This window comes from Lacerta agilis, chromosome 3 (genome assembly GCF_009819535.1).
Source record: "Lacerta agilis isolate rLacAgi1 chromosome 3, rLacAgi1.pri, whole genome shotgun sequence".
Taxonomy (NCBI): Eukaryota; Metazoa; Chordata; class Lepidosauria; order Squamata; family Lacertidae; genus Lacerta; species Lacerta agilis.
The window spans coordinates 85,222,822-85,283,769 of NC_046314.1; the positions used below are offsets into that span (position 1 = coordinate 85,222,822).

Below are 60,948 nucleotides of genomic sequence, written 5' to 3' on the forward strand. Positions count from 1 at the left end.
CCCGCCCCCCGCCGCCAAATCTCAACAACTCAACAAATGTCTGGATTTCTACAGCAGGGGCAGCAGCAAGGCCCTTGGATTTGCCTGTCAACAGTGAGCATATAGACAGGAGACCAAGCAGGTACACAGGTCACTCGGTCACAGTATTGTATTCCTGGCTACGGTGAGATGTGCTGTGTTATATCATTTTTAATACTTCTTTTGCTTATGAATTGCTTCCCGTGAGGCATCCCAAAACAATTCACAATATAATACAAATGCCTGTAGAACAATTGCATATATAAAAGCAGGTCAAGGATTTGTATAGATAAATGTAATTAAAAACAAGAAGGCTGATCGCCGAAGAATTGATGCTTTTGAATTATGGTGCTGGAGGAGACTCTTGAGAGTCCCATGGACTGCAAGAAGATCAAACCTATCCATTCTCAAGGAAATCGGCCCTGAGTGCTCACTAGAAGGACAGATCCTGAAGTTGAGGCTCCAGTACTTTGGCCACCTCATGAGAAGAGAAGACTCCCTGGAAAAGACCCTGATGTTGGGAAAGATGGCGGGCACAAGAAGAAGGGGACGACAGAGGATGAGATGGTTGGACAGTGTTCTCGAAGCTACTAACATGAGTTTGGCCAAACTGCGGGAGGCAGTGAAGGATAGGCGTGCCTGGTGTGCTCTGGTCCATGGGGTCACGAAGAGTCGGACACGACTGAATGAATGAACAACTACAACAACATATATGTTAAGTTCAAATCCAGTACATATATGGGATATGTACAAAAAGTATCTAAAGGATTACCATAATAACATGACGTCAATGGCAGGCCTTGAATAACTACTGTGGTTTGATTGATAATTATAAGTATAATACTGGTGGAAATTAACAAAAGAAAATGAGAAATAATGCGCTAGACAGAGTAAGTTGGTAGATGCATGATGGGGTGGCAGGAAGTTGTTGGAAATCCAAGAAGAATGCAATGTGATGTGATGTAACAAATATTACTATTTTCTTTTCTTTCTTCTGGTTCACCCCTTTGTTTGTTATCTCGTTTTAATCTCAATAAAGCATTAATAACAAAAAAACAAATCCAGTACAGCTACCAGCTGGGGTAAAACTCTCCACTTCCAAGGCTTGTTGAGAGAGGAACATCTTCAACAGATGCTGAAAGGACAACAGAAGTGTGTGGTATATCTCTTTAAATCGGTGTTTCTCAAACGGTGGGCTGGGACACGCCAGTGGGCCCTGGTCACTTCCAGGTGGGTCTTGGTATCCTTGCCTGCTCCACCTTCTAGCTCTGCCATATCCCTTTAGCTGGAACAATGCCAGCACTAGTAATTCCTTACATGTGGAGTGAAGGTGGCTGGGAGATAAAGAAGGAGAGGAGGGAGGGAACGAGAGGGAGAGAGAAAAGGGGAGTCTTCCTCATCTACAGGGAAAGGGCCAGAGGAGGAGTTGAAAGAAATTAGAAAGTGAGATAAAGGGATCATTATTATTATTATTATTATTATTATTCTCATCATCCATCAATTAATTAAAGGAAAGGCCTCCATTTTGTGACTGGCTCTCACTCCGTTGCTGTGACTGGTAGTAAAAAGTCTGAGAACCCCTGAGTGAAACTATAGTCATTATTTCTATATATGCACGTCTATATATCATAGAATCATAGCGTCATAGAGCTGGAAGGGACCCCAACAGGGGCGGAGCAAGGGCAGGGCATTGGGGGCAGGCCGCCCCAGGTTCCACCCTGGAGGGGGTGACACTCGGGGCCCTGCCCCCGTAACCGGCGACCCCCGCTGCCCGGAAAAACCTTGCTTGGCACAGCGGCAGCTGGCTGTTTTGTTTGGCTCGGCCGGCGCGCGCTTTGCTAGGCTCTCCCTTCCTGCTGGGCCCTGGGTGGAGCCGCACAGGCAAGGGGTGGGTCAGTGAGGCATCAGTGTGACACCCCTCGCTGGCCCACCCCTTGCCTCTGCAGCTCCACCCAGGGCCCAGCAGGAAGGGAGAACTTAGCAAAGCGCGCACGGGCTGAGCAAGCAAGCCAAGCCCTGCCACCCGGCAAAACCCTTGCTCGGCGCAGTGGCAGCTGGCTGTTTTGTTTTGCGGCGGCCGCTTGTTTTGCCGCGGGAGCAGCAGCGCACATGCGCCATTCATCCTGGCGCGCGCATTGTGCGTCGTGATGTCAGGGCGCATGGACGCTGCAGAGCGCCGCCCCGCCCCAGGGGGTCCCTCCGTGTTTGCTGCCCCAGGCATCCAAGCGGCTCTGTTCACCACTGGACCCCAAGGTTCATTGAGTCCAACCCCTGGCAATGCAGGTGTCTCAGCTAAAGCACCCATGAAAGTTGGCCATCCAACCTCTGCTTAAAAAACCTCTAAGGAAGGGGAGGAAGGTCATGCTAATGTAATGCTAATATGATATGCTAATATATATGCTGATATAAATTAGCATCTGCAAATATTATACAAAACTGTGCATTTTCTGCTCCTTCTGGTGGCTTCTGAAAGCTACTATAGGCAATCTGCTTCTCCAAGGGAAAAGATGCCAGAAAAAACGAATCCCCATTCCAATAGGCAAGAGCAGGTGATTCTTTTCATTACGGCGGTTTATTTGCTGTAAAAGCAGGTGTTAAGTTGGCGCAAAAAAATACACACGCATAAAAGCCGGGTTTGGCATTGTTTGCTCCTTGTTAAGATGATCCAGGCCCCTGTGGGCATCTGTTTCCTTAATATCCTGGTGCCGAGAAGCGCGACATTTTCATAATATAAGCTGTTGTAGGAAAGCAATTCCAGCCCCAGATAAAAAAAAAGATTACACTTGCCACTCGAGTTACGGCATTAGAACAACCGATTTTTATTTATTTTCATTTCATTTTCCCTGTCAGTCGCTGCTGCACTTCTGCAAAATGTTCTTGGGAGACGTTAATTGTATTTTGCATGCCTGGATCCCCCTAAGAAATGACAAACCTTTTCACTCACAAATTAGATGTCTCTTTTCATTTAAACTCCAGAAAGGGAAGCTATAATTTGGAAAAGAAGAAAGTTGGGGGCTGCCGCCTTCGCAAGGGCCCTTTGCGTACAATGGGAGCTGACAGATGGGTTTAAGCAGTGGAGCTGCACCCTCTCTGCCAATCTCTGAGATCTTCATTTAATTTGGCCCCCATCTGATGAACTTATTAAAGTAAAAGTCACAGCTCATGCCTGTGTGAAAAAGCAATATAACAGAAAGACAGGAATAACAATGAATAAGCTTGGGTTCACGGGGCACCGACAGGCAGATCAGGACCAGAGTTTAAGGGGCTTAGATTTGTTAATGAAACTACCTGTACTTTCCATGAGTAATATAGTTACGGGTGGCTTCCTAAAAAGGAATGGGGGGAAGAAATTCGATTCAGTTTGCATTTAAAGGAGAACCTACCTAACTGGCACCTTCCAAAACAGGACATGAATCAAAACAAAGCACCCTTTGAAATTTGCACTCCTCCAAATTTTGCAATGCAGTTATCCAGTCAAGTAATGTGCACAAATATGTATATACCAGGGTGAAATATGCAAAAATGCATACAATAGAAAAATGCATTATATTAGGGAAAGTTGCCTTGCAAAAATGTGTACAATAGGCAAAATTGTATAGAAAATGTACGTATTAGGAAAAATTCGTTCTAAAATGCTGGTGAATTTTCATAGGGACTTGTTTTAAATGCAAATGTGGAGAACTGAACTTAAGATTTAAGGGGAAAAATGAAAAACAGAGAGAAACCAAAATTCACAGATTCACCCCTCCCTATTTTTCATTATTGTTCTTGACTTTTCCCAAATGGTGATCTCTTCAAGGATCTTTAAAGTCAATCAATGAGATGCATTGGACTATGTGACATGGGGTAATGTAGAGGTCGGTCTATGTCTCCCCCAGGTGGTTTTGCTACCTGAGGTGAATGTCAAGATGACGCCCCTCCAACCGTTCCACATACAGGAGACAATCCAACTGGCTGTTGAATTTTATGTCAATGCTGGTGGCAGGCCCACATCCTCCATTCCATCTGAGGGCAGCAGGCTAGCTTAGAAGGCCAGGTCAAATCACTGGGCATGCACAACTCAGTCCTTCTACAACTCCCTCAGCACCTGTGGCGGCTGCCTCACTACTGTAGCCCTGAATCAACCTGGTCTGAATTCAAGTTTAATAACTAATATTAGGCTATTATTCTAACTTGGAGAGCCTGTGTGCGAGGTAGAAGACATTACAGAGAAGGATGACCAAGTTGTGGGGGCGGGCAATAGTGGTACAGTGCTTTTACCCTCATGTCCAGCTTTTGGGCTTCCCACAGGGATTCTGGAAGAGGAAGTTGGAATAGATAGACGTTGAGTCTAATCCAACATGATCTTATGGGTTTTTTCAGATAATGGATATGGTCTTTCTCAGGTGTAAGGTAAAAGGTAAAGGGGCCCTGGACATTTAAGTCCAATCAAAGGTGAATATGGAGTTGCAGCGCTCATCTCGCTTAAGACCGAGGGAGCTGGTGTTTGTCCACAGAAAGCTTTCCAGGTCATGTGGTCAGCACGACTAAACCTCCTCTGGTGGAAAGGGACACTGTGATGGAAACCAGAGTGTCCAGAAACACTGTTTACCTTCCCGCTGCAGTGGTACCTATTTATCTACTTGCAGTGGCGTGCTTTTGAACTGCTAGGTTTAATAATAATAATAATAATAATAATAATAATAATAATAATAGGTTGGCAGGAGCTGGGACAGAGCAAAAAGAGCTCACCCAGTCATGTGGATTTGAATCACCAACCTTCTGATCAGCAAACGCAAGAGGCTCAGTGGTTTAGACCACAGCGCCACCTGCTCCCTTCTCAGGTGTGCAGAGCACCTGCATGGGGAAGAAACTCCACGTGGCCCCTTTTCACCCCCACCTCTCACCAGTGCACATCCAGGCAGCAGATCAGGCCAATCTGAAGAATGAGAAGTCTGTGTGTGCCTTCCAGTCCTCCTCCTTGTCTGGTAATGCAAGCCCTGGAGCACCCATCCAGCTTTCAACGGAAAGAAATATATTATTTGTTGTATAAATGGGGGTTATACATTTAAAAAACAAATTTGTGTGTGTTTGGGCTAACATGTAAGAGTGGCAGCTCTCAAACCCTCTTCTCATTCTTATACCTGTAAGTGAAAAACCTCAAGGTGCTCATGCAAGAAGCTCCATCCTTCCTAATTCTCATTCACTAACCCCTTCTGCTGCAGCCAGGTTCTGGATATACATTTAACTTTTCAGTGCTTTTGTGGATAGTCACCTTTCAATAACTCTCAGATTCCTTTCTGGGTGTGCAAAAGTCCATGACCAGGAACAGGCAGGTACTGTCTTCATCAACCAGCTTCACACTGTGAACTCAAAGATGCCGTTCTCAGGCAAGCTGTTCCTGCTTCAGCAACAGACAAATAATCTCACACTATACTTGTGGGGTTCTTAGTATCAATCAAACCCACCAGAAGGAAGAGCATCTGCTTAGGGTGCTTCCAGAAGGTTGCTACCTCACCCCACTAATGTAATAAAATGGAAAGCCAAAAGCTACACTGGGTCTCTGCAAAGATTCTCGCTAGTCCAAACAGCAGGCTAAGCATCCTGAATGCCTTACTGGAAACCACAGAAAGAGAAGTAGCCTACTCTTGTGTTCAAATCTTGCTTGCTGCTTACCCACAGACGTTTGGTTGGCCACTGTGAGAACAGGATGCTGGAGTAGATGGGCCATTGGCCTTATCCCACAGACTTAGAGGAAAATGTGGCCTATTCTCAAACAATGGCACCAACTATAGGGGGCAGAAGGGGCTTTGGCATCCTCAATATTTGTGGGGAAGGGGCGAACACCCCCCCCCCATATTGAGGGTGCCCCAAACAGATCAGCCTCCCACCTGCAAACACACCCTCCACATCCCACATCCCCCGTCGCTGATGCAAAAGCGCTGGCACATCAGGCAGAGGTGGGGCACAGAGTGTGATCTTTACTCTCTGTGCCCTCCAGCCCCTGCCACCACCAGGGTGCAATGGGGATCTCTGCACGGGGTGCTTGGATCATTAAACCCCTCTGGGAATTGTAGCTCTGAGAGGGCAATGCTAAAGAGGGCTAAGAACTCTTAGCACTCCTAACAAACTACAGCTCCCAGAATTCTTTGGGGCAGCCATGACTGATTAAAGTCATTTCACACTGCTTTAAATGTATGGTGTGATCATGGCCCTAGAAGGCAGGGCAAACCCAAAATCTCACATCCACATACAAAGCTTCTCTTGCTTCCATCTCCCCATTCTCCCTCTTCCTGAAAATAAATATAACAGCATTCTGCTCAGAATGCTGCCCAAGCTATTGGCATGGTTGTATCTTTCCAATTTTTAAGTTACTCCAACCAATAACTTAATTTTTTATATTACTCCAACCAGAGTAGTATAATGCTTTAAAAAAACAACAACAACAAGGAATGGTGGCAGAATCAAACTTGGGTGTTGAAAAGTCTAGCAAAAGAGTTAATTGGTTCCTATCTGCATAAAAAATGCAAACATGTCAAAGAGGGAAGTAGCATATTTGAGCAGAAATGTAAGTCATCACCATTACTATGAATACATTGTTATTATGTTTATTGTTGCTGAAATACATTAGCATTATCTTTTTAAAGAAATTTACATATGCACAATGGGACCCTTTTGTATCTGCCAAGCCGTAAAGTAGACCAATTTTAGAAGTGGATGCAAATTAGGTTGTTGGAGGAAATGATAAAATCTTAGCCAGCAAATGCCGTTGTGTGTAAAGCTGCAAAGCTCTGCGCACTTACATGGGACCAAGTCCCATTGAACTCAGTCGGGATTTATTTCTTTAGTTATTATTTAATTTATCATTGCATTTTTATCCCACCCTTTCTCCAAGGAGCCTCAATGTGATATACATGTCTCTGCCTCTTACTGTCTTCACAATTGCCCTGTAGGGGAAGTTAGGCCAAGAGTTGGCAACTGCACCAAAGTCACCCCAAAGTGGGAATTTAACCCCTGGCCCAACACTATCCACCACACTAGCTGCATGTGCATGCATAGGATTGCACAAAAGTTGTTAATCAGAGGGGGGGTTTTGCATTTAAAAACAACACATTTATTTTTGTTTATCATGTTTAATAAAAGAGGATGTTTAAAGTGTTTTCCCTTTATAGGCTTCTCATGGCACATGCTGCCAATGGGAAGCCATCCTGGAGCTAATGAAGGGTTAGGGGATGGGATTTTTGTTAGCAGCAGAGTAGGGGATGTTAAAAACCACAGTCTTACTGAAAATCAGGGGGTTTGCACCTATGAACAAATGAAAACAAACAAAAGCTGCAACAGCAGGTGACACACCAGACATCATGACTAGTTTGGCACTCAGTCAGGCTTCAGGCCTAGTTTTAAGGCTGCTTTGGTGTCTCTGGCCGAAGATACGTGACAGGACATTTATCTACATAGATTATTAAAGTTCCATTTTACATATGATGATGACTGAGAGATTTTATAGTTGCCCAATACAAAAACTAATAGATTCAAGGGTGGTGTATATTTCTGGAAAGAGAGAGGCAAAAGGCTGAATCTTAGCTGGTTGGTGCAGTGGTGTACCGTGGGTTGCCAGCACCCAGGGTTGCACAGAAGGGGTTGGTGGGAAATGGATGGAGTACGCAAGTGCGTTCAACTGCCTAACAGCATCCACGTCACCCAGGATACGGCAGCAGCAGAGATAGGGGGGAAAGAGTCGTTCCGTTGTCCGTAGAGGGCACTTCCTGGTCTGCATGGAGAATATGTTTTCAACGGAGCCCAGTGACAGAAGTGCGCAGCTGCATTGAGGCAGCACCCGGTGTTGAAATTTTGCACCTGGGCCAGCAGTCCCTGTGGCCCCTCCCCCACGTTCCCCACTGGGTGGATGGCACCTCTATGGGCAGCTTTGGGCTGAACACAAATTGACAATAGTGAATGCCTTGCCGTGTAATGTACAAAGGAAGAACTGGCCAAAAATTGTCCATCATGAGACATCTGAAACTTACCTTGCAGAGAAGCACCACTTAACTTTTCAGTATGAGAGATATGTGACGCATGTCCTCAGTTCTTATTTATTAAGCCATGTAAATAGCACTTTACAAAGAATTAGCATGCAGGTCCCTGTTCTGAGGGTTTGACAAGGGAGGCAAAAGCGGGAGAGGAGGGGAAGAGAGGCAGGTTAAACAGAGGAAGAATATTTGTCTCTTTCAGTTACAAGTACTTAGGTTTAGTGACAATAGGCTTTCGGGACTCTGTTGCCACCTGCTTGTAACATCTAAAGCTGCCAGATATCTTGCTCAGAACTAAGGAACAACCAGGCATTAATTCAAAGGCACTCAGCCCTAGAATCCTTTTGTAAATACCAAGACTACATGTGAAGTGGTAACAGAGTAGTCCACAATACTAGACCGATGACACTAAAGGCTCTATTTCTCATTTTCAAGGGAGCCTTGCCAACTTAGGGAACAACCCACAATGCACCGAGGGTCTCAGTGACTGAAGTGGAATATAGGGGTTCAGGTGATCCCTGAGGTACTCTGAACTTGAGTTGTTCAGGGCTCTGTAAATTCATGCAAGCACCTGTTTTAACAATATTGTTGTTGTAAGAATTACATAGCACCCAAATACACAGGGAAAGAACCCCTGGGTTGCCACCACAAATCAACCGTTACCTAGAATCATAGAATCATAGAGTTGGAAGAGACCACAAGGGCCATCCAGTCCAACCCCCTGCCCCTACCTCCGTATATAATGTATACATTTCCCTTCTTATGATTTGCTGTGTTATGCCACTTGTTGGTAGATCCCATTGCTTCCCCAGGCATCGCAACCTGGACACAAGTGAAGCCATGTTCAGAGAGGGGAGTCAGAGAAACCCTTGGGAACCCCACCACCACCACTCTCAGAGTATATGGCCTGAGGGGGAAGAAGGAAAACACCCACACCCCACCCAACTCCTAATTGCTGCACATTCAGCACCTTCCACCATCAAGATAAAATCTGCATAAGGATCTTAGCAATCTAAGAGAGCACCCAGGTGTGCCTCTGCCAGGAAATAACCCTCAAATGTCTCCATAAAGGAATCCGCCTTCCTGCCCCTAGGAAGCATATGCATTCGCAGACCTCCTCCCTTCGAAAGGAAATTGTGTTCCCATCAACCCTGCCCCACAGCCTTACAACGCCCCGATTATCTTATGCTAATCCTGTTTCTGCTGTTTCCCCGCCTTTTCTGTATCATTGACTTGTGTGGGAAGAACACTATATAAGGAAGGGCACTGTCATTGTTCTGGGTTCTTCACTCCACCTTTGCCACGCGAGGGGGGGAACCCTGTTGCAACAGTCTTTTATTTTTCTTTGAAAATAAACTGTTGGGAAAACACCTTGCTTTTCGGAAGCCTTGGTCTGGTCCCTGTCTTTTACAATGCCTCCAAATTACGCTCTCTCACCGGGGGTTTTCGGACTCCCTCCCGGGAACAGAACCCATTTTAAATAGCGGGTCTAGGGGGGACCCAATTTATGTCAGTCTTGCATGTTGTTAGCCAGATTCCCCCATCAGCAGTCTGGCTGCTGCAATCTGCACTAGCTTGAGCTTCCAAACCAGACCCAAGGACAGCCCCACATAAAGTGCATTACAGTAATCCAGCCTTGAGGTTACCAACACTTCTTCTTCTTCTTCTTTGGCGATCACTCGTAGCCGTGTAAGGTTGTCTTCCATGAACACGGTATTTTAAAGTGAGTCCATAAGTGACTGTGGAGGCTAATTCTGGATCCACACATCCTTCCACAGTGGGGACATACGTTCCAGGCAGGAGTTGATCATGGCAAGGGTTTGCCAAGCGTGCCTTCCTCTTAGCGTGTTCCTCCCTTTCGTCCTGAGTTCAAGTGTCTTCAAAACCCATGACACCTTTGGTAAAGGCTGTTCTCCAATTGGAGCACTCACAGGCCAGTGTTTCCCAGTTGTCGGTGTTTATACAATTTTATTTTTTTTACCAACACATAGACTGCAGTGGACAGGCTATCCCTGCCCAGGAATGGTCGTACCAGACAGCCCCGTCTCATCCATTGGGGCTACTGGCACGGCGCGCCAGGGCGCCAACCCCCCCAGGGGCGCCCCTGAGAGCCCGCCGGCATACCAGGCGCCCCCTCCCCAACCCGCCCCCACAGGCAGGCAGGCGCTGGCGCTCCAGCGGCACAGCCACTGCCACCCATGCTGCTCCCAGGTGGGCTGCGAGCCAGCTGCCCTCACCTCCTGTCCCGCGCAGGGAGCCCCAGCTGGAGCACTGGAAGGGCACGCAGAGCCCCGCACCGCTCCAGCACCACACCCCTCATCCGCCACTCGCCCCCCCTCCCGAGGGGCGGCCATCACGGGAGGCAGCCCCAGGGGCAGCACGCCGGGGGTGCCGGACGGATCGCCGCGCCACGGCGGCCGATCTCCCTAAGTACCTCCCTTGTACCAGACATAGTTGGTAAAAGGCCCTCCTAAGCCACTCTTCTTTCTTTCTGTTTATTAAACAACGGTAGCACTACTCAGTTTAATCTTACCTCTGATATTTTTAACTTGCTTATTTTGAAATGAAAACACTTAACAACACTCTCTGGTGTTGCTTCGGCAGTGAGGGCATGCCCTTGGGGTATGACATTCTACTCCTTTGTACCCACTTCACTTTTAAGATGAATGTCGGGAGCCAAAACATGTCACGGAGAGATTAATTTTTACAAATGACTCTGTGTTCACAATATGTGTGCGTTTCATTGCAAATTCCACCCAGCCATCCTGGAAAACCTTTCGCACGGTTGGAGAAAAATAAGAACGCCAGAGGTGGGGAGGAGCGGGTAAGATGTGGTGAATCATCTGAGGCAATAATGCCAGAGTACACATTTCCGAGGTAACTAAAAATGCACATTAACTCAAAGGGGGGGGGTGGAGAAGTTCATTTGCAGTCACAAGTAATAGCTTTTTCCTCCCACCTCGCCCTACAAGCATTCATTTGATATCAAAGCAAAACCGGGTAAGTGACTCCCAAGGCTTGTTTCCACAACTATCCTAAGGAAGACCAAAGCAATCGTGAAGCTTTTCCTCCACAGGAAGAATCCCTCAAAAGAAGCATTTACTGATCAGAGCAAAAGCAAATAAAATAATCCTGTCCCCTCTTCCCACTCCCTCTGGGATTCTGACTAACCTTGAGTTCAGAGACGCTGTTTGGGATCCTGCTTATCCAATTGAGGAGGCAATTTGTTTGTTTTCTTCCATTATAGTGTGAACAATTGTCCTCGGGCCCAGGCAATGAAATTTCAAGGACTGCAGTTGTGACCTCTTCTTTCCTAAAGGATTCGCCAACAGGCTTCATGCTGTGCGCCTAGTTGGACTTGGGGAATCCCAATATGCAGTAATGCTGAAAAACAATAATCTCAGCCATCCTTGTTGCTGAGCACTTCTGCGTTTTCTTTCCGTTTCTGGACTGTCGTTTCCCATTATTTCTTTTCTGACATTGTCTCCTGCTCCATCAATCAACATTTGCAAATCTCTTAATGCAACCCTTGTTTCAGATGCCTTAACACAGTGGTTCTCAAACCCTTCCCTCCCCCCATAGACCACTTGAAGAATCCCCCCCCCCGCCGCCGCCTGTTGTAGCAATTGTAATGCGCTATGCTAGATGCCACATGATTTTTAATTATATTTTTATTGCTTCATGTATTTTTTAATAGATTGTACTTTGTCGTATTCCATAGAATTCAGAATGTAATACAATAATAGACAAGAAATAAAAGAAGCAATAAAAATACAATTAAATATCAATAAGAATATTTAATGTGATGTGTCACATTTTCATCCCCTAAATGATGGTGGTCATAGAGTTTGAGAACCCCAGATCTGGCATGTATCATTCTGTGTTTTACTAAATTTGTGACCCCCACTTTGCAAATTTTCACTGAGGTGAATAATGACCTCAGTGGTAGGGGCAGGATTTGCTGGCCGGAAAGGTACAATAATATTATAAAAGGGGAGGGGGCGGTTTCAAACACTCAAAGAAGCACCAACAGTAGGGCTGTCCTGCCCATGAGGTGCAGTGAGGTTGTATCTGGGCAGCAGGCTGCCAAGGTTGCCACCACCGCACTGACCCTGTTGTATGCCTGCTGCTCAGTACTGCCAGGTGCTTGTCACCGTCTCCTGTCCCTCTGCTGCTGTGGGCACACACACCATCAAGGCCATGCCCCTCCGCCATGGCCTGAATGCCGCCATGCCTTCTTCACTGGCACATAGCAGTGGCCCAGGTACCCCAGTACACTGGTGGTGCCCCGGGGGGGGGGGTACGTGGAGCAGACCGGGGCTCTGTAAGTGTGGCTGTGGATGGACTACAGTGGTGGAGGGCATGGCTGCAGCAGTGGACAAACAAGAGGAGGCAACCGCCCAGTAGTGGCAAGCAGCAGGCACTGAGCAGTGAGTGTCTGGCAGTGATCAGTGGGTATCTGGTAAGGAGCACAAGGGAGTGGCACTGCCAGGGGTTTTGCCTCAAGCAGCAAAATGTCCCAGGCCAGCTCTGACTGACAGAACAATAAAAGGGGGAGTGAGCCCTTGCCCTCATTGCAACCCAAAGATGCAAGACGTTGTTGTTTGTTTATATGCCACCCATCTGACTGGGTTGCCCCAGCCACATCTAGACAGCTTCCAACAAACTATAAAACCACAGGAAAGCATCAAACATCAGAAACTTCCCCATGCAGGGCTGTCTTCAGATGCCTTCGAAAAGTCAGGTGGTTGTTTATTTCCTTGACATCTGACAGGTGGGCATTCCACAGGGCGGGCGCAACTGCCTTGTTCCCTGTAAGCTCACTTCTCGCAGCATGCTGGCCTTATATCCTCCCTTCCCCAGCACCAATGCAAGGTGAGCTGGTTTGGGGAGCTCTTAGAGGCAGCTGCTTTTCACAAGGCGGGCAGGAGCCTGGTATTAATCAGTACCTCTCCTCCTCTTCCAGATAGCTGCCTCCCTTCCAACGTACCTCCTTCTGCTGCAGCCTGCCCAATTTGGTTGGTCACCGTGCCAAAAAAAAAAAAAAAAAAGGCCTTCTCATGGTGGCCTCGCTGTACAACTCCACTGTGAAGTGATCCCAAAATGATTCCTCTGGCAGATTGCACTTTCTCCTCATCAATGGTAATGATAGCAATCGAGTGCTGAGCAGCTATTGAAGGGGCCTCATCAATATGAATAATAATAACAGGGCAGTTTTCTCATTCTATGGGGAGTTTCCATAGCAACAAATGGCACTACTTCTAATCTCCAGTTTTAAAAACCCCATCGAAAATCACTTCTTCTTTTTTTGTAATAATAAAAAAAAGAAAGACGTGTGAGAAATACCTGTTACAAACTCTGGTTTCCATTTGTTTAAATCTGTGCAACCAGCACCACGGTGTGGCCATAGTGGATAATTACACTTCACAAATAATAGCTCTTAAAAGTAGACATTCCTTGCCTTTAAATATATGTATATATAGGCCCCCTGGGTCTAAGATTAAGGTTCATTTTCAGGAAACTGAAGAGCTCGTGAGCATGTCCAAATAATAATGAAACCAATGGACATTTCTTATTTATTGCAGGACATATAAATAGATTTCTTGACAGTGGCCTCATTCGGGTGTCACCAGGACCTTATGGGGGCCACGTGGCAGTGGCCAGTGTGGCACCAGATGGGACACTTACATTTGCACAGTAGGCCGCAGCTCAACAACACAAAAGTCACTGGTTTCTACATGTAAATCTCTCCATACAGACAAGCTGGAAGTATGATTGCAGTTCAAGGATACATTCCAGCCGGGCCAAAAGTAAAATAAAATGGAGCAGGTCCAGGGAGAGATGTGACCTAAGGAAAGTACAGAAGGCCAGAGAGAGACCTGGAGGGCAACATTTCACCCCTTGGGCCTCAGGTTCCCCTGGTCTGCTTTAAACCATAGTTAAACTAAGCTATGGCTTGAAGGTGAACATGGCAGTACTGTATGATGTTGCACACTGCCAAAATCCGTCAGCATTTTGCTCTTCCCTGCACCTAATGCTGTCGGGAGCTAAACTATAGTGTGGCTTCTTGGCACGTCTGCAACCCAGGATTTATGGGGTGGGTGGGTGGGTGGATGGATAAAGGACCCCTGGATGGTTAAGTCCAGTCAAATGCAACTATGGGGTTGCGGTGCTCATCTCGCTTTTCAGGCCTAGGGATCAGGCATTTGTCCACAGACAGTTTTCCGGGTCATGTGGCCAGCATGACTAAACCACTACTGGCACATGGAGGACCATGACGAGTGTCAGAGCACATGGAAACGCCGTTTACCTTCCCGCTGCAGCGGTACTTATTTATCTACTTGCACTGGCATGCTTTCGAACTGCTAGGTTGGCAGGAGCTGGGACAGAGCAACGGGAGTTCACTCCATCATGGGGATTCGAACCACCGACCTTCCAATCCGCAAGCCCAAGAGGCTCAGTGGTTTAGACCACAGCACCACCCATGTCTGTCTATCTATCTATCTATCTATCTATCTATCTATCTATCTATCTCCTGCCTTTTCCCCAGAAACAGGACTCAAGGCTGCTTACAAAAATTAAAACAAACATGGATAAAACACAGAAAGCTACAAACATATAAAAGATGATAGTAAAAAAAGGTACTTAAATGATACCAAAATTAAAACAATATAAAAACAAATCTATAAAATCTAGTAAATGATAAGGAATAACAAACCCAAATGATCAGGGAGCTGGAGCACTTCCACCTACGAAGACAGTTTACATTTGTGATTTTTAAGGTGAGGCACAATAGAGGTGTATAAATTTAGGCATAGTCTGGAGAAAGTAAAAAGAGATAATTTTGTCTCCTTTGCTAAATCTAGACTTCAATGGCATTCAGTGAAACTGATCAGCAGGAAATTAAGGACAGAGAAAAGGAGGAGACACCTGTGACTCTTCACTGACCCATCTCTTCCAAGGACTCAGCTATACAGCTGCAAATAAAACGTTTTAAGTGTGTTGTAAAGTGAAATATACAAATGTGACACTAGATGATGTTGGTGAGTTATGGCAAATTCAATATATTTTTCAAAACATTTTTTAAAAAGCATTTTCACAGTGTTTTTTTAATGTGTAGATTCCACCGCCTCCCTCCTTCCACTCCCCTGCTTCAGCTTCTGATTCCGGACTTCTCTCTGCCACAGACTCTCCCATCCAGTAGCACCTCAGAGACCAAGGTGCTACTGGAAGGAATTTATTTATTTATTTTGTTTTGACTATGGCAGACCAACACGGCTACCTACCTGTAAACAGACTCTCCCAGCTCACTAAGTCCTGTTATCTCTTCAGCTTCCGACACCTCCTCTTTACAGTCTTCTCCCTCTTCTCCTTCTGACCACTTACAGTTATCCCACCACCACTCCCCAGGCTTTGAGCCTTCTTCCCTTGATGGTTCCTCAGCTGGTTCCCCCCACCACCATTCCTCTGTGTCCAACCAGTCCATGACGGTTTGCAGATCCCACATCTACCAGTTCATTCATGGGTTTGCAGGTAGGTGCCTAAAATTTTCGGCAGCATTCACTTAACCAGCCCCGTCACCAAAATTGACTCAGGCGGATGGGTGGTTGAAAAACTTTCCAGAACAGCTTGTGAAGATGGAACACTTGGAAGAGTGAAATGTACCAACCGTTGAATTACCTATATAAAGCCAGCTGCCCTGTCCAGTTTATGAAGGATAAAGATTTCATTTTGATCCATGAGATTTTATAGGGTCTACTAAGTGAACTCTAGTTTGTTTTGAAAATTCATCCCCCTGTGACCTACTAAATCAGGTTTGAAATGTGACTTTTGCTTGGAAATGTATGGAACATTACAAGGAATGTTTGAAAGCTTCCACGTCCAAACACAGAAGCAACACAAAGCAGCACTTAGCAGAGTGGGAGGGAGATTTTTACTTTGCCAGTACAGTATTTTAAAAAACATGCATGCACAGCTGATGCATTTCCACTCTCTCTCTGCATAAACAGCCCTCTGAAAAGAGAATCGATATTGCATCTCCCACTTACACTTCTGCTACATTGTGGGATCAATAGAGGTTGAATTTTACCACTTTATTTAAATGTAAACTTTAAAGCATTTGCAGAGTATTGTATGGTGGGAGGAAACACATGCAAAAGAACTTGCCCTGGGTTATATCCACACTGCAGCCTGAAACTAGTGTGGCCATCATTTCCTTGTTCCTAGGGAACTAATGGAATTGTAGTTAAGAACCTAAGAGCCTCCCGGATACAGCATCCCATTCCCACACTGGCTATTCAGATACCTGTAGGAAACCTACAAGCAGAACCTGAGTGCAAGAACTCTATTCCCTCCTGTGGTTTTCAGTAAATGGTATTCAGAATCATACTGCCTCCAAGTTTGGATGCAGTTGTATAACCTGCATCATGGCTGAAAGCTATTGATAGCCTTATCTTCCATGAATTTGTCTAATTCTCTTCTAGTCATCCAAGTTGGCGGCCATCATTTCTTCCTGTGGCAGCGAGTTCCATAGTTTAACTGTGTACTGCCTGAACAAGTCATTCTTTCATCTGTCCTGAATCTTCCACCATTCAGCTTCATTGAATGTCCACAACTTCTGGCGTTATGAGCGAAGAAGAAAAGCTTTCCTCTACCTGCTTTCTCGTCTACGCCATACATAATTCTATACCCTTCTATTGGAACCTCTTGCTCACCTTGTCTTTAACCTAAAAGTCCCAGATACGGCAACCTTTCCTTATAAGGGGAGTTGCTTCACCCTCTTGATCATTTGGGTTGCCCTTTTCTGAACCTTTTCCAACTCTACAATATCCCGTTTTGAGATGAAATGTCCGGAACGGCACACAGTATTCCAAATGTTTTCACACCATAGATTTGTATAATGGCATTATAATATCGGCAGTTTTATTTTCAGCTCCTTTCCTAATGATCCCTAGCATGGGATTTGCCTTTTTCCACTGCTGCCGCACACTTCATTAAGCTACCCACTACGTACCCAAGGCCTTGTTCCTCATCAGTCACCACCAGTTCAGACGCTGAATGAAATGAAATTAAGGGGTTCTGCCCCAACATGCATCACTTTGTTTGCCTTGAATTGCCCTTGCCATTTACAACCCATTCACTCGGTTTGGAGAGGTCCTTTTGGAGCTGCTCTCTCTCTCTCTCTCTTTAACAACACTGAACAATTTAGTATTGATAGCAAACTTCACCACTTCATTGCTTACTGCCAACTCTAGATCATTTATGAACAAGTTAAAAAGCCCAGGTCCCAATACCTATCCTCGGGGGCTTCTGATTTCTTCATCTTTCCATTCAGAGAACTATGAATTCTGTGAGCAGAACCTGGGAAAGACTAAACGAATTCTCAGCCAGTGATATATCATTATGAAACTAATTAAGTGGTATAAAACAGATCTAAGTTAGTAGTGTGGAGCATAGCAAGTGCTACGTAAGAAGAGAAAACTCATCTTTTGGTTCCCACATCACAAGCCTTGGAACTCAACATTCAACAAGCAAGTTACAGGTGGGTAGCTGTGTTGGTCTGCCATAGTCGAAACAAAATAGAAAATTCTTTCCAGTAGCACCTTAGAGACCAACTGAGTTTGTTCTTGGTATGAGCTTTCGTTTGCATGCACACTTCTTCAGATACACTGAAACAGAAGTCACCAGATCCTTAAATATAGTGAGGGAGTAGGGAGGGGTATTACTCAGAAGGGTGGTGGGAATGGGTGATCAGCTGATAGGTGTGGAAAACCTGTTGACGACTTGCAGGGAAAGGCAAGGGGTGAGATGGCTAAAGATAGCTTTGTTATGTATAATGAGATAAGAATCCAATGTCCTTGTTCAGACCAGGTTTCTCCATGGTTTTAAGTTTGGTGATTAGTTGCAATTCAATGAGCAAGTTCTCGATAGCCTATCCTTGCAGAAGAAGTGCCTGGGAAACGAGCTTTATAATCCAGCCAAGTGGGCCCCATGGGCCTGATTGACCAGATGTAAGAGAGAGTAATGCAGAATGGTCAAAGTAATTTTAAGAGAATGGGAGACTATGGAGGAGAGTTAGCAAGATCAAAGGCAAAGATATAACTAAACATGGTTTAGCACAGTGGTTCCAAATTAGCTAATTACTGAGGACCCCCTATTTTTTCAAAAGCCAAGTCTCCCACCCTGTGGTTCAGGAATTCTGGAAACAACCAAAGACTGAAGCAGTGCAACATCATCATTATAAAGTTCCTATGGATTCCCTGTCTATGTCTGCACCTTAAATTCCACCTACCCCACCTAGAGGACCACATTATGTTTGATTTTCTAAGATTTCAAATTCAGTAAGGACATTAACACTGCACTCCTGGTATCCCAGGGGGATATTTATTATTTTTATAAACCAAGTTTGCCACTTAATTTTTTTTTTAAGAAAATGCACAGCTAAAGAGAGCATGATTACCATTTTTCAATTCTGTTTTTTTAACACTAACCACGTTTTAAAACATGAGTAGGTAAATGATGGGTCATGTGAAATCTTTAAGGTAGCTTTCTGTAGTCCAAAGGAAGTTTTCTAGAGAACCCTATAATCAGACCTCTTATTTAAAGGAAATCTGATGGTAATATATGTAAACGTTTCAGAGAAAGGAGATCTAAGTAAGGCCAATTACATCTGAACATAGCATGCCAATTTCTGAAGTCCTCCAAGTGTTTCATCTTACAAAGCCATGAACGATGCTTTTAAATCCGCAGGGTACCGTCTAAATTGGTAACGTTCAGGTTCCATTTGGTTGTAACAGAAGTATGTGCAGGACTGGGTGAATTCTGCAATTCTATACAATTGCATGGGGCCCAAAGGTTAGGGCACGGCTCCAGGCCTCAGCATGGGACACAGGTGGTGCTGTGGGTTAAACTAGAGAACCTAGGGCGGGGGTCTGCAACCCGCGGCTCCGGAGCCGCATGCGGCTCTTTTGCACCTTTGCCGCGGCTCCGGGCAGGGCCGGTGCGTTTAGCGCCGAAATGTAGGGGGCGCTGCGCCGCGCTGCTGGCCCGCCTGCGCCCACCCACTTCTCTACCTTGCCGGCGGCTGTGCTGCCCATGCGTGCCTCGTTTCGTGCCAGCGCAGGCGCAGCAGCAGACCGCAGCAGCTTCCCTCCTTGGCGCCTGTCCCGGCGCTTGTGTTTGGCTGCTGCTGGTGGAGCTGCTGGCTGCTGTGATTCGACGAGGCGCAACGACTCGACGAGGTAAGGAGGCAGCTGCGGGCTGGGCCAGGGGCGGCAGGCGAGGGCGAGGGGGAAGCCCTCTTTTTAAAAAGTGGAAGGGCCCGGCTCCAGGACACGTGGCAGTCTGGGAAGGAAAAGGAAGCCCGGCTGTTCAGCTAAGGGCGGCCCAAACGGGATGAGATGGGCGCGGGAAAAAGCTCAGGGGACGACCGGTCCCGGGCTCTGTTTCGGGGGCGTGCAGGAGACTTCCCTTAAGCAGCGTGGCAAAAGGGGCCCAAGCATGGGTGTACCGACGGGGGGCAGGAGGGGGCAGCGGCCCCCCTAGAAGCCCCCTGCCCCCCTAGAAGTGGGAGTCCCATGGACTGAAAGAAGGGTTTTATCCATTCTGAAGGAATGTTTTCCCGTGCCTGCAGGGGGGACGTGATCAGCCCCCTGCTTCAGCCCCTCTCAGCTGCCTTGCCCAGCGCCTCTGCTGGCCAATAGTGATTGGGGCAGTGTGCATGCTGTGTGCTTTTGCATAAGTTTGCTAAACTTTTAGGGTTGCATTTTTGCTGTTCATGGCGTTCGGACGGTTCCTTTAATACAGTGCTTGTTGTTTGGCTGGGGGGGGGGGCGTTTCGTGATATTTTGCCATTTTGCCTTCATTACCTGCTCTTCATTACCTGTCTAAATTGTGCTATGAGCTTCTGGGTGTTTATATTTTTGTGGGCCGCAATGGTTTTGCGGCTCCCAGTTTTTTTTCCTCTTCTGAAACGGGTCCAAGTGGCTCTTTTTGTCTTAAAGGTTGCAGACCCCTGACCTAGGGCTTGCTGATCAGAAGGTCAGCGGTTCGAATCCCCGCGACGGAGTTCCCATTGTTCGGTCCCAGCTCCTGCCCACCTAGCAGTTCAAAAGCACGTCAAAGTGCAAGTAGATAAATAGGTACCGCTCCGGCGGGAAGGTAAATGGTGTTTCTGTGCACTGCTCTGGTTCGCCAGAAGCGGCTGGCCACATGACCCGGAAGCTGTACGCCAGTTCCCTTGGCCAGTAAAGTGAGATGAGCGCCACAACCCCAGAGTCGTCCGTGATTGGACCTAACGGTCAGGGGTCCCTTTACCTTTACCTTTAACCAGGCCTCAGCAATTTATTGTTCCTCCATATGACTAGAAGAAGACAAATAAGTATTTTAAAAGAGTGTGAAAATTTACTTAACCTGCATAATTAATAGAGGTCACAGAATTCAGCTTTTTCTGTTACTCTTATGCTGGTACTCTTTTTTTAAAAGGGGAACGTATACAAAGGCCAGCATGTATGTTCATCATATTTATCCAGCTTTGGCACAATGAAATCGAACTACAATTAGGAATAACAAAAATATTAACAGAAATACAACATCTGGAACTTGTTCTTCCAAAAGATAAACTTATCGTAGTCCGAAGAACTCCATAAATTCCACATAGGTTGTGTTACAGATTATGGTTTCCACACAGATTCATACTGAACTCAAGTTTCTTCCAAATTTTCCATTTCTTAAAAAAGTCCATTTCACAGATTCAGTTTAAACATTCTGTCAACTATTTGTTGCAGTGGGTGTGTGTGGGTGTGTTTTAGAAAAACAAAACTATTATTGTCACTATTCAGGTTATATCACAAATAAATGCAAGCACCAAACAGCTGTCTTGTTTTGTTTTATTTTATTTTGTTTTGTTTTTAAAAGACACTAGCTGGATCACAAATTTCCATTAGAATTCACTATGGAATGAACCAAATGTTACTGTACTGACACGATAAAAAAAACAGCTGCCCTTTTCTTCACATCTGTCATCCAACCTTCTTCTGCCAAACCATCCAATGATACCACAATTGTGTTCAGGCTGAGGCTGCTCAGAGTCCTGTGTGGCTCCTGGTTCTGATTCAGCAAGTTGTGCTGCCATCGCTTTCAGGCTAAAATTCACATCTTCTTCATCTTCTTCTTGCTGCGTTGGTTAAAGACCGGTGATGATCCCATCAGGCTGTCAGGGGAAGGGGAAGCATAGCTGCTTTCAGAACCGTCTGGGCTCTGCGGCATGCCAGCTTCACTCATGCCCGACATGGGCTCCTCAAACACGTCACTGCCCAGGACCCCGTGGTGCCCATGGACGTGGCCCTCCTCACTCTCTTGTGGCTCTATTTTCACCGGAAGGTTCCAGAGAGGGGAAGTGTTCACTTCACCACCTAAAAGGCAGTTGGGAGCGGGGGGGGGAGGGGTAGAGAAAGAGAGAGACTTTTACTCATCAGATGAGCAAAAGATACGAAACACAGATATGATGAAAACAAGAGACCAGGTAGACTAGCTGGTCTGCATAAATAACATGTTAAGGAATAGGAAGTTGGCATATAAAAACTGCTAACACTTTACTCATGAAGTCTTATTTTTATATCAGGATTAGGCAACATGTGGTTGGACTGCAAATCCCATCTTCCATTGGCCATGCTGTCTGGGGCTGGTGGGATTTGGGAGGCCCACAAACTCTGGAGGGCCATCGGTTCCCCAGGCCTGCTATATATGGAAGGTTTCAGGAGTTTTGGTGAATTCTGAAGAGAAGGTGAACTAAGTAAAGAGAAGATTGAACTGTGCTGAACCAATGTACTCAACGGAGGCTGGGCTGCTAATCCTGGAGATGAGGAAACGCCCAACAACAAAGGACAACCTGTTAAAAAGCCATTGTATCATCCTAAGACAGTGTAGCTTTAATGCGCCCGGCTACAGTACCCACTGGGTGCCTGGTGGGAAACTCTTCAGCAACATGGTGAACAGCCTACAGAGCTTGTCAGGGAAAGAGCAGAATAACGGCATTTTTCATTGATAAGCAATCCATCATCAGAGAATCACAAGGCATTTTGTATACTTCTAGAATGTTAGCCTCTTCCCTCAAGCAGTAAAGCACTAACGTTGAACTTTTCAGTGGAATCATTTGCATCCCCAAATGACTTAGGGATCCCTCGCTGCATTTCACATTTGAGAGACCATACACAAGAGCAATGAGCCCCGGCAGAACAGACAGACTTGTGTTTTCAAAGCCCAATCTTCTTCTTATTTTAGAAGTTAAAACAGAGTGGGATATCTAGATTCCTTTAGCTACACGCGCAGCTAAGATTAAAGTTAATAGGAGAAAAGACATGGAATGTTTTGAGGGGGTTTAATTGGGTTTCTTAATTGCATGGCACAATGGATTCACACCAATGAAATTAAGTAGGCTTCACAACCATCAAAGATGAAAAATTATAAAGACTATTGCCCTTTGTTTGCTTAGCCTTTAGAATGGATTAACATTCCATTTTCAAACTTTATTTTAACTACTGCTAGAAACTTTACTACGTTTTATTGCAAATTTGAAGGCAGAAGGGTAGGGTCCAGTTCATCACCAACAGTTCCCTTGATTGTAGCAACATTTTCCCCCTAGCTTTATTCACCACTTTTAAAAAAATCAATACGCTCAATAGACAAGCAAAAATGTGAAAAATGGTGGAACTTCTAAACTAATATCCAAGTATCTCCCTTCTACCAGCACTATTACAAAGGCACTGCCTTCAAGTGAGCCACACTTTGTAGCATTTTCCATTTCAAAACAAGGGTCAACACAGCTCTTAGAAGCATCTGGGTTTCTTCTTTTATGAGTCAAGGGTCTACCCTAAGTACCTGAGGTCTGCGGAGACACTTCTGCTTCCAGGTTGGCTGAGAAGCGCTCACTCTGAGCTCCAAGCACTCCCACAGGCAAAGACTGGTCCCCAGATGCCAGATCCCCCTCCAGCTCCTCACTCATGGGAAACGTGATGTCACTGACTGGCTCCTCTTTGATCTTCACAGGTTTCATGTCTTCTGCTGCCTTCTCAGGGTTCACAAGCTTTTCATACTCTTCAGAAAGTTGCTTGCTTACCTGTTGGTAACCACATGGCAGAGATAAGAAGGTGTGGTTTGTGACAGAGGTGCTTGGCATCCATCTCCTTCATGACCAGGTCACCCCTACGAAGGCAAGTTGTCTATGATGGAAGATGGAGCCTGGGCTGGGCTACGGTGGAGATAGAAGGCCTTATCTTTCTCCCAAAACAAAACAATAACACCACAAACTGGCTATGACTATAAAACCAAATTTACTGGAATAGAAATGAGCTGATAACCATTGGATTCACAAACATGCTAAAGTGCCAAGTGTTTCTAATTTGTTCAGATATCGCTGTATTTTTACCTTTTGCTTTCAGTTTTTGCACTTGGCACTTTAGCATGTTTGTGAATCCAATGGTATCGGCTCATTTCTATTCCAGTAAATTTGGTTTTATAGTCATAGCCAGTTTGTGGTGGTGTTGTTTCGTTGTGTTGTATTATTTTCACCACAATTGATACTTGTGTATATTATTATTACTTATCTTTCTCCCAGCATGGGCTTGCCTCCATCTACGCTCCTGCCCGACTGGCTTGGATTGTGCAGAGTGGGGAGGCAATGTGGCATGGAGTGCTTGGCTGCATCTACACTATATATTCAAAACAGGCTCATGCCACATGCCACATGCCACTTTAAACAGTCATGGCTTCCCTCAAAGAATCCACAGAACTGTGGTTTGTTAAGGGTGCCAAGATGCTTGGAGACCCCTATTCCTGTCAGAGAGCTAAAATACCCAGGCTTCCCTGGGAAAAAGGATTGACTGTTAAACCATTCTGAAAATGGTTGCCCTGTGAGTAGAATAGGTATCTGAAGAACACTCAGCCCCTTAAAAACAATCAGATCCCAAAATTCTTTTGAGGAATCCCCTTGCAGGAATCACACCTGAGAGGCAAGGCAAATGTCTTAAGTCTGTGTCCTAGCATTATCTCAGTAGAAAAGAACATGTGAAGAATAGCCATCTTTCATTCTGGTGGCGCTGTGGTCTAAACCACTGAGCTTCTTGGGCTTGCTGATCGGAAGGTCAGCGGTTCGAATCACCATGAAGGAGTGAGCTCCCATTGCTCTGCCCCAGCGCCTGCCAACCTAGCCGTTCGAAAGCATACCAGTACAAGTAGATAAATAGATACCGCTGCGGTGGGAAGGTAAATGGCGTTTCCGTGCGCTCTGGTTTCTGTCACAATGTTCCATTGCGCCAGGAGTCATGCTGGCCACATGACCCAGAAAGCTGCCTGGGGACAAACACCAGCTCCCTCGACCTGAAAGTGAGATGCGTGCCACATCCCCATAGTCACCTTTGACTGGATTTAACTGTCCAGGGGTCCTTTACCTTTTACCAGTAATATAAGAACACCAAGGTCACACCAGAGGTTCACTGGTGCTGACTGGAATGGTAAGGAGCTCCAAAACTGTGACCTTGAGGTTCTTACAGTGAGAACGGAGCCCTGGCCCTGTATACCTGAAGGAGCATCTCTACCTCCATCATCCAGCCCAGACACCGAGGTCCAGCTCTGAGGACCTTCTGGAGGTTTCCTCACTGTGAGATGTGATGCTACAGGGAACCAGGCAGAGGGCTTATTTGGTAGTGGTGCCCGCCCCATGGAATGCCCTCCCATCAGATGTCAAACAGATAAACTATTTGACTTTTAGAAGACATCTGAAGGCAGCCATGTATAGGGAAGTTTTTAATGGTTGAGGTTTTTTGTATTTTAAATAATTTGTTGGGAGCCGCTCAGAGTGGCTGGGGCAACCCAGCCAGATGGGCAGCATAGAAATAACATCATTATTATTATTATTATTATTATTATTATTATTAGCAATATTACCATGGCTCCTGCAACCCTGGAGAATTATAGGAAGCAGCTTGTAAGCAGCTGTTATTTTCACTCTCCCATTGGCTTCATAAATCGACACCTCTTTAGGAGAGCTCCAGGAATCTCTGCAAACAGATATATTGCAATCTGCAGGAACGTCCCCATTTGAGATAAAGCAATGGGAAGCCCCTCCAGGCTAGACATTTTCCCCAACAGAGAGCGATTCTTGCAGGTGTGCAGTGCAATCTATCCCCCAAGCTCCCTGAGCAATGAACAGCTTCGCCTTTATCGATAGAGAAAACACATTCACGATTTCCCTGTACTAAGAGAACCATGGGGATTAGCTCTCTTGCCTTGCTGTGAGCATACTGCTTCCTTCTCTTCTCACCTGCAGCATATAGCTATGATAATCCTTGATCCGGTGTTGCCAGAACTTCTGCAGAGAGAGCACACTGCCAATGCCCACTTCGTGGAAGACCTGCTCCATGACATCTGGGAAAGGGCTTTGCCCAAGCCGGGCTTCTCGGTCCACAGCAAAGCGCAGGAGCTTAGTGAACTTCAGGCAGTATTCGTGGGCGATGTCTGTCAAGGTTTCCAAGACACTCTCGTTGGCACACTCGAAGCCCGCGTGGGCCAAAATGGTGGCAATGGACTGGTAGAGTAGCTGGCGGCAAGAGGTCCAACTCAGCTCCGTCACTGGCTCTCCTTTGCCTCTGAAAGCAGACAAGGCAGCACCCAAAGGACTTGGTGAAAATGGGACTCCTCCTGCTAGCGTCGCCTGGGACAAAGATTTCAAGCATGCTTAACGTTCTAGCTAGCTTGAGATGGCTGGCGTAAGACAAAGGAAACATTTCTCCCCTGAGAAAAATGGTTTGGTGCTACTTCAAAGTTAGCTTCTTTGAAGAGTGTGTGTGTGTGTGTGTGCGTGTGTAGAGCGCAAAGAGAACGCGGCTGCAAATTTCTCACGAGTTCAAAGTAAAATGTTTGCTTTGAGGTACGATATGTAACTCCTGCAACTTTACCTCAAGGCAACACATTCATATTAATTACAGTGAGGTTCAAAACACCCTACTTTTTAAGGGGATCTACACAGCTTAAGAGTCTAGAGCTGAATACTTTGTGCCATTTTAATCCATGGATGACTAAATATTTGCAGGGCAAGGGCTGCATTCACCTGTGAGACACCCTCCATGAGCTGTTTGACAGCAGTGCTACAGCCACCCCACACTCTTACATGCAATCACACACCCACAGGCGGCACGTACCAAGCACACACAGGATACTGAGAAACACACACACACACACACACACACACAACAAGCCACCATGAACACACACCCAGTTCATCAAGTGATCAATTTTATGACTAGAGATGGGGTGATCTGCACCCCCAGCAGGGTGTTGGGATGGGCAGAAGTTTGAACAGTGTCTGCTTTATATTATTATTATTATTATTATTATTATTATTATTATTATTATTATTATTATTATTATTATTTGCAACTGCTACCCAAATCACAGGGGTCTTGGGAAGCCAGAAACAAATGCTGTTAGAAGGCCAGATAGTCCCCCCAACTTAATCCTAAGTATTTCTAGACCAAACCCATTTTAGACTTTCAACTCTGGTATCTTAACTATTTATTTATTTTATCTATTTATAGAAGTATTTCTATACTGCTATATCATAAAACAGCAGGGCAGTGCAAAGCGGTAAGGCCTTAAACACTATCAAAACAATACATATAATCATTAAAGTGGCTGGTTCATCCATTTAAACACCAGCAAAGGCCAGTCAGGATTTGTTTTTTTAAAAAAAAAAATCTTCAAAGAGACCCCTGAAAGTCAAAAGTGAGAATGCCTGCCAAATCTCTGCAGGAAGACTGAACCACAGCATGGGAACGGCAACACTAAATGCCTGGCTTCTAGTGGAGACCAGCTGGACCTCTGTAACACATGGGACAACTAACAGCACTCCTCTGGATGATCTCAGAGATCGAGCTGGGGTGTAAGGGCTCATGCAGTCCTTAAGGTATCCTGGACCCAAGTTGCTCAGAGCTTTGCATATCAACACAATAACCTTCAATCTGGCCCAGTATTTATGTATTCCTCCATGTTTCCACACTAGTGTTGCTAATGATTATGACGCCTGGTCCAGATTTTTTGACATTTATGGCATGGCAGAGGAAGCCTTCCTGCCTGGCTGAAGTCAGGTACAGACTATTACCTATTCAAGTGTTTTTTTAAAAAAATTCTGTACCATGCAAAAAGAGTTTGGATTTGATATCCCGCTTTATCACTACGCGAAGAAGTCTCAAAGCAGCTAACATTCTCCTATCCCTTCCTCCCCCACAACAAACACTCTGTGAGGCGAGTGGGGCTGAGAGACTTCAAAGAAGTTTGACTAGCCCAAGGTCACCCAGCAGCTGCATGTGGAGGAGCGGAGATGCGAACCCGGTTCACCAGATTACGAGTCCACCGCTCTTAACCACTACACCACACTGGCAAGCTCATGATCTGAAATGAGCTGGGCATCATCCAGGTCTGGCACTAACTCATGACGTACTGGGGTTCATGGCAGGGCCTACCCATTATGGGGGACAGGAAATGTGCTGATGGGAGCTGCATTCCATGCTCCTGAAATAGCCAGTTTCAAAAACCAGTGGGGCTGGGTAATTGGGCACACAGCCCATAATTCCAGATCACGCCTGCCACCATGCCAACCCTCCAGTTCTTACTACAGGACACAGTGCCTGCAGCGAGGGCTTGGCGAAGGTGGTATATGATTGGCATGGACTGGATCCCCCTTGTACTGCCAGCTTAACTGTCCCATCCCACGTAAGTATATTGGGGGGGAGTGCTGTAGCTCAGTGGTAGAGCATCTGCTTTGCATGCAAAAGATCCAAGGTTCAAACCCCGGCATCTGCAGGTAAGGCTGGCAAAGAATCCCGCCCAAGACCCTGGAGAGCCACTGCAAAGTCTGGGTAGACCAGGGGCTCCCAAACTGTGGTCCATGGACCACCAGTGGTCCATGAGCTTCATTCAGGCGGTTTGCAACATGTCCATATTCAATTCATATTTTTATAGTATTGCTGTTGCTTCTCTTATTTCATACACTGTATTTTATGGTTTTGCCATTTGAACTCCATGTAAAGCATGTGCTCTACCACCGATCAAGTTTTGGCTTTGCTGCGGACATTACTGGATAATGGAATTCCGCCATCTTCCCATTCTCATCTAAGGTGTATAGACTACCCCCCTCAACAGAGTACAGTGACAAATCTGCCAAGCTTTATAAATCAGAGTTCAGGTTAATGAAGTTTCAGGCATCATAAACTGGGTCATTTTCTGTTACGATCGCTGAACATGACAGGCAGGCTATCTGTCAAATGCCCCCAGCTGAAGTGATGAGAAGCGTTATTTAACATGAGGCAAGGCCTTCCCTTTTCTATGTAGAGAAATCCTGTGGCCCATTTCCTGTTTAACCAGCATGTTAAGATAAAAGAATTTGGTGCATCTGGAAGCGGTGGAGGTTCACTCACATAAAATAATGGGCTGAAATGATAGGCCTTTCCAAAGATGAGCAGAATGCTCAACTTAAGAAGGCAAAGGTTGCCTTCTCGCAATTGCCTCAATTTTATGAAACATTACGCTGCTGAGCTGCATTTTCTAACCAGTGAATTACTGCAGAATTCTGTTATATGACCAAAGTGTCCTTCCAGGTAAAATAAAGGTGGATGTTTGTGGATTTAAAGCAAGAATGAATTAGTTACTGATCCTGGTGGTGACGGGTGACCTCCAATGATTCAAAAAGATGGGGAGCTTTTTCTTTATTTCCCTTTTCTGATGTTGGCTCAGCTGTGCCAACTTCCTTCCTAATAACGCTTGAATGCTTCTCTGCATTGTGCCTCCCTTCCTTGGCCTGCCAGTGTAAAACAGCAGCAGTTGTCAGCTGGACCTTAACCATCAGCACTAGTGTAAGTCCCTATGAGCAAGTGGTCAACAATAATTTGATCAAGCCTTGCCTTTAGCATTGCCACTTTGCAGCTCCATCACCAGACAGAGATGGTGAAATCTGAAGACAAAGTAGCCGTACTCCTCCAGCCTGTTCCCCCACCTCACCCCCAAACACCCAGCCAACCACCCTTTCCTTCACATGGGGCGTAGCAGTCCTGGAGTCATGCTTGTTTCTTCATTTAAAGTCATTCATAGGCTGCTACTCCTCCCTAAGAAGATCAGAGGAGCATACAGTAAAAAAGAAAACACATAGAGGCACTAGAAAACAACAGAACTCATGAGAGTCCAAATAACCATGAGGGTTCCAAAGCCTGATTTCCAAGCAAAAGTTTAACTGCCCTCCTGAACGCTGCATACGCAGATTGCCAAGATGGCTTCAAATGGTGGCAGGCCAGGGCACGTCAGTTCAGCAGCAGGCAGCTATCACGTGCAAAACGGGAGGGGTGGTCACAGGATATAACTAACCACCTCCATATCTGAGGCCCTGGAGCTCTAGGTAGGAATGGAACTCTTGGCAGGAAATCTTAACCCAACCCTTGATTGCCCATACAGAAAATAACGAAGGCTAGATACTTCTGAATAAATGCCCATGATTGTTGTTAATTGTTTAAACCACGATTGGGAAGCTGTAACATTCCAGGTATTTTTTAACTGCAATTCCCATTACCCATGACCATTGGCATGTGTGCATGATGGGAGCTAGACTCTGACAACATCTGAAGAGTCACAGGTTGGCCATTCCTGGTTTAAAATGTGGAAACACTGAGGGCCTATTCCACTAAACAGAGGGCTTACTCAGCAGTTTAAAAGAAGAAAATATTGAGCGGTGTAGGACACAATAACAAGAAAGAAACCTCACATTTGTGTGGCTCAAAGCCAAACCTCACATGGCCAACTACTAACCCCCAAAGACCCCACATCACACACCTGTAAAAGTCGCTTTCTGGATCGCTGTGCCGCAACTGAAACGGCATGTTGGGAATTTTGCTGTCGAGAGGAAGCAAGTCATCGGGGAGAGGTGGGGACCCAGGGCAGGTGGGCAAAGGCTCGCTTTCTTCCATCTTGATGCCCTCCGCTTGCTGCTGGCCCTGACTCTGAGCCAGGGCAATGAGGCTGCGCAGCCGCCGGTTGTGCTGCATCAGCTGGATGGTGTGAATGGTGAGGCTGCATGGCTCCGAGGGGATGTCCAGCATGGTGGTGGGCTTGGGCTTGTTGGCAGAGGGCTGGTGCAGCAGGGGATCCTGGACCTCCACGGTGCGGAACTCTCGCTGGAGCAAATCAAAGGAGCTGCGGTTGGCTTGGCTAGACGAGACGGGGATCTCACCCCAGTAGCGGAGCATCTTGCTTAGCACAAAAGCTGTTAAGATCACTTAAGGGACTCTCGCCGGAAGAGCAGCTACTCAGCAGGTCCTTTGCAGAAACAGGGTGGACATTTTAACCTGGTTTGAAAGACAGGAAGAAAAATCGAAAGGTGTGTCATCAAACGTTCTCCTTCACCATCCAAAAGCTCAACTGAGTAATAATGCAGCCTTCATCAGACAGCTGAGCAACATCTTCTTTAAGAAGTTATATACATATCCTAGAAAAACAGAGATTGCTGTGAAAGTAGCCTTACAGAGGATCTATAGATTCCAATTAGCGCTAGAGACGGATTTGGTGGCAAAGGCTGGGGTGAGCCCAGGCTCCCCAATACTAGTATGATATTGTATGAGAACCAAACCATAACTGAAAAAGCCATGACTCTGGTCACATTTAAAACTGGGGGGGGCCTCTAGCGGGGTGCCTGCTTTTAACATTAAGAAAGTATTGGGTAAGAAGCCTAAACCCTCTCTACACACTGCTGTTTTAGGCACCGTGGCTTCCCCCACCCACCTCTTTTGATAGTACAGTAAAACCATACACTCATTGCTCCATGAGATCTGCAAGGTAGACAAGAGAACAAATGTAGCTCACCATCAAATCTGGTTTGGCCCTAAAACAAAATAGCTGTCAAATGACTGCAGAAATTGGGAACAAGCCTGTTCAAAGCATGGGACTGGGGAAAGGGGTGGCAGGCTAAAAGCTTGGAGGTGGGATTTCCCCCCCATTGTCCAAAATGCTGAGCCGAGTTTCCCCAAGACACTGAGGTGCTTGCAGGATGGAGAGGAGGAGAAAAGAAAGATTACAGACACAGCAGCTTCCAAATCTATTGTGCAAATTAAATACTGCAAATCTCTTGTTTCTCAACAAGGTGCAAATTGGATTCAGGTTACACCATCCATGGCTCACAGAGTAAAAAAAAGCCTCAAAACAGTTGATACCCTGTTTCTCCTAAAATAAGACATAGCCATAAAATAAGCCATAGCAGGATTTCTATGCATTTGCGAAAAATAAGCCGTTCCCCAAAAATAAGCCATACCCCAAAAATAAGCCATAGTGACGTGGTACCTCCCATTAAAACAGCCTGGGGAGGCGTGGCTATGCAGCGTACCGATGTGACACGGTTAAAATAAGACATCCCCTGAAAATAAGCCATACTGTGTTTTTTTGATCAAAAAAAAATATAAGACGGTGTCTTATTTTAGGAGAAACACGGTATGACAGTAGATTTCAATTTATTCATGCTCTATGTAAACTATTCAGTTCAAAGATAGCACCAAGATTAAGTCCCACAAACAGCTTCTGTTATCTAGGTTGAGGCAGAAAAGAACAGAAGAGGAATTTGATTGTGTGTAAATCATTCCTTGGGTGTTGTTACTGAGTCCCTTTACCAATTCCCCTTAGGTTTTTTGTTTTGTTTTGTTTTGTTTCCTGGCCAAACACATTGCAAAACACCTTCCAGCTCAATGCTGTGCACACTTCCCTGCATGTAAGCCCCAATGGAACACAGTAGGACTTACATCTGAATTACAATGCATAGGATTTCACTGTTAGGCTATCATACAGAGGTTGGTATCAAACAGCTCAAACAAGGCAGAAATAACTTCTAAGAATAAGGGTTGTCTTTAAGATTTGCAAGTAGTTTTGTGGATAACTGCAGGATTCTATTGATTCAATTTGGTCAAAGCAAACTTCAATATCCTGCATATCCAAATAGGGCTGAGAGAGACTCCTACCTGAAACCCTGGAAAACCAAAGCCAATACAATACTGAGTTGACTAGACCAATGGTCAGACTCGGCATAAGCCAGCTTCCTATGTTCCTAGCTTTAATAAATGCTCACAAGCGTCTAGAAAGATGCTAGTCAATGCAGCCACTGCCAAAGCCATGCTAAATTGCTGAGAGGATGCCACCTTCTCAGTTCCATCATATGTAACATTACATTGTGCTGGAGTTGCCCATCTGCCACTTTGCCCTTCTCTTGCTCATCCCTTTCTGTTATGATCTGGTACAGCTAATTTTTACCAGAGTACTGGAGAATAGCAAAGACAATGTTTAGATCTGTAGTCCCCATGGCACCATGGAGCCCTCAGATGCACCCCTTCATGCCTGCCAAGGCCACCTGCTGCTCCCAATTATTTTTTTATTTCCTTGCACTTTTTTGTTGTTTGATTGGAGGACTGCTGGGGCCAGGGTTGCCTGACAGTTTAGCTTTTTTGTCTGTTTCATTGGTTTGGAATGTGTGTTTTCCCAAGGTGTTTTTTGTTTTTGTTTTTTGGTGGGGAGGGGTTGGATGCATTTTTGAGCATCACTTTTTCCCCTGTGAAACTGACATTTCATTCCTTCCAGTAGCACCTCAGAGACCAACTAAGTTTGTTCTTGGTATGAGCTTTCATGTGCATGCACACTTCTTCAGATACATATGGTCTCCAAGGTGCTACTGGAAGGATTTTTTTAAAAAAAATTACTATAGTAGACCAACATGGCTACCTACCTGTAACTGACATTTCATTGTGCTTGATGTACAGGTGATACTCAAAAAATTAGAATATCGTGGAAAGGTTCAATTATTTCAGGAATTCAACTTAAAAGGTAAAACTAACATATGAGATAGACTCATGACATGCAAAGCGAGAGATGTCAAGCCTTTATTTGTCATAACTGTAATGACTGTGGCATACAGCTGGTGAAAACCCCAAATTCACAATCTCAGAAAATTAGAATATTGTGAAAAGGTGCAGTAGCTACTCAATCCATAACACCTGCAAAGTGTTCCTGAGCCTAAATGGTCTCCTAGTCTGGGTCAGTAGGAATCACAATCATGGGGCAGGCTGCTGACCTGACAGCTGTGCAGAAAACCATCATTGAAACTCTCCATAAGGAGGGAAAGCCTCAAAATGTAATTGCGGAAGAAGTTAGAATCATAGAGTTGGAAGAGACCACAAGGGCGATCCTGTCCAACCCCCTGCCAAGCAGGAAACACCATCAAAGCATTCCTGACAGATGGCTGTCAAGCCTCTGCTTAAAGGCCTCCAAAGGAGACTCCACCACACTCCTTGGCAGCAAATTCCACTGTCGAACAGCTCTTACTGTCAGGAAGTTCTTCCTAATGTTTAGGTGGAATCTTCTTTCTTGTAGTTTGAATCCATTGCCCCATGTCTGCTTCTCTGGAGCAGCAGAAAACAACCTTTCTCCCTCCTCTATATGACATCCTTTTATATATTTGAACATGGCTATCATATCACCTTCTCTTCTCCAGGCTAATCATAACCAGCTCCCTAAGCCGTTCCTCATAAAGCATCGTTTCCAGGCCTTTGACCTGTAAACAAAATCTGCCCTTTTTCCCTTATGGGGTATCTAAGAGCCCGTATGGAGTCCTTAAGTGGGTTCTCTATCGGTAGGAGAAAATAACAGAGGCCAACCAGAGAATATCGAGAAGCAAAGCAGCTAGTAAGCCTGATCTTTATTAAACTGTTGCAAAAGGATCTCTCACCACATGCAGGGAGGAGGAACCCAGAATAATGGTGTGCAAGCCCTTCTATGGACTTTTGAAAGTGCTAGCCTGTAGCCTAAAACCACCCCCAAAACATCATACATACATCACAGAAAGAGGTGGTCCCCAGCAGAAATATATCACAGCAGAATCCTGTCTGGCAGGAAACCTGTTAATGGTCACCGATTGGATTACCTGGGCCTCCTGGCCATTCTTTTGTGATGATAAATACTCAATTCCTGAGTCCAGGTCACAGCCTCACCCTATTCATATCTTAAATGAGCCCTTAAGGCAGGATTGGTGGGGAGGTTTTTCCATTTCCTCCCTCCTTGCAAAGAAACATTTGGTCAGTTTGGGAGAGTCAGAATGGTTCCAGGACTGTCTTCCTGTACTTTTTCAGACATGTGGTTTATATATTTGTGTACGTGTTTGCCTTGTACGTTTTATTTATATATTTGAGACCTTAAGTTCTTATAACATGCTCATTACCATTTCTTAGATTTCCAAATGTGTCCCCAGGCCCCAAAATGGTGGGGACCCCTGGTTTAGATTGTTTGCTTGGGGAACACCATATAAAAGGAGTAGGTGAGGGCACAGATTCTCCTCACTGGCACATTTACATGTGAAAATGTTGCTGTGCTGCAGCAGGGTGCTTCTTTATTCATTTTCATTTAAGAACTGCTTCACATATGAGAGCAGGTAAGTAGGTATCTGCACACTGCAAGTATTCACCGTGTCTCTGTATTACAAAAATTGTGTCCTCATTTTAGTGACAGTTGAACAACACATACTAAAGGAGGCTCAGAGGGAAAGTTTGATGACTTTCTAGCATAGAGGCAGGCTGCAAGAACGTTGAGGGTTCAAACAAAATCAACAACACGTGCAAAGTGAAGCAAACCTGCCCCATTGTGGGAGCTACTCCAAGTGAAAAGGAGAGATCGTTTGAGCGTGCCCAATAAATTTCCACTCAGGCAAAGGGTGCACAGGTTTCCTGTACAGACCACAGAGAGAGAGAGAGAGAGAGAGAGAGAGAGAGAGAGAGAGACGGTCTTTCAAAGGTAGCCAGGAAAGCCTTCTGCGCCCTTTCTCAGTCTCTCGGATGACCACCCTCCAAATCATAGAACTGCAGAGTTGGAAGGGTATCCTGACGGAGAGGCCATCTAGTCTGACCCCTGCCATGCAAGGAAACGGGTTTGGCCGGGATGCCCCCCACCAGGAGCCCTCCGCAAGAGCAGCAACGAGCCCTGTTGATTCAAGTCAAAAGCCACCGGCGAGCCGGGTGCCCCCGAGGGTAGCCCACAAGGGCGACCTGAGTGAGGCGGCGGCGCTCTCCCCCAGCAGCTGGCATCCAGAGGCATATCGCTCCCGACCCTCCATTCTTCTCTCCCCCTCGCTTGTAATAATAAAAATGCCATGTGGATTTCCAGCCTTTAGGTAGCAGAGCGCGCGCACAGGCACACACGCGAACATATAAACTCGGGACCCACTTACCCCCGCGGGAGGGCGCGTGCAAAGGCCGAGCCCTCGAAGACGGAGACTCCCTTCCCGGAACCAAAGTGCGACGGCGGTGGTTTCCGCGGGGGGACGCTTTGAGAACCGGACCCGCTAAAATGGAGGATCCCGCGAAGGAGAGCTGCGAAGGAATGGGGGATTTCAAGAAGCCGACTCTGCCGCCTCCGTTGCCGCCGCCGCCACCGCCGCCTCAAACTGGGGCAGAAGACCCCAAGAAGGCGGCGGTTCCCAAGCCCCCGCGAGGCCCCGCTCCTCGCCCTTGCCCCCCTCCCGACCTCCCGCAGTACCAGGAGCCCCCGTGGGGAGGATGCCCTGCCGAGGAAGAGGAGGCCTCGTCCGGCTACAGCCTGGAGATGGTGAAAGGCGGCTCCGTGCTGGAAAGCGTCCGCTTGGCAGGCCGCAGCTGGCTGCTAGTGGGCCGCGCGCCGGGCTGCGACCTCTCCCTGGCTCACCCGTGTGTGTCCCGCCACCACGCCGTGCTCCAGCGCCGACCGCCTCCCGCCGGGAATGAGGAGGAGGAGGAGCGAAGCCAGGTCGGGGAGGAAGGGGAAAAGCCGGGCCCCGAGCCCGGGCTCTACGTCTACGACCTGGACAGCGCGCACGGCACCTTCCTCAACAAAGCTCGGATCCCGCCGCGCACCTACTGCCGGGTTCGGGTGGGCCACGTCCTGCGCTTCGGAGGCAGCAGCCGCCTCTTCGTCTTGCAGGTAAGGAGAGGGTAATCATGATAACTTGTAATAATAATTTATTATTTGTACTCCGCCTGGTTTTCCCAGCCACTTGATGGCGGCTTCCATCAAAATACTAAAAATAACAATAAAACATCAAACATGAAAAAGTTAAACTTCCCTAAACAGGGCTGCCTTCAGATGTCTTCTAAAGGTCTGGTAGTTGTTTTTCTTTTTGACATCTGGTGGGAGGGCGTTCCACAGGGCGGGCTCCACTACTGAGAAGGCCCTCTACACCCACTCCGTACCTTTGGGTGCAAGTTGCGGTGTTAGTTTCTGTACTGGCCAAGGGGGTGTCTGCAGTGCAATCCTACACACGTTTACCCAGAAGTCCCGACTGCATTCAGGAAGACTTAGAATTGTAGAGATGGAAGGGGCCACAAGGGTCATCTAGTCCAACCCCATCTTTTGCCCAACATGGGGCACTTACCCACAACCCTGAGATTAAGAGTCCCTTGCTCTACCAACTGAGCCTGCCACTGCTGGACAATCTTTCATAGGGGAAAGTGAGGGCAGCATGCCAGATTTAAGATGCTGTGAGCACCTTCAAGCGGGGCATGACTGGTATGGCACCTTCAGACATGGACGAATAACACACACACACTTGCCTCAATTTGCTATGGCAGGCAGAATTATTGAAGGCTGGATATAACAAGAGAGTTATCTGATCAACTAACACAGAAAATAGGAGTGTCTTTATAGATCAAATGTATTTGCTGTTTTGGTTTGTATTTGGAATTGGGGTTGTTTTTAAGATGTATTTCTTGTTTTATCACTTGCTGTTTGGCACCCTGGGCTCATTTTGGACAAAGGGCAGGATATAAATTTAATAATTGAACAAGTGGCTGCATGTTCGAAGAGCAATGCTGTTCACTGTCTATTATCCTGTAACAGGTAATGATGCTGAACTGCACTTGCAGATGTCCCAATTCAAAGTGATGCTTTTGACCTATAAAACCTTAAATGGCTCAGGACCACAATACCTCAAGTACCACCTCTCCCCATATGAACCGACCCAGACCTATGATAATCATTGGAGGCTCTTCTTTGTGTGTGCTCCCTCCATGAGAGGTCTAGAGGGTGGCAACATGAGAATGGGCCTTTTGTCTGTGGCTCTGCTTATGTGAAATGCTCTCCCCAGGGAGACTCACATTTTCTAGCTGTTTCATCTTAAGGTGATTTTTCATTTTAGCAGAGGGAGAGGATCTGTGTTTCACAGCATCCAATTTAAAGAGGAATTAAGAATCTACCTAACAGCTCATTTATACATATTTACCATTCTATAATAGTTAAGAAACTTGAACTTTAATCCTAACTACATTTGTTAGAGAGTAAATCCCACTGAACTCAATGGGACTTATTTCTGGTAAATAAACTAAGGTTATAGCTCTCATCACTTTTTAACTGGCATTCAATTTTGTATGTTGTAACTTAATCCGCAGGGCCCAGAGGAGGATCAAGAACCGGAATCAGAGCTGACTGTAACCCAGTTGAAAGAACTCCGTAAGCAACAGCAGGCCAAGTTAGAGAAGACCATGCTGGGCGATGATTCTGATGAAGATCAAAAGGAAAAGGATGAACATAGAAATGAAAATAGTCGGAGTACTGATTTCACTTGTTCCTGGGGACTGGGTAAGTTACAGTATATTGCTGGTAGACTCTTAACATTTACCTATACTTCATCTTCCACCACTGAAACTTGTGTGGTGTTAGTTCATGGAGCTTGTTTCTGTCTTCTGTTTTCATTGCAATAAAATTATATGTGAATTCCATGTTTACTGAGAACTGGAATTATTTCCTACCAAAAAGGCTGTTCAAAGGCTTTGTGCATGTGGCTTTCTTCCACCTGTAGGTATCTGGCCAAGGTTTATCTTGCCACACTCCTAGATCATAAAATGACGCTGTATTTTATTCTCTTCTATATCTACTCTCATTTATAATTTTATTTGCATTTATTTTTCAGGGGAAGATGCAGAGGAAGAGGAGGGTGAATTAAACCCCATCGCCATTGAGTTTCAGGAGGATCAAGAAGCCTTTTATTTGAAAGATCCCAAGAAGGCACTGCAAGGATTTTTTGACAGAGAAGGTATGTGTGTTACCTGTCATGCTTGTCTACCAGTGCTGGTGCTGCTTAGCAGAGCCACTCAAGAAGTTTGTGTGTATACATATAATGCACTGCTTTTAGCATAAAAGCCCACAAAGCAGCTCTCAACAAAACCATTAAAGCCACAACATATAGAAGAGTGGTAAGAATACTGTACTTCAGATCAAGAAATGAGGGAGTAAGTAATTTCTGGGTGATCCGAAACAGCAAGCAGGTTGTCCTTTAAATACCTTCATCCCACACCAGCAGTTTGAATTGGTCCCAGAAACAAATGGGGAGCCAATGTAGATAGGCCAGCTGTGGTGTAAAATACTTCAAATGAGAGGCCCCAGTCAGCAGCCTGGCTACAACCTTCTGCAGCAGCTACAGTTTCCAGGCACTCTTCAAAGGCAGGCTACTCTGAACATGTTGCAGTAGTCTGATTAGAATACAGCTAAGTCCTTTGATGGTGACAAGATCTGTATTTTCAAGTAAAGATCACAGCTGGTTCACAGGTCAAAAGCTGTGCAGAGATGGCCCTGTCCACCACTGCCACCTGACCAGGAAAAAGACTGGGACCCAGATTGCTAATCTGATTCTTCAGAGGGAGAACTGCACTCCCCCAAACAGCATTCCTACTGTCTAAAAGTACTTTTGTCTCATTTGCCCAGTCAGTTACATATCCTAGGCTCTGGTTCAGGTGTTCCATTTCTTCTCTGGAATCAGATGGAGTTATAAGCCCCATTATATGTTCCTCACCTGAGGGAAAGGTGGGTACAAAGCAGCTGTGGGCGCCCATCCCTCCAGACCTGCCTTTGCCAACACAAAGTTCCTGCCATCTGCATATTAGCATGGACATTTGAGATAGAGAAGCCTTTTGCCAAATCCCTCTGTGCATCCAGGAATCATGCACAACCCAGGGTTCAGGGTAGGCTATGCATATAGAGGTCTGCAACCAAAGGGGTCCCCCTCTCAAATGTCCATGCTTGGATGGCAGGAGTTAGGCCACAGGCAAAGCAGTACAGACCTTTAGGCATTAAATTCAGGAGTAGAGGGGGGAGAGCTGGCACACTCCTGTACCCTCTACACAGTTTGCCTCCCCCCCCCCCCAATGTTCAGCTGAACACCTGAATAGAGCTTTACTGTGCTTCTTGATCTTTTAACCTCTTCTGTGTTGCTTACAGTCATCCTGCTTTCTGCAGGAGAAATAAGAAAAGAAGCAGATTGGACAGATCTTTATAGCTATATCCTGGTTTAACTTGAAAGTATTAGTCCCTCCGTGGCAATTCTGCTTTAATCTTGGGGGTTTTCCCACACACACCTTTGTCACCTAGAGTGGTACAGAAACAAATTAAAGTGAGCAGCCTATTGTGTTTAAGAACTTCAGAGTGCAGAAGAGGATGGCTGCAGTCCCAAACAAACTTACTAGGAATAAGCCCCATGGAACACAGTGGAACTTATTTCTGAGTAAAAATGCATAGGATTGTGCTGGCAATTTGGTTTTCGACTGTGCATGGGATATTAAACATTAATGAAATTCTACTTATTCTATGAGCTACTGCAGCTCATAAAAATCTGTGAGTGCCAATTCATCTGTGAGTGCATTGGTGGGGAGACCACTAATTTCCAACATTTAAATTACCGGTACTTTGTCAGTTTAAGCTCCTTTATGGAAACAAGGCTTACCTGCAGCATTATCTTTGATCTGTACAAAGAAATGTCTGAGAAGTTTGTTGAAGCTTTGATCTAGCAGTGATATATTCACCAGTCTAGATTTCTCTAAATGTGTCTTACTATAGATGTGTCTGAACCACTTACAGATGCAGGAATGTCTGTGGAGTTAGGGTGATGGATCATTTTAAGACCTTATTGCTAATTGATAAATGAATCAATATTAAATATAGGATTTCCTTAGGAAGGATTTTTACAGATACTGTGCAGTAAAATTTTAATCCATGTAATTAAACTGCTTCAATTGCTGAAATAACAATGATTCCAAATACTTAGCCAGTTAATAGTTTTTTGTTTTTTGAATAGTTAATTGTTTAATACTGTTAACATTCATAAAAAATTAAAATAATTTACAAAGGAGTAAAGAGCAAGATTTTAGGTTAAATGTATTTCAGGCTATCCATTTAACTACAAAACAAAGCTGCTGATAATGTGTGCAAGTAAATCAGCTCCTCTCCCTCTTTTTTCTTCCTAGGTGAAGAGTTAGAGTATGAATTTGATGCACAAGGAACTGGCACTTGGCTCTGTAGGGTGAAGTATGTATGTATTCTATGTAATAATTTGGTATAGTTATGTCTTTCTGTAAGTCAGAGAGGCAGAGAAAGCTGTTATGTCTTGTACATCTAGAATTGGTTTAGAGCAGTTAAATAGAAATGTAAGAATATTGATTCCAATCTCATTTATTGTCTACACCAGAGCTTTCCAAACTGTGTGTCGCCACATGTTAGCATGTCGGCTGCAGTGTGTAGGTGTATTGCACAAATGCACCCCGAGCTCCTTTTGGGCCTGGAAAGGAGTTAGTTTAACCTCTGGTTTGCTAGTAAAACTGACTTACTGAGTCACAAAATGATGCATGTCTAAAGAGTGCGTCACCAACATGAAAAGTTTGGAAAGCTCTGGTCTACACTGTATTCTTGTCAAACAATGAGTGATGTCCAACATCAGTCATACTCAGAGTAGGCCTATTGAAATGAATGGATTTAAGTGACTTTACTTAATGGATCTACTCTATGGCTAATGTTGGAGGTTGCCAAATGCCTGTTGATTACAATGGCTCTTAGGTGAGTGTGCTGGAATGAGGAAAATAACTCTGAAAGAAGTGAGTGCTTTGTCTTTCAGATAAGCATAGAAGTCATTTGTCATACTATTTTCACTAAAATATTTGATTGTGGTGATAGAGTTCAGGTGTCAACCCCACGAATACTAAAATGCCTTTTTTTCAAAGGTTCACTTGGTTGTATTGGGAAACAAGGATGGCAGTAGTCACACAAGGGGTGGCTGAAGAGGTCCATGCCCTTAATTCAAGTACCCTTTCCAGTTCTGTGCACCATACTTAGAAAGGATGCAGGCAAATTGCAAAGTGTTCAGAGCAGGGCAGCAAAGGCGGTCAGTGGTGTGGAAAACAGATCCAATAAGAAAGGTGGATGGGGAAACCCAGCTAGATGGACGGGGTATAAATAATATATTATTATTATTACTACTACTACTACTACTATAACTGGGTATTATTATCCTGGGAAAAAAGAATCATGAAAAGGGGCATGATAGCACCTGTCCAATCCCCAATGGGCTGTCACAAACAAAGAGACCAAAAACCTGTTCTGCTACCTGGGGTGGCAGGACTAGATCAGATGGGCAAGCCCCAGGGGGGTAGATTTTAGTTAAATTGTGAGAGAAAATTGTAAGAGCAAGTCAACAATACAGTCGTACCTTGGTTTTCAAACAGCTTAGTTCTCAAACGTTTTGGCTCCCGAACGCTGCAAACCCGGAAGTGACTGTGCTTCTGCGGCTTCCGATTGGCTGCAGGAGCTTCCTGCAGCCAATCAGAAGCCACGCTTTGGTTTTCGAACATTTTGGAAGTCGAATGGACTTCCAAAACGGATTCCGTTCGACTTTCAAGGTACGACTGTAATGGCAATTACTTAGAGGTGTGGTAGGTTCCCACTTCCTAGAGGTCTTCAAGTTATACAAAAGTAGATTTCAAGGTGAACATTAAGAAAAGCTCCTTAATAAAAATGGCAGTATAGGTGATGGAAACAAGCTGGCGGGGCTTAAACTCACTGCAGGTTTCCAGAAAGGCTGAGCAGCCAGCTCTGGATTTCCTGTGTTGAGAAGTGAGTTGGACTAGCTGATGTACAAGGCCCCGTCTATGAGTCTTTTTTTATGGCACGTGATGAGGTTATGTGGCCTTCACTTTATGAAAGCAACATGCTTCAAATAGCCCGGAAGATTGGTGTCTTTAGAAAACTTTATAAAGGGTGAAACTGAAAGGTGACTGGGAGTGGCCGCCTGGACCATATAACACCGGTCCTAAAGGAGCTTCACAATTCAAAGTGTTTGTGCTGACCTTTAAAGCCCTAATGGCTTGGCCCCGTATACCTGAAGGAGTGTCTCTACCCCCATTGTTCAGCCTGGACACTGAGGTCCTTGTCTGAGGGTCTTCTGCTGGTTCCCTCACTGCGAGAAGCGAAGTTACAGGGAACCAGGCAGAGGGCCTTCTTGGTAGCGGCGCCCTCCCTATGGAATGTCCTCCCATCAGATGTCAAGGAGATGAAGAACTACATAACTTTTAGAAGACATCTGAAGGCAGCCCTGTATCAGGAAGTTTTTAATGTTTGATATTTTACTATGTTTTATATATGCTATAAACTGCCCAGAGTGGCTGGGACAGGGTATAAATAATAAAATTATTATTATTACTATTATTAAGGAAAAGAGATGAGGCAATGAGATTTCAGTTGAGATTAATAGAAATTATTACCTATTATCTTCCCACGAGTGCTCAGTTGATTGTATAGTCTATATTCTATTTTACTAAGGGAAGGTCTCCACTGGAACCTGAGTGCTTGGCCTTCTAAAGCTGAAAGTTTAAGGACTAAAGCACTGAAACAGAATGCGTCCGACTTTCGAAAATTCTCCCTCCAGATTGAGACATAATAAGTGGTCGTGGATGGAAGGCCACCTGCACCTCTGATTCTAAATCTTGTATAATTAATGTTGAGATGTTTTATAACCAAAGAGGCCAAGGTTATTTGAAAGAACAGTTTTGAGTAGTACACAAGCTGTCACTGAGCAGACATGTCATGCCATTTGTTGATCTTTCTTTGAACTGTAACCTTCAATAGGCTGCCTATAGATGATGCTTCGGGGAAGCAACTTGTGGCAGAGGCTATTCATACAGGGAAGAAAAAGGAAGCAATGATCCAGTGTTCATTGGAAGCCTGCAGGATACTGGATGCCAGGGGTGTGCTGCGGCAAGAGGCAGGTAGGTGGACTAGCCAGATGCTCTGGCCGCGCAGAATTCTTTTTGGAAATAGTCTTATTGACAAGAGCTTTGAAGGAATTTAAATCTGTAAAATGTGGTGTAACCCTAAGCATTTTTATCTTTTTTTTTTTTTTTTATAAGATTTTATTATTTTCTATTATAACAAAGGGAGAACATAACATAAACAACAACATTCACAATATAAAAATACAAAATACAATACATAAACACAATACAAAAACATAATCAAACAATCACAATAAAAAGAAACATATACAAACCTTTAAACTAACATTTATCCTCTTACTTTTCTTGTTACTATCTTCTCTATTTTGAGGGACTTCCCCCATTCCCTCCACTGTCTTCAAAATCATATATATCTTCAAGGTAGCTTTGTATCTTGTTCTATTCACATTAACTCAATTTTTAATACACTTTACTTTGCTTAATCATATCTTAACTTTAACACCAAATCTTAACACAATTCCTAACAATTAAATTTTTCACACAAAAATATCTTACCAACAATTTTATCTAACATATATCTACTAAAGCCGCTATTCTATTTAATTCTGCTCAGATATTCAATTTTACTGTTTTGACTAAATAATCCTTAAATTTCTTCCAATCCCTTGACACCTTCTCCTCCCTCTGGTCCCGGATTCTGGCGGTCAGCTCTGCGAGTTCCATATATTCCATCATCTTCATCTGCCATTCTTCCACCGTTGGTATCTCTTCGCCTTTCCATGTTCTTGCCAATAAGATTCTAGCTGCTGTTGTGGCATACATAAAAAACACTCTATCCTGACTGGGTATCTCTTCATTGGTTATGCTCAGGAGAAATGCCTCTGGTTTCTTACAAAAGGTAACCTTCATTACCTTCTTGAGTTCGTTATAAATCTTATCCCAGAAAGCATTTACCGCTGGGCACAACCACCACATATGAAAAAAGGTACCTTTCGCATGTTTACATTTCCAACATACATCTGACATTTTGGTATTCATCCTGGCTATCTTAACTGGTGTCAAATACCATCTATAAACCATTTTCATTATGTTTTCTCTTAAACTATGACAAGCAGTAAATTTAATACCTTTTTGCCACAATCCCTCCCAGTCATCCATCATAATATTGTGTCCTATATCTTTCGCCCAATTTATCATTGACGATTTAACCAATTCATCTTTCGTATGCCACTCTAGCAAAAGATTATACATTTTGGAAAGGTTTTTAAAGTTCGATTCTATCAGTTCTGTTTCCAGTTTTGATTTTTCTACTTGAAAACCAACTTTTTTGTCCATTTTGAATGTTTCATATACCTGATGATAATGCAGCCAGTCGGGGACCTGACTTTTCACTTGATCGTAGCTTTTTAGCTTAAAAGAGTCCCCTTCCTGCTGCAATATGTCCATATATCTTAACCAATTTGCAGACATGTTCGGTCTCTTGTAGGCCTTGGCCTCCACTGGAGAGATCCATCTAGGGGTCTTTCTCTCTAACAAGTCTTTATATCTAGACCAAACCTGGTATAAGGATTTTCTAACTATATGAGACTTAAAAGTTCTGTGGATCTTAGCCTTGTCATACCAAAGGTATGCATGCCAACCGAACATATTATCATACCCTTCCAAGTCCAATACATCAACATTCTCTAGTTTAAACCAGTCCTTTAACCAGCAAAAGGCCGCTGCTTCGAAGTAAAGTCTTAAGTCCGGCAGGGCAAAGCCTCCTCTCTCTTTAGAGTCTGTTAAGATCTTAAACTTAATTCTTGGCTTTTTGCCCTGCCATATGAACTTTGATAAGTCCTTTTGCCATTTCTTAAAACAATCCAGTTTGTCCAAAATTGGTATGGCTTGGAATAAAAACAGCATCCTTGGTAGGACATTCATTTTTATCACGGCAATTCTTCCCATTAACGACAGTTTCAATCTTGTCCATATTTCCATATCTTTCTTTATTTCCATCCACAGTTTTTCGTAATTGTCCTTATACAGGTTCAAATTCTTGGTTGTGAGGTTGATACCTAGATATTTTACTGTTTTGACAAAATTGAGGCCAGTGCCTTCCTGTATTCTTTGAATTTGTTCTGCACTCATATTTTTTCCTAAAACTTTGGTTTTCTGCTTGTTTAGCTTGAAACCAGCTACAAGTCCAAATTGTTCGATTATTCCCAAAGCTCTGGGGACACTGCTTTCCGGTTCTTGCAGGGATAACATCAAATCGTCTGCGAAGGCGCGTAATTTGTATTCCTTCTCTCCCACACGAATTCCTTTTATCTGTTTGTCCTTTCGTATCATATTTAGGAGGACTTCCAGGACCGTAATGAAAAGTAAAGGGGAGATAGGGCACCCTTGTCTTGTTCCCTTTTCAACTTCAAACTCCTCCGATATCACACTGTTTACTATTACTTTAGCTCTTTGCTCTGTATAGATGGCATTAATGCCATTCAAAAATTTTTGACCAACTCCCATCCTTTCCAAATTCTTTTTCATAAATGTCCAAGAGACTTTATCAAATGCTTTCTCTGCATCAACAAACAATAGTGCCGCATCTGTATTTATGTTTCTCTCCAGTTTTTCTAAAATGTCCACAATAATTCTCGTGTTATTACTGATTTGTCTTCCTGGCAAGAAACCTGCTTGGTCTCTATATATATAGTCTTTCAACACTCTTTTCAGCCTTGTAGCCAATATATTTGCAAAGATTTTATAATCCACATTCAAAAGGGATATTGGGCGATAGTTTTTCATTTGAGTCTTATCAGTATCTGGTTTTGGAATCAGTGTGATAAAGGCTTCCTTCCACGTCTCTGGTGCCCTATCTCCTTCTAGTATCTTGTTGCATACTTCTCTTAGTGGCTGCGATAGCCAGTCTTTCAATGTCTTATAATATTTTGCTGTTAAACCGTCCGGTCCTGGAGCCTTCCCCAATTGCATGTTATTTATTGCATCTTCTATCTCCTGTGTCGTTATTGGGTGGTTGAGAGTAACTAGTTTTTCCTCTGGGACCTTTTGCAATCCATTCTTTTCCAGAAATCGGTCAATTTCTGCTTCATCTATCTTCTCCTCCTTGTACAGTTGCTTGTAAAATCTTTGAAAACACCATCTGATTTCCTCAGGTTTCTCCACGTTTTTTCCGTTTACTACCAAGGTATTGATGACATTTGCCTTTTGTCTTTTCTTCAGTTGCCAAGCTAGTAATTTTCCACATTTATTAGCCGATTCAAATGTTCTTTGCTTCATCATTTTCACTTTCCATTCGATGTCCTGATTCATTATATTAGCATATTGGGATTGCAAGTATTTAATTTCTTTTTGGATTTTGACACATCTGGGATGTCCTCTTAATTCTTTTTCCTTTTCTTTGATTGATTTCAACAATCTCTCCATCTCTGCATTTTGTTGTCTCTTCTTTTTTGCTTTTTCACTAATGAGAAATCCTCTCATTACAGCTTTACTTGCATCCCAAGCAATTCTTTTCTCCACTTCGGAGCTCCAATTTATCTGAAAATATTCTTTCATCTTTTTCGCCGCTCTTTCCACTAGCTTGGTGTCTCTCATCAAAGCGTCATCCATTCTCCATCTAAAAGAGTCCTTGGAAATCATTTTTAAATTTAACTGTACAGGGTTATGGTCTGAAAGAGTTTTAGGGCCAATTTCTGCCTTTTGTATTTTTGGAGCCAATTCATTCGAAATCCAAATATAATCTATCCTCGACCATGACTGCTGAGGTTCGCTGAAGTATGTTGCCTCTGTATCTGTGGGATTTTTTAATCTCCAAGAGTCCACCAAATTCAGATTATCCACCATTTCAAAGAAAGTCTTTGGGAGTTTCCCATCGTTCGTTAATTTAGTTCTTTGAGATCTGTCCATTAATGTGGAAACTGCACCATTAAAATCTCCAAGGCAAACTAATTTATAATCCAAATAATCCAACAGCAAATCATGTATTTTCTTATAAAAAATTGACTTTCCATCATTTGGTGCATAAAGTCCCAGAATCAAGAATTTTTCGCCTTGTATATTAATTTCAATTGCGATGTATCTCCCTTCTTCATCTTTAAAAAGCTGTCTTGGGCTATATTTCTCCTTTGCGTATATCACTACTCCTCTCTTCTTGGCCTTATCCGATGATATAAACTCTTGGCCTAATTTTTTGTTCTGTAGTAATCTTCTGTGACGTCGGGCTATGTGGGTTTCCTGTAAGCATATTATATCCAAATTCTTCTTTTCTATGCTGTAAAACACTCTGCGTCTCTTTGGTCTCTGATTCAATCCCCGGACATTCCATGTCATTAACTTGAGCGCCATTTTCCTTTCTCTAGTCTTCTCCTCCAGTTGCTTCTCCTTTCTTGTCTTCCTCTGGATCCTTGCCTGGGCTGGGTAGACTTGGTGGTGGTCCCGGCGGTGGTGGAAATACCTCTGGAAACCTGTAGAATTGTGCTGGGTCGAGTGGTGTGCCTTTAAATTGTTCCAGGTGCTTGTCCAAAAACTTCTGCTTCTCCGCCAGGGACCTTATTCTTATCTTTTTTCCTTCAAACGTAAATGCCAGGCCTTCTGGAAATTCCCAACTGAAGGGGATTTTCCTTTTTCTAAGCTCAGTTGCCAAATCGTTGTAGGGAACTCTTTTGTCAAGGAAAAATCTGGGGATATCCTTATAAAAAATTACTTTATTCTGCTCAACCACCAGGTTGTTTCTATAATGCAAGTCCAGAAAGTAATCTCTGTCGTGTCGATCGTGTAGCACAATCAAACAGTCACTGACTGTTTTGCTGCTTTTCTTTCCTCTGGAGCCTCTTGGACCAAATCTGAAGGCCTTCACTATGCGTGCTGAGACGTTGATTTCTTCTATCTCCCAAAATCCTGAGAATAACTTCACTATGTAGTCTTTTAGGTCTTCCCCTTCCAGTTCTGGAAGATTTCTTAGGCGGATGTTGCCCTCTCTTTGGTGTAGTTGCAGAAACGCGAGGGACTCTTCAACAGACCTCTGTCGTGATCCAATACTCTCTATCTGTTCCAAATCTAGATTATCCAATTTTTCCTCCACCTTTTTTATTTTTTCCTTGACCACTTTAATTTCCTCTGAGTCCTTTTTCAAGGTGGTCACCTCTTGCCCAATCCTATTAATCTCTTCTCTGTTCTTCCTTACGTTCTCCTCAATTTGTCCAATGGATTTCTCTAGGGTCTGCGTAGAATTTTTAATGTCAGCTTTTATATCAGCTTGTAATTTTTCTATTGCTGAATTCACTGCTGTATTTCCTGATGAAACTTGATCTTGTGTTTGCTTCAACCCGTCAGTCACGCTTTTCAATCCTGCTGCAATTTCTGCAACACTAACAACTAATTTCTCCATTTGTTCCTGTAGAGTTAGGGAAACAGAGCCTTTTCTTTTTTCAGAGCCAGTTCCTTTTGATCTAAGTTCCATTCCTTGTGGGCTCTGTAACTGTAATCTCAAGGTCACTCCAGTTTCTGTAGTAACAATCTCAGACATTCACAGCAGAAGGCCAACAGTCCCAAAAGTAAACACCAGGTGGCCAGCAGCTCAGTCCTGAGAACAAAGAGGCTGCTGAGCCAGGAGCCCACACCAGTCCCGAAAATCCAACTTTTAGGCAAAGGGTTTTAATTTTCCAAAATATAAGTTCCTTAAAGCCAAGAAGGGCCCATTTTCGTGTAGCCCAAGTCAGTCACAGTTCCTAACTTGCAGTGTTACCACCAAAGTCCACAAAGTAACTTGTATCTGGTTACAAAAAAGTCAGAATGTCTCCACTGGTAAACAGTCACTGAAACACCAACAAAGGAAAAAAAAATGGCAACAATGTATCACAGCCCGCTACTGACCCGGAATCCTAATCCAGAGGGTGAGGGGCATCTTCTTTTGCCATATCAACTGTTTTTAAGTCTTTAAACATCCTTTAAACAACTTTTAATCAACTTTTAAAAAGTTCGCAAAACTTTTCCGTTAGTCGCGGCTTTGATCTTTTAGCGCTACCAAGCTCGCGCAAACAGTTTAAAGGGAACAGGCTTCCTTTTGCAGTTCCTCTGCAAGCAGTGCTCTTAAAACTTGTAAAAATAATCCAATTCTTTAACTTACAGAGTTTCTTTGGAAATTTCTATGCAGGAAGTGCCGGGTGCTCGGGTCTGGCGGGATCGCTGCTTTGATCCTCCGCAGGCAGACGCTTCTTCAGTCCCGTGCCGGCGCTCCGCTCGCCCGATTTTCCCCCTTACGAGGGTCAATCGGGAACGGAGACGGCACGTCTGGGACCCACGAAGCTCAGGTCCACGGGACGCTCTTCCCGTGGCTTTAAGGGACCCGTGGCGCAGGCACAGAAGTCCCTAAAGCCTGGCGGAGGACGGAGCCGTCGGACTCCCGTCCGCCATTGACCGGCACCTAACCGGAAGTCTTAAGCATTTTTATCTTATTAACTTATTATTCCTCTTATTGCCGTGCTTGCATCTTGCTCACCTACAAGGATTGCTGGCATGCCACTGTTTGCATTTTATTTTCACAACTATTGGATGTGGTAACTTCACATCTTTATGTCCATTTGCATACTTGCTTGTTTTTTGAAATGTGCAGTAGATCAGCTGTCACTAAATCAGAAGTGCAGGTGCCTAACTGGCTTCAAGCTTCTCCAGTTTTCTTCATGTATTTTTGTCTTCGTTCTTCTTAGTATCCCGAAAAAGAAAAGCGAAGAATTGGGAAGAGGAAGACTTTTACGATAGTGATGATGACACGTTCCTTGATCGGACAGGAGTTATTGAACAGAAACGTCTGAGCAGAATGAAGAAAGCAGGAAAGATTGATGAGAAGCCAGAAACCTATGATTCATTGGTAGGAACAACTTCAGCCAGGGATTCGTGCTAGTTAGTCAAAATTTGTGCCTGCTGCTGACCCTGTCCCTCCAGGCCAAGATATGGGGTATTGACTGATGTTACTGTTGAGTTTTGGAGGTTCGGTGAGCATCTTCAGGGTTCAGAACAACTGCAGGGGCAAGCTTCCCCCTCCACCTCAATTCTGAGCTGGTGGCAGGGACGGTGGGAGCTGAGAAATCAGAGGGTCATCTTGCTGTTTCTCTAATACCTCTTAAATCCCAGCGGAATTTAGAGTCCCCACCTGAGAAGAGAAGATCTCACGCAGAGGCTTGGAGGACAGCTTTTTGCTTTCTGATTCTTTCTAAAGTCAGTGCAAAGTCTAATAGATTCCTTAGCATTTTCCCAGGCTCAGGAGAAGCGATTGCAGCCAACTCAACCACTGTTCATGCGGAATGACTTCCATGAGCACAGTGGCATTTCACCTCTCCCCTGCACTTACCTCAGATCTGCTCCAAAGGATTGGGGGAATCCCCAGTGCAGATTTGGAGGAGTGCGAGGGTATGTCCCATTGCACTTTCAGAAATCATCTGGTGTGCTCAGTGATTTAGGTGAATAGAACCCAAGGTATCTTGCCAGAATTTTTAAAATGCTGTCTCCTGAATTATGCTTTCATAAATTATCATTCCTAGGAGTGCTGCTGCAGAGGAATATAAACCACTTTCCACTATCATGTTATTTGTCTGGTATCAAATTTCAGAGGGGTAGCCATGTTGGCATGTTCATTTGTCCAGAAAGAATCATTTTTTGGTCTTCTAAACTGAAGTAGCACAGAAGGACAAAACTTTATTCAGTGTGGCAAAAAAAAACCTAATAACATGCCAGTGGCGATTATTTAAAATGTTTTCATGCCACTGTATAGCCAAAGATTTCTAGGCATTTTTACATAAGTTCTCTCTCTCTCTCTCTCTCTCTCTCTCTCTCTCTCACACACACACACACACACACACACACACACCAATTGCAGGTGGAAAAGTGACAGATAAAAAGCAAAGTTAAAAGACTGAGTTAAAATTTTCAAGAAACTTAAAATGCCTGGTTAAATTTCTTTTAAAAGGTTTTGCCTGACTTCCATAAGACAAGAAAGTTGCAGCTGGGTCAACCTTCCTTGGGAGAGCATTCCACAATTGGGTTGTTGATACAATTCTTTGTATTTCTAGACTTTTCACTTCGCCAGCATTTGGGAAAACAAAAGGTTGCTACATTTTAAAGTTTTGTAAAGCTATTACTGATGCACATCACTTTTCAATTGTGTCTCTCTCTGTAGAGTGCAAAATTAGCCGCAACTGAAAGAGAGCTCTCTGAGATAGCAGAGAAGCTGAAATCTTCAAAGACACGTAAGGCCACATACTTTATTCAAATTTTGGGGTTGTCTGCATGGGAATAAGGCATAATTAATTAATTTGTAATATTAAGGGTACTTTGTTTCTGTCTTCCACAAATGAAAGACTAAGCCAAGTGTAACAGCATGATTTAAATTATTTAAAATGCCTAATATTTGCCTTTCTAAAGAAGCTGATCAAGTTAAAACTCTCGAATTCAGTTCTGTGGAGAGCATGAGAGTGTTCATGTTACATTAGTGGAAGGAAAACAAATTTCATTCTGGGATAAGGAGCTTCAATATAGGCAAGTGATAACACACTTTTGGCATAACCTTCAACTTGCTTCTTGCAAGTCCTTTTCCAATCAGCAGCCCTAGAGATGTCCTTGAAGGTTAGTTATACATGCCTAGCAGTATGCTAAAGGAACCAACTGTATCAGGCTCTTCATTTCTTTGACTTAGTATTAAACAATTTTTGCACAGATATACCCTGCCTATCCCCAAATACAGTTAATAGATCAAAGAAGTTGAGCACATCTATAGTCTTAATTGTATTCATCTCAGAAAGTTGTATTGGCCATTCGTTCTGTTTAGACTACTAAAATTTGGGACCAATACTACCCATAACTATATTGGGATGGCATGATTTTTTTCTGTATTTGTATTTCCTTTAGCGCAATCCCATTCAGCAGCGCAAGATTCTTTGGACGAATTCATGACGGAAATAAAATCAGGATGTGCTTTAGACAGTGTGGCACGTAGAAAGCTTCATTTGCGGACTTTTGAACTGAGGAAAGAGCAGCAGCGATTGAAAGGATTGATTAAGATTGTTACACCGGCTTCATTGCCAGAGCTGAAATCCCAGTGAGTCTTCATTTTATGGTGTGGTAATCATTTTATATTTTCCTTGTTGAGCTATAGTGTTCTGATAGTTTGACTACCCAAATGTACATGCAGAGGAGTATGGAGATGGCGGGAGGCATGTTTTGTCACTGGAACTTTCCAAAGAACTGGTTTCCAAATCTATTTTGACACACAACCCTGGTTAGCATTAATTGTGATTAATGGCAGTGCCAACACATAACCTTCAGTCCCCATGGATAATGGCAGGGGAGAAAGGAATTCTTGTTTGAGAAGGGAGCATGCAATTCTGTTATCTGTCCCAGGTGGGCTTCATTGTCTCTGCACAAGACCAAGGCCACACCGTGAGTTTTGCAGTGAGCAAATGTGGAATCTCCACATGAGAGAAAGAGAGAGCGCACAGCAATAATTCTAGTGCTGATCCTTCAGAATTTGATACCAAAGCTGTGTGTGTACTACTTAATCTCTTCTCCCCCCCCCCCAAATGTTCTGTAGGCTTGGGAGTCAAGATCCGGAAACTCAAAACAAACCCAAAAAGCTGACTTTACCCATGTTTGGTGCCATGAAAGGGGGAAGCAAGTTCAGACTGAAAACTGGTACTGTGGGAGTAAGTAAAGAAAACAAAAGAGTTTGGGTTTGATATCCCGCTTTTCACTACCCGAAGGAGTCTCAAAGCAGCTAACATTCTCCTTTCCCTTCCTCCCCCACAACAAACACTCTGTGAGGTGAGTGGGGCTGAGAGACTTCAGAGAAGTGTGACTAGCCCAAGGTCACCCAGCAGCTGCATGTGGAGGAGTGGAGACACAAACCCGGTTCCCCAGATTACGAGTCTACCGCTCTTAACCACTACACCACACTGGCTCTCCAAGCTATGGGTTGTATCAAAACGTGTCATTCAGCTGACTCTAAGGCTTCTTAGCAGAACGGGAAGGGAAGCCATTTTTTACCATGTCCCATCTCCCCTGCTGCCCCCCAACACTTTGGAGTGTTGAGAGCAGGGGGAAGGGGAAATAGCTGAATATTGCTTCCCTCTCCATTTTGCTGGGTTGTCATTGCAAAAGATAGGCTCTGTTTAGAAGTTGGATCCATTAGGATGGGCATTCAAAGATAGCTGGATCACATCACTTCTGTGGGCACTGGGAGGAACTCTTGTAGAAACAGTTCAGCTTTGGGCTTGCTTAGTGAGCCTGTTTATGTTTCTACAAATTTCAGCAAGTACTTAATAACTGCTGTTCAAAGGCACATTGCCTAATAGCATGGCATATTCTGTTCCATATATCAATGGCAGATGATATAACAGCTACATTCATGGCAATTTTTGTTTGCCCCACAGAAGTTGCCTGTCAAGCGTCCAGATATACCTGTAAACCTATTAAAGATGAGAGATGAGGGGCCAGAGGAGGAGGAAGAGGAGGAGGAGGAGGAAGAAGAAGAAGATATGAAGGCTGTAAATCAAGGAATACAAAACCCAATGATGCAGATACCTGCACAAGAAACAATTAGACAGCATAAACGCCCTACCAGTTCTTATGGTTGCAGCAGCGAGGAAATGGAATTTGTTCATGGAGGTTAGTCCAGTTCTGTTGCCCTTCATTTTGACTATTTTGAGGCTCTTAAAAGCAGCAGCAGCAGGGACTGTTGGAATGCTTGATTTGTACTCCTGCTGACAACAGTTAGGTTCAGTTATGTCCAGTTCCTTAAGTGCCTCTGAAAACCCTGCCCTGAACTTTTTTTGAAAGAGGAGTATGGACGTCAAGAGTTTGGTATACAGAAACATTACTATTTTGTAAGTGTTATGTTCATTTTGAATAGGAATATTTTCCTTGTAAGGGTCTCTTTTTAAATTCAAAGTACCAAATTTCACAGGCATCTCCAAAGGCCAGTGAAGCTACAGGAATAATTATTGCATAAATTTTCAAGGTAAATTTTCTTAGGTAATAGGGATTTTAGGTTCAGTCTAGTGGGTACAGCACCTTCACACACAAAAATATTGTTATGAGGCTTTACGGAGCCCTTACGTTCCCACCTTAATCCCTCACCCTTTGGGGAATGCACAGATCCTGCATTAGTTGATTTGGAGAGAAAGGATGAGAAACATGGACAGATCTTCCATTTTGCTTAATGGCCTGATGCAGTGCCTGTGCTCAGAAGGTAGCAGGGTTGGTGTGGGTACTGTGTTTTTACTTGACTGGCTCAGACCTTCTGTGTTTGTGTGTAGCACGGTTTTCATTGAATAAAAACTATTATAATATAGCATTGCTCAGACTTTAAAAAAGAAATAAAGGCAGTTTAATTGTAAGTTGTCAGAATTTGTTAAGATTTAATCTGCTAGTTCTATGTTCATTAAAGAATCTGGTTGGCTAAGTCTGCAGGGTTCCGTTTTTCTTTTACAGGAGCTCAGCCACAGTCAGAGCCTTTGAACAAAGATGCAGTGACGCCAGAGTGCAGCTCCCCATTGAATAAATCACAGAAGAAGCCACAAGGTGAGCCAGGTGAGCACTAGAGAAAAATAGATGACAGCACTGGTAGATACAATCATACTCTGTTGGTTTGTACAATTGGAGTGGGAAAGTATATTTTAATACTCAGAATATCTTGCAATATAAGATAGCAGTTCCTTCAGCTTGTTTTTTGAACATCTAATAAGTTGTAGCAAATAAAACCACAGTGCTTAAATAAAAAATTAATCCTGATGAGATACATTCCTTTTGGCAAAATGCATAAGGAAATTATTTAAATGATCATTGTGTGAAGTTTCCTAGTGTGAAAAAAGTTGAGGAAAAGTTTTTTTAATAGTAATCATATTTTTAAAGAATGAATACTTTTCATTCAAAAACAAATAACAAAATTTAGAAGGATTAAAATGTATTAAATTTAAATAAGTTGGATGGATTTGTTAAAATTTTGAAAACTAATAAAAAAAATATTTTAAAAAATTAGGAGAATGGAGGAACAGCGCATTTTGAATGTCTCCTTTGTAGTGCTAGGCACATATCTAAAATATTCAAGCATTTTCTGGAGAAAGGGGGGAAATAGCAAGCAATACTTGGTTTAATATTGCTACAGGTATCAAAATTGCTAACCTTTACTTTGTGAGATACACCCGAAAAGCAATTTTGCTGTCCTGGCTCTGACTTGTGTACATTTGTTGGTGGGGCCTAAGGAACTGCGGTGCTTGATTTTAACAGCTCCCTGGCCTTTTTTATGTAGAGGGTTTATTTGTCTGAAATTTGTTTTGAATAATTTCTCTAAATAGAGTCGGCAGCATTAACATAGCTTATCTTATTTTTTTCCTAGCACCTGAGACATCTGCAGGAAAGTCCAAGAATAAGAAAACGAACATTGCAAATACGGTGAGTTCGGAGAACTAAAGCATATAAATAGGATGAAGTACACTGTAACATACTGCGTTCCTTACCTGGTACATTAACAGGATTGCTTGGTATCGGCATTTATGCGAGATCGTGTCCATAAGAGGATAAGGAAAAGATAAGACAGTGCTAGTGCTGTGTTCTCTGGCACCCGTGCAGTCCTCCTGACTTGGCGAAAGGAACTGCTGCCTTGTGCACTGTGTCTGTCCCTTGTGTGGCATAAGTATTCAGGCTGCTAGTAGTGGGGTAAGGCACGGTTGCCTTCCTGTGCAGTTGCTGGGCAGGAATGGGGTGGTCAACCGCCAAGTCAAAAGCAGCTTGGAGGACTGTTCTCTGTTCTCACTGGCCACGTGCAGCAGCAGTTCAGTGCATTGGTGAGGCCGTGATCGTATAGTGGTTAGTACTCTGCGTTGTGTGTCTCATGTCAGACTGATAGATATTGTGCTAGTACAGGGATGTCCAACTCCCAAGAGACTGCGATCTGCTAGAATAAAAAGCTGGCAGTTGTTGACCTTTTTTTGGGGGGGGGGGGTAAGTCAAAAAGTTGCTCACCAGAAGATCACTAACAGCGGTCGACCAGTTGGACATCCCTGTGCTAGTACTACTGCTAGATAAGACACAGTTGTGAAAGGAATGGTAGCACAACTCATAAGTTGCAGGAAGCTACACCACTTAATTATAATGCAAATAATTTTGAGTTTCTTTTAATACTAGCCTGCTTTAACTTTCTCATCTAATTGAAATCATTGGCAGGGCATTGCAGCCAACACAACTATATGCAGCCAGCAACAACTGTTGTAGGGGGAGCAGGCTTGTCAACCCCAATTTGCAAGGCTGCAATAATGGTTTTTTTTCCTAGTAGCTTATACCTCCCAGTACTTTGTGCCAACAGTATCGTTCTGTTTTATTGAAAGTAACATAAGATTCTCCACTATAGCATCAAGTATAACCATATGATGTTTCCAGTAGCACCTTAGAGACCCACTAAGTTTGTTATTGGTATGAGCTTTCGTGAGCATGCACACTTCTTCAGATACATATGATGTTTGTGTTTGTTAAACTCTTGTTTGTCTTTTGTCACAAACTATCCTCTTTAGAAAGTCTAAGAAAGCCCTCTTCACATGAAGTGGGGAAAATGGTTTCAAACTTAACACGTCATTCTTTGGCCCAAATAGCCCCTCAAAGCAGTTTACAATTCAATCAACATAGAATCTGTCTAAAGCAATTTGAGTTCATGTTCTCAAGATATTCACACTAAGATATTTCCCCAAGTCTAATAATAATAATAATAATTGATAATTTATACCCTATCTATCTGGCTGGGTTTCCCCAGCCACTCTGGGCAGCTTCCAACAAAATATCAAAATACATTAATTCATCAAATATTAAAAGCTAGTAATAATAATAATAATTTATTATTCAAACAAGTGCTAATAGAACCTTAGTATTTCAAAGGCAAACAAATGGTATCTTGCATCAGTAGGTCCCAACACCCCCTCTCCCATCTTCTGCAGAGAAGGAGGTGCATGAAGTTGTGCAGCAGAAAGAGGGAAGGGAAATGTTATAATTACGAAGCATCTTTTTTTAAAATCTTCTGCAGTCTCAACACACTCTGTCCTCAGAATATCCAGAAGATGACCCAGACTACTGTGTGTGGATGCCACCTGCAGGTAATTTATAATTTTCCAAAATCATATTTGACCTGATCTATTTGAAGACAATGCAAAATATGGGATCTTGGGTTGCTGAGAAACGGAAGGAGGTGCATGAAGCTATGCAGCTGAGCAGAAGGCAGCATAGAGACAGACACTTGAAATGTCTTGTGTATGGAGTAGTCTAAATAATTTTGCACCACAAAGTCTCTAAATCTACTCACCTTTGTCTTGCTGAAGTCTATACATCAGGACTAGTCCTGTACATTGATACTACAGTTTCTTTGCTATCCTATGTAAAGAGGGCGTGGAAGATCAAGCACAAGCAAGAAAAGGATCTAAGCTTGCTCTGTCTGAAGGAAGACTGACATTTGACCTCAGTCCTCCAGATCCCAGAACATTTCCAACTACATTATTGCTGTTTCTCCCTGCCTGCCTTCCCACCATCCTACTCGGGTCATGCTTTTGCCCTTGGCCCAGCTTGGCCAGAGATAAAGGCAGCAGCGGTGGCACCTGAGGTTTAGGGAGGACACAAGCGTATAAAGGTATCCCATTGCAAATATGTGCTGCAAAGTTCTATCCCTAAGTCACGCTGTTGTGCCTGCTGGTGGTAGATGTTCCTCAGGCATAGAATGTCCTCCATCAGGGCTTGGAAGTACTGTTTTGGGGGGACAGGGAGCAGGGGGTGTGGAGGACCCCCTGGTCCTGAATGAGGTAACTGCCCCTGAAGGACCAGGTGTGCAGCCTGGGAGTCATTTTGGACTCACAGCTGTCCATGGAGATGCAGGTCAATTCTGTGTCCAGGACAGCTGTCTACCAGCTCCGTCTGGTACGCAGGCTGAGACCCTACCTGCCTGCAGACTGTCTCACCAGTGCATGCTCAGGTTATCTCCCACTCTACGTGGGGCTACCTTTGAAGGTGACCCAGAAACTACAATTAATCCAGAATGTGGCAGCTAGACTGGTGAGTGGGAGTGGCCGCTGAGACCATATAACACCAGTCCTGAAAGACCTACATTGGCTCCTAGTATGTTTCCGAGCACAATTCAAAGTGTTGGTGCTGACCTTTAACGCCCTAAATGGTCTCTGCCCAGTATACCTGAAGGAGTGTCTCACCCCCATCATTCATCTCACCCCGGACGCTAAGGTCCAGTGCTGAGGGCCTTTTGGTAGTTCCCTCACTGTGAGAAGTGAGGTTACAGGGAACCAGGCAGAGGACCTTCTCAGTAGTGGTGCCCTCCCTGTGGAACACGCTCCCATCAGATGTCAAGGAAATAAACAACTAACTGACTTTTAGAAGATATCTGAAGGCATCCCTGTGTAGGGACGTTTTTAATGTTTGATGTTTCGTTGCTTTTTTATTCTGTTGGGAGCCGCCCAGAGTGGCTGGGGAAACCCAGATGGGCAGGGCATAAATATTATTATTATTATTGTTGTTGTTATTATTATTATTATTATTATTAATGGGTGTGCTTAGGATGACTTAAGAGGTCAGGTAGAAAGAGAGGGGAGTTTGTATGTTGCAACGTCTCCAACTGGAATGCATAGTTATCAAGAATGTCCCTCAATCAATTGAAGTAAACAAGTGCAACTTAGAATTTTATTGCCCTAGATGCCCCTGTTTGATACACTTCCTACGAATGTAGATATCACGTAGGTGTACTTAAAAGTAGCAGTGCGGCTGAATTCCTCTGAGTAGTCTTGAATTGTGAGCACCCTCCATTCTGAGAGTTATTTTTGAAATTTCTGCTTTTGTAGAACAAGATTAAAAGCCAGCTTTATGAGCAGGCTGGAACATTGTATAATCCCAAATATTTTTGCATGCCCTGCAGTTCCTTACCTGCCTCTCACAGGTCCAGCCAACCATTTCACTCCCTTTTTTGGCTTTGCAAATGTCCTTTCACTTCTCACATACTTGCTCAGTGTCCCCATGAATATTCCTACACCTTTAGTTACTTCCAACATCTGCAGAATAATGTAAAAAAAAACAAAAAAAACCATCTACCGTTAGTGGAGGTCACACCTGGATGATGTCTAATATAAGTCCCCATCTCCCTCTCCTTGAAATGGACATTGACCTGTTGCATGACCAAAATATTGCACCTCTACTCAACCCCATGTCAGGAAAGCTTTTACACCGCTTCTGATTCACTTAACACACTGCCAAGTATGTGGTCTAGGTGACTGTGACTTGCCCACTATTTCTGTTTCTCTGTATATTGTTCTCACTCCTGGGCACAAGAGTTTTTTGAAAAAGGAAAAAGAAACACTCTAATCTTCCTCTTTTGATGCAGGTCAAAGTGGTGATGGTAGAACTCATCTGAATGCAAAATACGGCTATTAAACTTCAGGTGTTGGCTTTGAGAAGTGAAGGACTATAGTACCGCAGTCACTACAGAGTAGAAGACTCCATTTACATGGCAAGCAACAAACTTTTGCTCATTTTGTCTAAATTCCTTTTAACGATTCCTGAGCCTCGCCCACACATGTTTCTTCCCCCACTAAACGTGAATTTGTGTATATTGTGCATCAAGGTGTGTATATAGTAGTGAAAGCTATGTATTTACAAAGCAAACTTATCTATAACAAGGCTGGCTTTTTACAATAAAAACTAAGAATCCAAATGCTTTTCTTTCCACGGCAAGTATTGGGGTGGGAAGAAGGAAGTCATACACTGGAGAGATCCATGCTCAAACTTCAGTTTAGCCAAGAAACTCACTATAGGACTGCTTTATTTATTATGGATTTTCTGTGCAGAAGGCAGTCAAGTGACGATAATTTTGTTGTGTATTGCAATCCTGCATATGTGTATTTTGTTACAAGTACTGGGTACATAGTTGATTTTAGGAGGGTTTCTCCCTATTTATTCCAACATAGACCTCTGCTCCACTTCTAGATTCCCTCAAAAATACAATTGCAAACAGTAGCCTCCAGATGGAGCTGCTCAAAGCCAAGCTATGTTTTATTCTCCCTTTTATAACTTTGGTGTTGGGTTTCTGTGAAGGTTTCTCCCTTTTGCCTCTCATCACCAAGTGAAATGCCAACACATTCATAGAATATAACTATATTATATTCACAACCTGCAAGAAAGAAGTGCCATCATCATTACAAGTTTAGACAATTTCAGTCCTATCATTTACCATTTATAAAATGCTCTTTCTTGTTCAGAAGTATATAATTTTCGTATAGTCCACTTTACACACACGTGCACCTATGCTCTTTTTAACTTCTAGTTGCCTAGAAAATGCACTCTATTATAGAGCTCTTGTGTTTCCCCTAGGGGTAGAGCAGCAAAGACCATGTCTTGGGATATGTAAGTTGAGAGTGTGTGGCTCAGAGAGAGAATATGCCCTTGTGTGTATATTGTCACAGTTTCAATCTTCAGCACATCTAGGAAAATAATATTGATAACCTGGGTGTAGGAGGGATGAGGAAGATATCTGTACAAGGGCTTGGGAAAACTACTGCCAGCTGCAGTAGACAATCCCGAGCCAGATGGACCAGTAGTTTGACTCTATATCTTGACACACACACACACACACACATATATATATATAAAGTACAGTGCTTTTTCCCCCAAAAACAATATATGTTTAGGGGTACTCTCATTTTCCTACTCATATTGAAATACTGCCCCTCAGTGAAGCCAAACTTAGTTTCACAAAATGTTTAGGGGTATACCCCCAGAAAAAAAGCACTGTGTGACATATGGGTCACTATGAAAGATGGCTT

The 60,948-nt window shown here is 44.0% G+C and overlaps 2 protein-coding genes across 6 annotated transcripts; one reads left to right on the forward strand and one right to left on the reverse strand.

The window, feature by feature from the left end:
• Positions 1-20,902: 20,902 nt before the first annotated feature.
• SUPT7L (SPT7 like, STAGA complex subunit gamma) lies at positions 20,903-35,876 on the reverse strand. Of its 4 annotated transcripts, none has more exons than XM_033144601.1 (5): positions 35,787-35,876; positions 29,898-30,409; positions 25,345-25,669; positions 22,905-23,142; positions 20,903-21,439 (listed from the first exon to the last, which is right to left on the reverse strand). In XM_033144601.1, the coding sequence occupies exons 2-5, from the start codon at positions 30,308-30,310 to the stop codon at positions 21,177-21,179; spliced, it is 1,239 nt and encodes a 412-aa protein (XP_033000492.1). In that variant the 5' UTR covers positions 30,311-30,409; positions 35,787-35,876; the 3' UTR covers positions 20,903-21,176. The 4 variants fall into 4 exon arrangements, with proteins under 4 accessions (XP_033000492.1, XP_033000490.1, XP_033000489.1 ...); XM_033144599.1 differs by lacking the exon at positions 35,787-35,876 and adding an exon at positions 35,622-35,754; XM_033144598.1 differs by lacking the exon at positions 35,787-35,876 and adding an exon at positions 35,314-35,396.
• On the forward strand, positions 35,418-59,840 carry SLC4A1AP (solute carrier family 4 member 1 adaptor protein). 2 transcript variants are annotated; one of them, XM_033144596.1, is made up of 14 exons: positions 35,418-36,041; positions 37,505-37,694; positions 38,026-38,148; positions 40,352-40,412; positions 43,002-43,141; positions 49,813-49,973; positions 51,279-51,348; positions 52,007-52,196; positions 52,689-52,800; positions 53,527-53,761; positions 54,587-54,685; positions 55,491-55,546; positions 57,165-57,234; positions 59,511-59,840. In XM_033144596.1, the coding sequence occupies exons 1-14, from the start codon at positions 35,433-35,435 to the stop codon at positions 59,558-59,560; spliced, it is 2,166 nt and encodes a 721-aa protein (XP_033000487.1). In that variant the 5' UTR covers positions 35,418-35,432; the 3' UTR covers positions 59,561-59,840. The 2 variants fall into 2 exon arrangements, with proteins under 2 accessions (XP_033000487.1, XP_033000488.1); XM_033144597.1 differs by having other exon boundaries at positions 54,587-54,676.
• Positions 59,841-60,948: the final 1,108 nt, after the last annotated feature.

Bases quoted from the DNA above. Each gene is read 5' to 3' on its own strand.
- SLC4A1AP (XM_033144596.1), top strand. From the start codon at position 35,433: ATGGAGGATCCCGCGAAGGAGAGCTGCGAAGGAATGGGGGATTTCAAG. The intron at 38,149-40,351 runs GTATGTGTGTTA...TTTTCTTCCTAG, and splicing joins AGGATTTTTTGACAGAGAAG to GTGAAGAGTTAGAGTATGAA. The intron at 52,197-52,688 runs GTGAGTCTTCAT...AATGTTCTGTAG, and splicing joins TTGCCAGAGCTGAAATCCCA to GCTTGGGAGTCAAGATCCGG.
- SUPT7L (XM_033144601.1), bottom strand. From the start codon at position 30,310: ATGCTCCGCTACTGGGGTGAGATCCCCGTCTCGTCTAGCCAAGCCAAC. The intron at 25,670-29,897 runs GTGTGTGATGTG...GTCTGCTTTCAG, and splicing joins CCAGAAAGCGACTTTTACAG to AGGCAAAGGAGAGCCAGTGA. The intron at 21,440-22,904 runs GTACTTAGGGTA...ACTGCCTTTTAG, and splicing joins AGTGTCTCCGCAGACCTCAG to GTGGTGAAGTGAACACTTCC.